Source organism: Schistocerca americana, chromosome 6, assembly GCF_021461395.2.
Source record: "Schistocerca americana isolate TAMUIC-IGC-003095 chromosome 6, iqSchAmer2.1, whole genome shotgun sequence".
In the NCBI taxonomy this organism is placed as follows: domain Eukaryota; kingdom Metazoa; phylum Arthropoda; class Insecta; order Orthoptera; family Acrididae; genus Schistocerca; species Schistocerca americana.
The window spans coordinates 561,399,591-561,471,679 of record NC_060124.1 but is presented as its reverse complement, the minus strand read 5'-3'; the positions used below and the strand labels follow the sequence as shown (position 1 = coordinate 561,471,679).

General features: G+C 40.7%; 1 protein-coding gene across 1 annotated transcript; it reads left to right on the top strand.

Moving 5' to 3' along the window:
- The first annotated feature begins 28,311 nt into the window (after positions 1-28,311).
- LOC124620289 lies at positions 28,312-44,962 on the top strand. The gene is made up of 4 exons (XM_047146960.1): positions 28,312-28,402; positions 28,508-29,655; positions 30,205-30,369; positions 44,819-44,962. Exons 1-4 carry the CDS (start codon positions 28,312-28,314, stop codon positions 44,960-44,962), a joined length of 1,548 nt encoding a protein of 515 aa, XP_047002916.1.
- Positions 44,963-72,089: the final 27,127 nt, after the last annotated feature.

Sequence of the window (72,089 nt, the reverse complement as noted above, 5' to 3'; positions counted from 1 at the left end):
TGACTAATAATAATACAGTTAGTTGGAACATTCTGAATAAGTAATACTTTATTCATTACAACAAAACTCATCTTCCCTTGCGGGGCTCAGCTTGTGAGGTAACGGGCGAATTGTGGCGCCCTGAAAATATTCCAAGTTCGGAGTTGGCGCGGCTGCACTGGCCGCTCGGCCAGCCGGGGCTCGTCAGCGAGCGCGTGGTGCTGAACAGTAGCCGGAGCAAGTGGGGGAGCCCCAGCGCGTGGTCCAGGCCGACCGAGTGGCTGGGAATTCCATGTTGACGCTGTGTCGAGGACTGTGCTTTGTGTCGATGAAGGAGATGTGTATGCCGGGAGTGCCAAAGATGGCGGGCTTGTGAAACCGTAATGGCAGACATTTCACAGTTCATATAGAAATTGATAGTAGCCAGAGAAATCATGATACCTCACAAAGAAACATGTACATTACAATTGTTTGCAAGATGATTCTGATGGTTTAATCAGATTTTCAATATCTTTATTAGTTTAAAGTTTAGTATCTGACTGTAAATTATACAAGTAACACCTAGCAACGAATTTCCAAAATCCAAACGGTTCATCCAATTTTATCGATAGACATGTCTTTAGAAAGCTATTAGTGTAAATCTAAATTGATATGAATTACAGGTATGTAACTTGAATAGTACATGAGTTACTGGAGGTCAAAGTGGTCAATTACTATTGATTGCGTCAGGCCATAAGTACTCCACAGTTACACTAAAAAACCGTAGCAGCATGCTTCTAAATATGTATTTATTCGTCTATGTCCTTTTTATATCCGTTATATACTATTCATGAAGAAATTCGTCAAATATTTACTGTGTTTTAGAAAGCATAGAGACATCAGGCTTCTGGACTACTTTTGCCTCTATTCCTTTGATATATGTTTATTTTATTTGTTTACGTATTTAATTACGTGAGTTAGAGCGTGTTTATGGTCCAGCCGTAGGAATATTTATTTAATTTCAAGTTATTTAAATGTAAATACAGTATTTCGCTTGTGTTTCAATATGTTGTGGGTGTGCGTTGGCTTGGAGACATGGCGGGAGCACCCTAGCCGAACACAGCGCTTGTTACTACGTTAGGCGACTACCGAAGTCAATGAAGAGACTATAGGGAAGTGGGGGAGGAGCATCGGGTGAAAGGACATGGGGAGTGCTGGATGGGAAGGCGGACGGACGGTTGCAGGAAATACTTGGAGAGTGTTGAGCAGTTTGCGCGTAGTCGCTGGAGATAGAAATATTTCGTATTGCCGACTTGTACACTTCTGAGATTTCCGTGGCTTCTGCAGTGAAGACTTATTATGCGTTTAGAACCAAATGTTTTAGAGCTATGTTGTTGCTCATAACTAATTACGTGAAGTAGGAATCTCTTATTTCCCTGTTACACCACTTACATTTTACTTAATTGCTGGACCATCGACACCAATAAGTGTTTTGCAGAAATAAACGGCATTCTTAAAAGTACTTGTGCTATCGTACTCATCATTTAAAGTCGTTAAATAGGACCTGCAGATTTTATTTGATTGCAATCTTTCATTTATAAATTTCTACGTTACGTTCAAAATTGTCAATTGCCGACTGATTGGAACCTTCAACCATTCGATTCATGTGTGTATTCATACTGTATACTGTAGACTCACCAGTATTTGGCATGTAATGCGGCAACAGCGTATCCCAACGAAACCAGCCAAAACTTTTCATATTTCAACTCTGAGTCTAAGGGTACGTAGACGAGGGCCACATTTTTTTGTTTGAAAGCCCACAAACTGTAATTATGAAACGGAGCACATAGGCTTGCAGTTCAGAACACATTAAATGAGCCATAATTACTCAGTGTTGAATTGATACAAGTTCAGAATGGCCAGACAGTGGATTGCGTGCACTCACTAGAAAGCACAAGTTCGTAGACACTTGCTGACACAGTTCTGAAAGGGCTGGCGTGTAGGCGCACCTCACAGGAGTCGGAAGTCTCTTCATTCCTTGACACGGGCTGTGTCACGGCGAGTAGACAGCACAACGACGTTACTCCGACAGAAACTTCCTGGAAGTGGGCAGGACCAGACCTCGAACAGAACTGCCCTCCTGGCCTCTGGCGACACTCTTTCAGGGCAGAGGCAGAGGCGCCTCGGAACTACGGGAGGCACAGCTTGTTCCTGGCGTCTCATTGACGCCTCGCGATACCGCTATGCTGTGCAGTATCTGTTTAATGGTCGATATTTTTTGCGCCACTCTCGATACTCGACGACACCACACAACCGCTTTCCAATCCCCATGATTATTAGACTTTCATCTGCCTTTACGTACTGAATTACCTGTTCAATATCCTCATACATCGTCACATGAATTACGGCTGATATCTTAATTGGTATTAGTTTCCAACGATATAATTTTAGATGCGTTTCTTTCAGTTTGACCAATACTACCGCATATAAGAATATGTGACGCGCTTTTTAATTCACGCTGTATATACACTGATGCACAAAGAAACTGATATAGGCATGCGTATTGAAATACGGAGATGTGTAAACAGGCAGAACACGGCCCTGCGGTCGGCAACACCTGCATAAGACAACAAGTGTCTGGCGCAGTTGTTAGATCAGTTACCGCTGCTACAACGGCAGGTTACCAATATTTAAGTGACTTTGAACGTGGTATTAAAGGCGCGCGAGCGGTGGGACACAGCATCTCCGAGGTAGCGACGAAGTGGAGATTTTCCCATACGACCGTTTCACGATCTACCGTGGATGTCATGAATCCGCTAAAATATCAAATCTCCAACATTGCTGCGGCCGGAAAAAGATCATGCAAGAATGGGGCCAACGACGACTGAAGGGAATCGTTCAGCGAGACACAAGTGCAACTCTTCCGCAAATTGCTGCAGATTTCAATGCTGGGCCATCAGCAAGTTTCAGCGTACGAACCATTCAACGAAACATCATCGATATGTGCGTTCGAAAACGAAGGCCAACTCGTGTACTCTTGATGACTGCACGACACAAATCTTTACGCCTCGCCTGAGCCTGTGTCAATACCGTCATTGGACTGTTGATGACTGGAAACACGTTGCATGGTCAGACGAGTCTCGTTTCAAATAGTATCGAGAGGATGGACGTGTACGGGTATGAAGACAACCTCATGAATCCGTGGACCATGCATGACAGCAGGGGACTGTTCAAGTTGGTGTAGGCTCTGTAATGGTATGGGCACTGTGGAGTTGGAGTGATATTGGACCCTTGATAGTCTTGACATGTGACACGTGCGTAAGCATCCTGTCTGATCACGTGTACCCATTCGTGTCCACTGTGCATTCCGACGGACCTAGACAATTGTAGCAGGACAATGCAACACCCCTCATGTCGTGAACTGTTACAGAGTGGCTCCAGGAGCACTCTTCTGAGTTTACACACTTCCGATGACCACCGAACTCCCCTGACATGATCATTATTGAGCATATGCGAGATGCCTTGCAGTGTGCTGTTCGTATTCTTACGGATTTATCGACAGCCCTGCAGGATTCGTGGTCTCAGTTCCCTCCAGCACTACATGAGACATTAGTCGAGTCCATGTCATGTCAGCCGACCGGTGTGGCCGAGGGTTCTAGGTCCTTCAGTCCGGAACCGCATGACCGCTACGGTCGCAGGTTCGAATCCTGCCTCGGGGCATGGATGTGTGTGATGTCCTTAGGTTAGTTAGGTTTAAGTAGTTCTAAGTTCTATGGGACTGATGACCTCAGATGTTAAGTCAGAGCCATTTGAACCATTTTGAACCACATCACGTCGTGATGCGGCACTTTTGCGTGCTCGCAGGGGCACTACACGATATTAGACAGGTGTATCCGTTTCTTGAGGTCTTCACTATAGTAGCATATTTGAGCGCAGAGTTCTGTAGATAGGTATTATCAGTCGATCATCAGGTACTGCAGTTTGCTATCTGAGACTGGAATGAAGGCCTTTGTTTTCGATTTTGCTATCGAATATTTTACCAACTTGACAAGATTCTGAGAATAAACAACAGGCCAGGCTATCTCGTTGTGTTGCAATACGCCCCTTTCTCACACAATGTGAGAGTATAAACACCAACTTCAGTCTATAACCGAGTACAGAACACGTTTTCTGTTTACGTGGCAGTTTTCATTTGACAGCTGTAAAGATACTGCACCCACAGAAAATAGAGGCAGCGTAATCTGCTCGGAGGGTGGAGAACAGGCGAGAACAAAAAGTGGAGGGTGCGAAGCGGGTGGCGGCCCGCGCTGCGGCGTGTAGGGGCGGGGACCTGGGACAGAGGGCAGGGGGTTGCGACCCGAGTTACGAGACGCTTTAATTACAGCCCGCAAACGTTCCTCCCGAATTATTCGATTTCACATTTACAGGGGCGCACCTGGACCTCGCGCCGTTACTCCTATCGCCAGCGGGCAATAGCAATAAAATGTAACACGGCGGCGGGCGAGGCGGCGCGCTCGTCCAGGGCCCATCAGCCGCGCCGCGCGACGGTATTCCAAGAATCGCTTTGTATCGGCTGTAATTACCAGGACTGAATGAAGCTCTTCACTGTAGCCGGGGTAATTCTGTTTACCGTTTCAGATTTCTGAAAATGGCACATAGTTTCGTTTATTAACTTAAAGAGCTGGCTTGCCAATTTCTGCGCAAAGGTGCGAGCTGCAGCAGTTACAACGGTACCCAGAAATACGGTAACTCAGTGCTATGTACTCCTTGCTTGTATTACAACGTAGAACGTATTACAGCTGGGAACTGCTCACAATTTCAAACAGCTGGACCGATTTCAGGAAAACTTGACACCTCATTTTGTGTAATTTACTGTCCAAGGGACGGGTGTGAGTGTGAAACAGCGGCGTAGCCCGTGATACGAGAATATCCATACTTTAGTCATCCAGCGTTTGACAATGAGTGCACTTAGAGACTTCAAACAAATATTACACATAATTTAAAATCTTTACTAACCTTTTTCTTGGTGACGACCCCTTAGAATGACGAAAGAAAAACATTTATCTCGTACTACATCCTCGCTATTCACTCAGTAAAACTACCACATGAAGCATAAAGTTTAATTCTTTTTACTTATATGCTATTCACTGTACTCGTCACACATTTTGCAGAAATATAGTACTGAATGTACCACAAAAATTACGTCATTCTATGACAGTTCAGGAGATATGACGTCATAAACACTGAGATGCGTGAGAAACTGCCGCATCGTGCATGACATTTTAATTTATACCTTCTTTACTACTAACGGTATTCTTAACACATTTGCGCAGGCCGGTGTGGCCGAGCGGTTCTAGTCGCTTCAGTCTGGACCCGCACGACCACTACGGTCGCAGGTTCGAATCCTGCCTCGGGCGTGGATGTGTGTGATGTCCTTAGGTTAGTTAGGTTTAAATTGTTCTAAGTTCTAGGGGACTGATGACCTAAGAAGTTAAGACCCATAGTGCTCAGAGCCATTTGAACCATAACATATTTCGTATAAAGAAGGCACATGTGCCGCTTTATGTATCTACAAAAATACGTCATTCTATGACACGTATTTCCGGAGATATGACGTCAAATTCTGAAATGCGAGATTTATTTATTCTGTGCTACCAAGATCGTTCGCAAAATATTTCTCAGACAGTATCCACTTACGCTGCTGAACAAACATAAAAAATTCACCATCGTAGGAAATGCAGTTCAGGAGACATGACGTCATAAACACTGTGTTGCGTGAGAACCTGCTTCATCATATATGACCTTTCAATGTATTACTCATTTATTACACTACTGGCCATTAAAATTGCTACACCAGAAAGATGACGTGCTACAGACGTGAAATTTAACCGACAGGAAGAAGATGCTATGATACGCAAATGATTACCTTTTCAGAGCATTCACACAAGTTTGGCGCCGGTGGCGACACCTACAACGTGCTGACATGAGGAAAGTTTTCAATCCATTTCTCATACACAAACAGCAGTTGACCGGCGTTGCCTGGTGAAACGTTGTTGTGATGCCTCGTGTAAGGAGGAGAAATGCGTACCATCACGTTTCTGACTTTGATAAAGGTCGAATTGTAGCCTATCGGGATGCGGTTTATCGTATCGCGACATTGCTGCTCGCGTTGGTCGAGATCCAATGACTGTTAGCAGAATATGGAATCTGTGCGTTCAGGAGGGTAATACGAAACGCCGTGCTGGATCCCAACGGCCTCGTATCACTAGCAGTCGAGATGACAGTCGTCTTGTCCGCATGCCTGTAAAGGATCGTGCAGCCACGTCTCGATCCCTGAGTCAACAGATGGGGACGTTTGCAAGACAAAAACCATCTGCACGAATATTTCGACGACGTTTCTCAGCAGCATGGATTATCAGCTCGGAGACCTTGGCCGCGGTTACCCTTGACGCTGCATCGCACACAGGAGCCCCTGCGATGGTATACTCAACGGCGAACCTGGATGCACGAATGGCAAAACGTCATTTTTTCGGATGAATCCAGGTTCTGTTTAAAAAAACATTATGGTCGCATCCATGTTTGGCGACATCGCTGTGAATGCACATTGGAAGCGTGTATTCGTCATCGCCATAATGGCGTATCACCCGGCGTGATGGTATGGGGTGCCATTGGTTACACATCTCGGTCACCTCTTGTTCGCATTGACTGCACTTTGAACAGTGGACGTTACATTTCGGATGTGTTACGACCCGTGGCTCTACCCTTCATTCGATACCTGCGAAACCCCCTCATTTCAGCAGGATAATGCACAACCGCATGTTGCAGGTCCTGTACGGGCCTTTCTGGATACAGAAAATGTTCGACTGCTGCCCTGGCCAGCATATTCTCCAGATCTCTCACCAATTGAAAACGACTGGTCAATGGTGGCCGAGCAACTGGCTCGTCACAATACGCCAGTCACTGCTCTTAATGAACTGTGGTATGGTGTTGAAGCTGCATGGGCAGCTGTACCTGTACACGTCATCCAAGCTCTGTTTGATTCAATGTCCAGGCGTATCAAGGGCGTTATTACGGCCAGAGGTGGTTGTTGTGGGTACTGATTTCTCAGGATCAATGCACCCAAATTGCGTGAAAAATAATCACATGTCAGTTCTAGTATAATATATTTGTTGAATGGATACCCGTTTATCATCTGCATTTCTTCTTGGTGTAGCAATTTTAATGGCCAGTAGTGTACTAACGCTCTTCATGACACCTTTAGCAGACAGTAGGCACATATGGCACTAGATGTATCTCCGAAGTCATATTATAAACTAATCTCCGTCGTAAAGGGACTCGGAAGACCAAGTGGCACTCACCGACCGCCGCGTCATCCTCAGCCTATAGGCGTCAGTGGCTGCGGAGATGGAGGGGCATGTGGTCAGCACACGTCTCTCCCGGCTGTTGTCAGTTTTCGTGACGGAGCCGCTACTTCTCTTCTCAATTAAGTAGCTCCTCAATTTGCTTCACAAGGGCTGAATGCTCCCCGCTTGTCAACAACGCCGGATGGTCACCCATCTTAGTGCTAGCCCAGCCCAACAGCGCTTAACTACGGTGATCTGACGGGAAGTGGCTTTACCTTTCAGGCGAGGCCGTCGGCAAAGTTATATTATAGGTCAGGAGATACATCATAAATATAGAGGTAGTTCAAATACAAACTGTAGGGTGAAATTAGCTTCACACACAGGTCAAAGATGTGTACAAATACGAGTGAAATATGTTAAATGTTATGTGAAATATATCTGACATGTGTGTATGCGAGCAAAGCCAGGGGTTAATTGCTCACCGTAAACGCCTGGAATGATTTCAATCAAATTTGGTGCATGTACGAGTAGTAGTTACAATCTGGAATGAAATACTGTAGGGGCAAGAACGACCAATCTCGTACTGGCGTGAGAATAATAATGGGGAGGGAGAAAGGAGGACGAGGATATGGAGAGACAACGAAGGGGAAGGATTTGATAGCCACAGACAAGAGGAGGAGGAGATGGACAGAGAGATGTGAGGGGGAAATGGATAGACAGAGGGGAGATGATGAAATGGACAGAACAAGGGAAGAAGAGGAGTTGAACAGAGACAGAGGAAGATATAGGCAGAGGCATGGGAGAGGACGAACTGAACAGAGAGAGGGGGAGGGGGGGAGGAAATGGAAAGAGAAGGGGGAGAGGAGGAGATGTACAGAGAAAGGTGGGAGGAATAGATGGTCAGAGAGAGGTTTGACGAGAGAGGGGAAGCAGGAGATTAATGAAGAGAGGGGTAAAGAGGGGGGAGGAAGGCATAAGATTAAGGAGGGAAGGGATGGACAGTGGGGGGAAGGAACAGATGGACAGTGGGGGAAGGAGGGAGGAAGAGAGAGACAGAGAGAGTCATAAGGAGATGGACAGAGAAGGGCGATGAAAGACGTAAGGTATGGAGGAGATAGATAGGGAAAAGGAAGGGACGGGCGAATAGAAGACCGGAAAAAATACACTCCCCAGGCAACTAACGCTACTTAGCTAGTAAAAGATAAAGTGAAAAAATTATCTTCGTCATTAACTTTTTCTACTCTCCCACGATGGGTTTCGAGAATTTAAAAACCATAACATACGAGGGTGAGTCAAATGAAAACCTTAAATATTTCTTAAGTATTATTTTTTTTGCAGAAGTGGTAAAAAGCTGTATCACTTTTCAACATAATTTGCCCCACGCTCAATGCAAGTCCGCCAGCGCTTACAAAGTGCATAAATTTCTTTAGAAAAATATTATTTTGGTAGTCCGCGCAACCACTCATGCACCACATGGCGTACCTCTTCATCAGAACGGAACTTCTTTCCTCCCATTGCGTCTTTGAGTGGTCCAAATATACGGAAATCACTTGGGGAAAGGTCTGGTGAGTATGGTGGATGAGGAAGACACTCAAAATGCAGGTCTGTGATTGTTGCAACTGTTGTACGGGCAGTGTGCGGCCTTCCATTGTCATGTTGCAAAATGACACCTGCTGACAGCAATCCACGTCGCTTTGATTTGATTGCAGGCCGCAGATGAGTTTTTAGGGGATCTGTGTATGATGCAATGGTGACAGTGGCCCCTCTAGGCATGTAATGCTAAAAATGACGCCTTTTTCGTCCCAAAAGGGAGTCAGCATAACCTTACCTGCTGATGGTTCTGTTCGAAATTTCTTTGGTTTTGGTGATGAGGAATGGCGCCATTCCTTGCTCGCTCTCTTCGTTTCCGGTTGGTGGAAGTGAACCTAGGTTTCGTCCCCAGTAACGATTCTTGCAAGGAAGCCATCATCTTATTGTTCAAACCGCCGAAGAAGTTCTTCACAAGTATCAGCACGTCGTTCTCTCATTTCAGGAGTCAGCTGCCGTGGCACCCATCTTGCAGACACTTTGTGAAACTGGAGCACATCAGGCACAATGTGGTGTGCTGACCCATGGCTAATCTGTAAACATGCTGCAATGTCATTCAGTGTCACTCGGCGGTTTTCCTTCACTATGGCTGCAACTGCTGCAATGTTATGTGGAGTGACAAATCGTTGTGCATGACCTGGACGAGGAGCATCTTCCACTGAAGTCACACCATTTGCGAACTTCCTACTCCATTCGTAGACTTGCTGCTGTGACAAACATGCATCACCGTACTGAACCTTCATTCGTCGATGAATTTCAATAGGTTTCACACCTTCACTACGCAAAAACCGAATAACAGAACGCTGTTCTTCCCTGGTGCAAGTCGCAAGTGGGGCGGCCATCTTTATACTGATACTGCGACAGTATGTTTGCATCTGCACTATGCTTGCACCTACAGGCCATTCGGCACGCTGTTTGTAGCACACTTACCAACTTATATGATAACGGCGCGAAATTTTGATTTGTTATTACAAATTTAAAGTTTTCATTTGACTCACCCTCGTACATGTTTATTTCTTCTTCAGCAAGCAAACAGTCGTATGCCCTACATTATACATCTATTGGGTTTCAGCTAGAAGTACACTACAGCCCTATATATACACACATGTTTACCACAGTACATCGAACATGTACACATTTCATTCTTATTTGTTTCTTGAAATGATGTTAACTGTGCTCAATTTCAGGATTGATCTAGCCTGGCATTAATTACACAAGCGCCATAAAAATTTTTTTTTAGTTTTAAATGTAACTGCATTATTTAGGTTTTTCGGTTTTGACTTGCTAAATTTAGCCCTTTCCTTTGTCATAGAGGCTTTTAAGGAACTTACTGCCAAGGTGCTGCAAAATCATTACCGATCTGTACTGAAAAGTTCCCAATTGTTTCCCGCCACCTTCTAGTACAAGACGTTATCGAACTATAGAAACGGAACAGAATCCGTCAGTGCTATCAAGAAGACACACTCCTTCCCACCCTCCAACTGATACCTACCGGATGTCTGTCGCCAGTTGTAAAAGAATATGCTTTCGGCATAATGCTTTTCTGTACAAGTATTTCCTCGTACCTTGTACTTCAATGCCCCTTAGTTACACAGGACATATCCCTGCCCCAAGTGCGCGTTACCATATCCTATTTCAGGCCTGGCCAAGCAGCACTCCTGCCTTAGCGCTCCGAGTGCAGAAACGAATCGGACTGAGGTGTGAGGAAGAAAATGAAGGTCGTAGCCGGGCGCACTAGACCAAAGCAGTCTCCTTGTAACACGATAAGCAGTTGGCTGGCAATACTACTTGAGTTAAATTAGATTTAAGTTATGCATTAGGAACAATACAGAGTCTACGCATTTGTCCGGAAATGAAAAAGCAGGGAAGTCACATCTCTCAATGTCAAATAGGAATTCCCTTACTTTTCATACCGTTTTAAGACCTGTAAAGTGCTTAAAATGTCATCGCACTATTATGACTTGGGAAAAACACTTATTCGAATGTCATTACAACATCAGCCACAAAGACGGTATGATATACTTGTCAACTGATGGATTACAGTGATTGCGGGCTTAGCTGAAGGCAGGCACAAGGGAAAAAGAAACTGAGTTAAGGGTACGTAAAATAGTTTTTCCAACTCATAGCGGAGATAGCACAATAACCAGACGATGAAGAGGAACTCCTGGTTGAAGAGTTGTAATCCTTATTTATTTACCAATGACGCGTTTCACCCGACTCATGCATCTTCAGATAGGCTGATACGGGATGGTGTTAGGCACATGAGACACCGAGCCTACAAAACGAAAAAAATGTTCAAATGTGTATGGAATCTTATGGGACCTAACTGCTAAGGTCATCAGTCCCTAAGCTTACACACTACTTAACCTAAATTATCGTAAGGACAAATACACACAGCCATGCCGGATGGAGGTCTCGAACCTCCGCCGGGACCAGCCGCACAGTCCACGACTGCAGCGCCATAGACCGCTCGGCTAATCCCGCGCGCCCCCTACAAAACGCTCCAGTAAATAAATTACCCTCGTCAAATATTCGGAAACATATCAGGATGTCCTTGTTGAGGCATACAACGTAGTCTAATAAATTACAAAATAAGACCAGGCCTGCCTAGATTTGCCAGCATATCAACATTTTGGAGATGTTCGTTGCAGCGGTATCTTCTCACGAAATTTCAATTACCAACTTTCTCCCCCGAATTCGAAAATATTTTGTCGACGCCGACCTAAATAGCGCGAAACGTTCACCATGATAAAATAAGGGAAATCAGAGCTGGCACGAAAAGGTATTTGTGTTCGTTCTTTCCTCACGCCATACAAGATTGGAATAATAGAGAATTGTGCAGGTGGTTCAGTGAACCCTCTGCCAAGCACTTTAATGTGGTTTCCGGAGTATCCATGTAGATGTAAATGTAGATGCTCATGTTCGGGCTACACAAGTACTGTTTGCGAAAGCGTTGGTGTAACACGGCGTCAAATACACTTCTGAAGTCGAGAAATACTCCAGCTAACAGATCGCCTTGTTTCTTGGCTTTCAGAATCTAATGTGAGAAAAGAGTAAGTTGGCTTTCTCACGGCCAATGGTTAGGAATCCACTCTGATTGGGATGAGGAGGGCCATTCTGTTCGGGATAACTTGTTTCATTTGAGCTCAGAATAGGTTTTAAGATTTTGATGATCTGCATATCAAAGATATTTAACGTTAATTTTGTAAATCACTTCTGATACGCTTCTTGTAGACGGATGTGGCCCTGATCGGAGAATCTACGGTTTATTGTTGTGGCTAACTCAGAAGCAGACTCTTTATAGAATCTGATACGTATGTCATCGGTCCTGGGGCGTTTGTTCAGTTTTAACGATTTCAGTTATTTCTAAACTTCGCTGACGCTTGTACTTATGTCAGTCTTCTTTGCATTGGAGCGCTCATTACTCTGGAGCAGCACTTCTTGATTTTACTATGTGCAGGAAAATTTAAAAACAGTATATCAGCATTATTCACCTAGAAGAAACAGTTCGGCATTCTACTTCCTTTACACTGCACACTTTTCCCAATATCCATGTATGGTACACATTGTGGACTTTGTTTTGTGCTTCCACATCCGTATATAATTTTCTTGAATGCAGCACTTCCCTGTATGACTGCAATCTTAGAAAAATTAATAAATTTTTGCGGTTCCATCTCAAAATTTGGTGTACCTTGCCAATTTCTTTCATAATTTCCGAAGTTCACTATCGGAGAAAGTAGCCGAACTTTCGGATCAGTTCACTAACTTATCTACAAAGGTAGATGATGATCTGAATGACACAAGACCCATAGCCTTCACTGACACAGAAGAGTATGAACAAATTAAAAAAATTGAAACAAAATCAAAATCAAAAACAAAAGAGAAATCCGGGAAGTACCAGATCAGTTGGCACAAGTAATACAAGAATTACATATTTCTGAGGACACTCGTGCTCCAATATGGGAAGAGGGACATAGAAATACAGAACAGCCACAAAATAATAACACAGGGCACTTCGGAAATTATGAAAGAAATTGGCAAGGCACATCGAATTTTAAGATGGAACTGCCGAAAAGAAGTAACAATGACTGATATGCGACTCGCCGGCGTGATGATTTTGACTATAAGCTGTTCATTACTAAACGTAAATTCAAAACATTTAACAATCATGGCAGGGTCACCATATGAAACGTCCCCTTGGAAAAATTCATAATTTTTTCTAAGGGACATTTCAATATTATGCATTAATTTTATTTTCTTGCTCATGTCATAAAATTTGGTTTGAACTGAGATTCGAAAACTCCGTTATAACAGCTTATTCAACATCTTTTTCATACACAATGGCTACATGATGGTACGCTTTCATGTGAGACAAGTGATTGTATGGTACAACAATGGGCTTCTCGTTCCCAGACAGTCGTTAAGTTAAGCAACCCCACAGTTATGTCTTGTTCATTTGTTTAGTTCTATCATTTTCTGAAGCAGTCTCCGGGACTATCGTGTTGTTCATTACACAAGTTAGCTTTTTGCTTTTATTCCCGTATCGTAGTTGAAACCGGCAGTTGGCTTCTGTTCTATTTTTAAATTACACTCTTTTCTGTTGGTGGCTATGGTTATTTTGTTGCTTGTTTCTAATCGAAACTGTTGGGTTTGCAAGACACCATGTTCATTTTTCTTCCGTGTGCTCTCAGTTTTTAATGTTTCCGTTAAAATTCCTCGTGGCTGTAACACAGAACTGCTAATTTAAGTGTCCCCTGCCCCAATGACGATTTTCCTCAATTGCTCAGACTTGGCTGACTTTTTTTGGTCCGGAATGTACCCTGTCTGTGAACTCACCTTGAGCCTACTGGTGCACAGACTGATAAGCCAGCAGCTTCAGCAGATGCTGACCTCGTCTCCTCCACAGCTAACCCCTTCGACCCCCTGCAGCAGTTGTGTCAGCAAAGGTTGTTACAAGAGAAAGACTCCGTCCAGAGCTAAAAGATCAACGACTGGCTGTCGAATTCACGTCACTGTAGCACCAAAAGCAAAGAAATGACTGGCGTAGTGTGCAATTTGTACATACAAGTCGTTAATTACAACTTTTATACCATATTATAATGTAATTTAAGGCTTGTATTTCAAACATCATTAAAGTGGGCGTCATATATCTTGGCGGCCGAGTTTAGTTCGTTCTGCGCATCTGACGTCACAAAACACAGTCAGCCAATGAACAGAGAACGACGTTGCCAGATCTCGACAGCAGTGCAAAGCACGGACGAGTGTCTTCAGTTTTAGAAACGTTCAGTCATAAATAAAGTAATAGAACAAAAGCAATGTCTTGATAGCAGACTTTCTTTTACAGAAAGTTTGGAAAAAGCATTCTTTATACCAATTGCTTCATATTCTATTAATTAATTAAACCAAACAGGCAATAAGACTCCTAATTCAGGCGATAGCAAGGAAAGGTGTTTGTTTCAATCTCACGAACTGCTTTTTCGCAATAAAGAACAGTGGTAATTGTTTATTTCCTATTGTACTTCGACGAAGCGTGAGTAATTCATAGTCATACCAACAGTGCTTATAAGTAGTTGCGTGAGGTTTTAGAGTGCTTATGGAATTACACTGTTTGAGGAGCAGAGGTAGCAGAGCGGTTAAGGTGTTGGGCTGCAAAGTGAAAGGTTATGAGTTCAAACCTTGTGTGGTGCTTAATATTTTCTTTATTTAAAAACAATATTGGAGTGCCTTACTTCATGAATTTTATTCGTTTGAATGAAATTTCTAGTGCTTTGCCTCTTCATTAACTTTTTCGCTGCTGCAGACACGTGATCCCTTCATTCCGCGCTGTGCGCGATTTTGTCATCACTGCACTTCTCGCCTGTGCAGACACATGGTGTTCCCACTGCTTTGACACACTTATCATTCGATTTCACAAAAACTATTTGGCCAAAAAATTTGATTTTTACACGTCTTCTTGCCTGATACCTTCCCCCCGTAAATGACTTAATTTTGTTTTGATGTACAGCATTAAATGTAGTAAACCATTGCACTAAATTTTGAAGAGTTTGCAGAGGTAAAAGTCCATAGCGTATACTTTCCGTATGGTCGATTTTAGTTGCCACAATGTTAAGAATGAAATGTGGACAAGATACCTAAATTTCATATAATATTTACTGTATAACAATATCTCATTTAATTTAAGTACCACATAGGTGTCGTATGTAATATTGAGAAATATTCCGTCTTTCGCGACTGTAATAAAAGTTTTATATACACACGGCGCGTTTGGCTTTATTTTAAAGCACTTCCATCAGTGAAAGGTACGGCACATACACAATGGTATTCATGTTCTATTTCTTGTTTTTGTTCCACAGTCGCAGTTTTACCAATGGTATTGAAATATATCCCTCTTCTGCAACTGTAATAAGCGACTTATTTAGACCAGACGCGTTTCTCTCTTTTGAAGCATCATAAGAGGACTGTATTTTGTGTCCTCCATTGCCAAGTCACCTTTCGTAGTTTTGTGCTGCGGTAGCACAATATTCAACGTTTGTGTTGGCTCATCAGTGTTTTAGCAAATAAATGCTGTTTGTGTGTGCCACACACAAAATTATATTTGACATAGCTCTGAGCACTTCACTGACAGACGGTATATTCAAGTCCTAATGTTTTTGTAAGTCCACAGTTTTGTTTAATGTATTTTGTCTACTTCCTTTTGATTGATTGAAGTGCTTTAAAATAAAGCCAAACGTGCCCAGTGTAAGTAAAACTTTTGTTACAGTCGCGAAAGGTGGAATATTTCTCAATATTACATACGACACTTACGTGGTACTTCAATTAAATATATAGGTATCTTGTCCACATTTCATTCTCAACATTGTGGCAACTAAAATCGACCATACGGAAAGTATACTCTATGGACTTTTACCTCTGCAAACTCTTCAAAATTTCGTGCAAAGGTTTACTATATTTAATGCTGCATAATAACTGCGTTGAACATCGAAACAAAATTAAGTCATTTATGGGGGGAAGGTATCAGTCAAGAAGATCGGTAAAAATCTAATTTTTGAGCCAAATAGTTTTTGTGGAATCGAATGATAAAGAGTGTCAAAGCAGTCGGAACACAATGTGTCTGCACAGGCGAGCAGTGCAGTGACAAAATCGCCCACACCGCGGATTGCAGGGAGCACGTCTTTGTTGCAGCGAAAGGGTTAATGCTGCCGTGGTGGCTTTATTTCATGAACTGCGCGCTCCCCCCTACACGTAAGCTTGCGAACTATGCTATACTATGGCGCTGCTTCTATTGGCGCGTGCGTCGTGTGCAACTGGCAACGCCGCAATCTCCAGCGTCTGGGCGGGCATGCGCGAGCCGCCAAGATAAAAGAATTGAACTATAGAGGTTAACAACTTTTCTGTGCTATTGTCGCGTTTCTTGTTTTTAATCTCGGGTTCAGCAACTAAATGTGGATGAAAATTCTTGTTATGACGCACAGTTTTATTATTTCAAGGAAAAACATAGTTTATTTACTTGGGAGATAAATGGGGATCTTTGTCGGAATACTTTGCTTCTTCCACATTCTCTCATAGCTTTGAAATTCATTAAAAATAAGTTTACAGGAAAATATATTGTGCAATATTACGTCGGAAACGCGTACACACTATGAATTAGCAGTGCACTCAAATTTAATTATCCTAAACCAGGTACAAGAGGATGAACATCACTAAATGTGTGTGTTGTAAATTTTCTTCCTACATTTACATTTATTTCATTAATTAATGAAAATAAACGCTTGTACAAATGTTGACGTTCTGAGAGTTTTAATTCCTAGGATTTAATAATGTAAAATATAAGTAAATGTGGAAAGCATCTGAAGGACTGCGACGTTTACATTTTTAACGTTGAAATACCTCGAAATGGGAAATCTGCCTTGTTTCCTTACAGAACGGAATGTAACCATTTTGTAAATCTGTGGTGTTTGTCACTGCTCGTTCTTTTTTCATTATTATAGCAATGGTTATGCGTGGTTTAAAGAAGCTCTCCTAAACTTTATCACCTAGCCCGTTACTTCTCCTTACGTTTCAGTTTATGAACGTAAGATTAATTTCAAGTCTCACCCTTTTATCTCCACCTCAATACAAATAAAATCGGCCAGCTGATTGTATATTGAAATTTTTACACATGTTCCTCAGCCTACCCATATCCACTAGCAATGTCACATTTATCAGCAGGTATGACCATCATCATTGTCATTATCATAATGTGTAGTTATTGGCAGGTTTCTGACGTCATGGCTTTACGTGAAACCAAATTGTAAATGCTAGTACTTCAGTGCCATGCAGTTACCTTTCGACGCATTGTTGTTGTTTACGCGATAGTGTAGTACGTATTACCTGTGGTACGGGCAGCACAGCAGTTGTCGCATAACATTTATGTTTTCTACGTTCAATTACTTTAAGTGTCACGTGTTGAGATCCAGTGTGTTCCATGATCCTTACACATACATTTGTGGCATGACACTCCACAAAGTGCAGATGGCGGAGATCTATCAATTGAAAAGCTGAAGGTATGTAACTTTTCCGTATGTACAGACACGTCAGCTGTTTTTGGTTATAGCTTTTCAGGATAATTACCCTGTCTACCGTGTTCTGTCCCTGCAGATTCTAAATTTGTAACATAGTGTTCCCGAAAACTGTCATCTAAATAAATACTTTACTAGCGATCTTGGCTGCTTGGAGTTTTTCCGGAGTTTATTATACCACAGATCACCTCTATTCTGGCAATGTCGGAAAAATGCCAGAGAGTTAAAAACATTTTAAACAAATGTTGTACTAGAACCTACTCTGATCCCAAAGAAAAATTGACCCCACAAACCAAAACAATACCTTATGCATAAACACAGCTATCCAGACATACTTTATACGACGTTATTCCTCTTTATACTCATCGTCAGCTGAAGTTATCACAGTTAACATCTGGGACCTACACACGCCAAAGAAGGTTTGGTGTGTGACCAAACCAAAATCACCCGACTCATGCAAAAATGCAACTACTTTAATCAAATCTGGTAAGAATAGTAAATAAGGCTATATCTCTCTTATCACAGGGCATTCAGTTTATACACTGAAGAGCCAAAGAATCTGGTATACCTGCCTAATATCGTGTAAGACCTCGGCGAGCACACAGAAGTGCCGCAGAACGGCATGGCATGGACTCGACTAATACCTGAAGCAGTGCCGGAGGGAACTGACACCACGAATTCTGTATGGCTGCCCATAAATCCGTAAGAGTACGAGGGGGTGGAGATCTCTTCTCAGCAGCACGTTGCAAGGCATCCCAGATATGATTAATAATGTTCATGTCTGAGGAGTTTTGTGACCTGCAGAGGTGTTTAAACTCAGAAGAGTGTTCCTGGAGCCACTCTGAAGCAATTCTAGACGTGTGGGGAGTCGCATTGTCCTACTGGAACTGCCCAAGTCCGTCGGAATGCATAATGGAAATGAATGGATGCAGGCGATCATACAGGATGCTTACGTACGTGTCAGCTGTCAGAGTCGTATCTAGATGTATCAGGTGTCCCACATCTCTCCGAATGCAAATGCCCCACACCATTGCATTGCCTAGGTTATCTTGATCAATCCCCTGCTGGCATCCAGGGTATATTGATTCATGCGGTTTTCTCCATACTTGTACATACCCATCAGCTCGATACAATTTGAAACGAGACTCATCCCATCAGGCATTATGTATCCAGTCATCAACAGTACAGTGTCGATGTTGACGGGACCAGGCGAGGCGTAAATCCTTGTGTCGTGCAGTCATGAAGAGTACACGAGTAGGCCTTCGGCTTAGAAAGCTCATACTGATAATGTTTCATTGAATGGTTCGCAAGGTGACACTTTTTATGGCCCAGCATTGAAATCTTAAGCAATTTGCAGAAGGGTTACACTTCTGTCATTTTGAACGGATCTCTTCATTCGTCGTTGGTCCCGTTCTTGTAGGATCTTTATCCGGCCGCGGCGACGTCGGATATTTGACGTTTTACCAGATTCCTGATATTCACCGTACATTCGTGAAACGGACGTACGGGGAGAATCCTCACGTCGTCGCTGCCTCGGTGATGCTGTGTCCCATCGTTCGTGCGCTGACTGTAACACCACGTTCCGACTCACATAAATCAAGATAACCTGCCATTGTAGCAGCAATAACCGATCTAACAACTGTGCCAGACACTTGTTGTCTTATATAGGCGTTGCCGACCGCAGGGCCAAACTCTGTCTGCTTACATATCTCTGTATTTGAATACACATGACTATACCACTTTCTTTGGTGCTTCAATGTATATTGAAATTAACCACATTCAGATACTACACAGTAATTAGAAGTGTTGCAGCTGTTGACGAACAACTTTACTTTCTGCTTGGTCTTTAGTCCATGATTTAACTCCCACAGTTGTACAAAAAAGCCAACGGCATTGCCGCAATGGTAACACCGGTTCCCGTCAAATCACCGAAGTTAAGCGCTGTGGTGACCATCTGGTCTGCCGAGCGCTGTTGGCAAGCAGGGTGCACTCAGCCCTTGTGAAGCAAACTGAGGAGCTACTTGCCTGACAAGTAGCGGCTCTGGTCTCGGAAACTGACGTACGGCCGAGAGAGCGGTGTGCTGACTACATGCCCCTCCATATCCGCATGCAGTGACGCCCATGGGCTGAGGATGACACGACAGCCAGTCGGTACCGTTGGGCCTTCGAGCCTGTTCGGGAGGAGTTTAACACTTTGATACCCATCCAAAATTCTTAAATCTAACAGTCCTGTATTAAACACATCCACAAAATATAGAAATCCCCACAGCACAGCAAAATAAATTGACCCCCAAACTTGACATGCACATGAAATGACAATATGACCCCCAAAAATCTTAATCTAAGCATGCATAAATAACGTAAACACCCATATAAGTCCACCATTACCGACATTATCTACGCTGGATCTCTGTACAGCTACAGGCTCAGTCACATTTGCCACAGCCTTCCTCATCTGTAAGCATTTGGGTGAGTGCAGCTTACTAAAGTGAACAGACTATATTACAAAACTTCCTGGCAGATTAAAACTGTGTGCCCAACCGAGACTCGAACTCGGGACCTTTGCCTTTCGCGGGCAAATGCTCAACCATCTGAGCTACCGAAGCACGACTCACGCCCGGTACTCACAGCTTTACTTCTGCCAGTATCTCGTCTCCTACCTTCCAAACTTTACAGAAGCTCTTCTGCGAACCATGCAGAACTAGCACTCCTGAAAGAAAGGATATAGCGGAGACATGGCTTAGCCACAGCCTGGGGGATGTTTCCAGAATGAGATTTTCACTCTGCAGCGGAGTGTGTGCTGATATGAAACTTCCTGGCAGATTAAAACTGTGTGCCCGACTGAGACTCGAACTCGGGACCTTTGCGGGCGTGAGTCGTGCTTCGGTAGCTCAGATGGTAGAGCACTTGCCCGCGAAAGGCAAAGGTCCCGATTTCGAGTCTCGGTCGGGCACACAGTTTTAATCTGCCAGGAAGTTTCATATCAGCGCACACTCCGCTGCAGAGTGAAAATCTCATTCTGGAAACATCCCCCAGGCTGTGGCTAAGCCATGTCTCCACTGTATCCTTTTTTCAGGAATGCTAGTTCTGCATGGTTCGCAGAAGAGCTTCGGTAAATTTTGGAAGGTAGGAGATGAGATACTGGCAGAAGTAAAGCTGTGAGTACCGGGCGTGAGTCGTGCTTCGGTAGCTCAGATGGTAGAGCACTTGCCCGCGAAAGGCAAAGGTCCCGAGTTCGAGTCTCGGTCGGGCACACAGTTTTAATCTGCCAGGAAGTTTCATATCAGCACACACTCCGCTGCAGAGTGAAAATCTCATTCTGGAAACATCCCCCAGGCTGTGGCTAAGCCATGTCTCCGCTATATCCTTTCTTTCAGGAGTGCTAGTTCTGCATGGTTCGCAGAAGAGCTTCGGTAAAGTTTGGAAGGTAGGAGACGAGATACTGGCAGAAGTAAAGCTGTGAGTACCGGGCGTGAGTCGTGCTTCGGTAGCTCAGATGGTAGAGCACTTGCCCGCGAAAGGCAAAGGTCCCGAGTTCGAGTCTCGGTCGGGCACACAGTTTTAATCAGCCAGGAAATTTCATATCAGCGCACACTCCGCTGCAGAGTGAAAATCTCATTCTGGAGACTATATTACAGTTTGAACAGCTTCTCCATCTCAATGTACATGTTCTTTGACCGATCCTTTGTTTTTAAGAGCAATCAGATCACCCAGTTTGTATCTAGGCTTGTACCTGGTGTCAAGTCTACGCTTTCGTCACACAGCTCCCTTTACCATCTGTTCAGCCACTGACTTTAGTGTCTCCTTTTCTGTAATTAAAGTTCCAGGCGGAAATTCCATTGCCTTAGCTATCAGATGTGCTGCTCCTTTACTAAATATCATCTTATATGGTGTGAATCCCAATGTACTGCTTTCAACAATATTCATCACATCCTTGAATCTGGCAACGAAATCAGTACATGATGTGTGGTAGTAGCTGCAGTACATTGAGCATAATCGTCCAATCTCACACGCACATAAGGTTGCATTGGATTTTCTAACAAGTGGTATGGCTTCACTCCTGCTTGCTGCAAAAATATATTCCCACGATTTATAAGTAAATTGCCAAAAATTATCTGAAAGCAGTGCCTTCAGCTCCCCAACTTCCAATGTTTCCCAAACATCTTTTTATTAGTGGCCTTTCTTATCCCATAGAATTTGACTTGTTTAGAAAACAAAGGAAAATCTACTTCTGTTTTCCCCTACAGACCAGAAAGATCAGGCATTTGTTTTCTCTCTGCACCCACTGTTGAGTTTCAGTATTCACTTCTGCATCACTCTATCACTTTCCATTCCAACGTACGCTGAAGTTTTCTCTTAATAACGAATGTATTGGTAACTGCTATGGCATGTGGCCTAACGCTAATGGGTCATGTAGTATCACCCTGAGTAAATACTAAAATCAGTCACCTTCCCTGGTTGTTCTGAAAACAGCTCTACACCTACATTACAATTCATGTAGTTCTGCGTTTTCACTTTCTTTAACACCTTTTGTATTGTTCACTGATTTTCTTGTCTCTTCCTAAATCTGAATTTCGCCCATTAAGCACTAAGCCATACGCAAGCGTCCTAACAAATCATCACCATTATATATACTTTTAAATTTAACTCTCCCCCTGCTCCCTCCAGCATTTAATTCAGCACCTGGTCTTTAACATCAAAGAGTGCCCCATGTTTACCTAAGAAATTTGTGTGCAGCACCAAATTTATCTTCAAATTTAGTACCACAAGAAACGCATGATTAAATATTTCTCCTCCAATGTCCATTCACAAAATTACTTCCCTTCTTAGTGAATTACTGTATGCTCAAGGGCAGTTTGGCTTTTACTCTGAAAAATCAACACTCATCCTTAACACACTCGTAAAAATCCTTTGACATTCCACAAATGGAAATCCCAGTATCCCCCAAAGCTGCCTCACATCTCTCTCTCATTTTAATATTCATTATAAGCTGACCCATTTGAATAAAATTATGTCTTAGTTCAGTTTCAGTTAACAGATTCTCCTCTACCTCATGTACAGTCTTCCAACATTGTACACATCTGCAAATATTAAATTGAAAGTCCCTTCAGGTTCTGAATGTCCTATACTTAAGCCCTCTAATTTTCTGACAACTTGTATTTTCCTCTCTCTCCTTTTTCTGTTATCAGTTGCTGGTAGAATTTTGAGAAACCTACCCAGTCCTTGAATCAGTTATTACTTTCATCTTATCACACCCATTCAGTATATAATTCACTATCATCCACGCCAGTATACTCTTCATCATTAAAACTCAATAAAGTTGGGATTTTGTAATCAACCTCAACATTTCAGCTAACTGGGGTAATACTCACAGTGCAGTGATTCCTCATGCCATCTTTCCCCATCATAAGTTCACATCTTTATCCCCATCAAATATTTCTTTTAAACATATTTATATTCATAACTATCTTCACTCAGCTCTCTGATCGGTCTAGCTAACCCAATCATTTGCATCAAAATCACTCTCCTTCTTACTCCCCAAAGTCCAACAAATAAATGTGCCTGCCCAACTTTATCGCTCATACCATTTGATACAGAATTTATAACATCATGGTTTGCATTATCACTCGCAGATTCTGTCATGAAAACGACATCTTTAGCTCTATTCTGTACATTGCCATTACCATCACCAAAACTATTTGATGTGGGAACCACAGCCTTCCCACAATTAAACTCACCTTCATTACCGGAGCATGTACCCTCTGGTACATCCCCATTCACACAAACACTAGATTCAGGCACTAACGCCTCCCTATAATTGATATCGACTTCCAGTTAATCGGATTCCATGGTACTCAAATCAGTATTAATGTTGTTGATAATTATTCTCTCAGTTTCAGCATTACAGCACACACTTACTTACTCATGCTCCACCGCTGATTCTGATCATGATTTAATATAGATACCAGAAAAACACTATCTACTTCTATGTTCACAACACTGGCCTGCTTTCATTAAACAAATCTGCAATATTAATTTCTCCCCCTTGATTCGTTTTCTCTTTACAGAAATTCCTTTGCAAAAATTTCCCTTGTCATGCTGCTTGCACCCCCAAATAAATTACTATTTCCCATAACTGCCCTCATTCTACACATGGTCTCTTGCTTTTACTATTATTATAAAATCACCTACTATTGTGCCTGTAGTCATTTTCCCATCTCTTGTTCCTATGTCTTACATTATTTCTTGTTCCATAGTGGACCCAAATTGGAACTAAATTTGTTGTTGTTGTTATGGTCTTCAGTCCAGAGACTGGTTTGATGCAGCTCTCCATGCTACTCTGCTACTCTATCCTGTGCAAGCTTCTTCATCTCCCAATACCTACTGCAGCCTACATCCTTCTGAATCTGCTTAGTGTATTCAACTCTTGGTCTCCCTCTACAATTTTTACCCTCCATGTTTCCCGCCATTACTAAATTGGTGGTCCCTTGATGCCTCAGAACATGTCCTACCAACCGGTCCCCTCTTCTAGTCAAGTTGTGCCACAAATTTCTCTTCTAACCAATTCTATTCAATACCTCCTCATTAGTTATGTGGTCTATCCATCTAATCTTCAGCATTCTTCTGTAGCACCACATTTCGAAAGCTTCTATTCTCTTCTTGTCCAAACTATTTATCGTCCATGTTTCACTTCCATACATGGCTACACCCCATACAAATACATTCAGAAATGACTTTCTGACACTTAAATCTATACTCGATGTAAACAAATTTCTCTCCTTCAGAAACGCATTCCTTGCCATTGCTAGTCCACATTTTATATCCTCTCTGCTTCGACCATCATTAGTTATTTTGCTCCACAAATAGGAAAACTCCTTTACTACTTTAAGTGTCTCATTTCCTAATCTAATTCCCTCAGCATCACCTGATTTAATTCGACTACGTTCCATTACCCTCGTTTTGCATTTGTTGATGTTATGTCATAGCCTCCTTTTAAGACACTGTCCATTGAGTTCATCTACTCTTACAAGTCATTTGCTGTCTCTGACGGAATTACAATGTCATGGGTGAACCTCAAAGTTTTTATTTCTTCTCCATGGATTTCAATTCCTACTCCAAATTTTTCTTTTGTTTTCTTTGCTGCTTGCTCAATATACAGAATGAATATCATCGGGTATAGGCTACAACCCTGTCTCATTTCCTTTCCAACCACTGCTTCCCTTTCATGTCCCTCGACTCTTATAACTGGGGTCTGGTTTCTGCACAAATTGTAAATAGCCTTTTGCTCTGTGTACTTTATCCCTGCCACCTTCTTGAATTTAGTCCACGTTGCCCACCATGTTTCAGTTTCATTGTACTGTTTCTATTTTCATGCGTTAGTCTTTGTTCATTCCTCTAATTTCTTTCCCACAGAATCATCTGATTCCTGTTCTCACCATTAAACCTTCCTCTGTCTCCTATCCAATTCTCTTGCTCATTCCTGTTTCTGGTGTTATTCTCTTGGTTATCCCCTCAGTTTCCGTTATTCCTATTATCTTGGTGATTCCTCTGAATGTTCGCCTGATTATTACCCCCAAAGACTTTCTTATGGTAGAACGCCAGATCCATTCTCTCTACAAAATCTAAGAAACTTTCAATGGTTTGTAGAGTATTGTATTAACTCGCACTCTATAGTTTCGGGCAAATTTCTTCTTGAAGTTGAAATTTAAGTTAGAATGCCCAATAGCCTATCTACATGTATCATTTTTTCTCGGCTTTTCCTGACACAACTCTTTCATAGTATACCTCCTCTTCTTCTACACTGGTCGATTAAGAAACTCATTTTGTAATCGACATTGCTTAGCTTGAGTTCAGTATCTATACTTATACTTGTGGAGTGATTTTTGTGCTTTGACTTTATGTAATGTAACATGGCAGTTTTATAGCAAGTTCCAGAAATCAGATGATAGCAGCATAAGACTCTTGAAACTGGTTATCTTGGAGCAATAAATGTATCTGTGCTGCAACAGTGGCATATGAAGTGTCTTCATTGTCAACCGTACCAATCGCCCCATAGCACTACAAGTGTACCTTACAATATCTACCTGTTCAAACATATCATGTGAAACGAACTGATCAGCACATTGATTTGCCCATGTCTGAGCAGAGCCGTTTGATAAACTCTTAATAAACTTATTTCTACTTTGATAATTCTTCCTCTCAGTGTAACAGTCTTTGCATGCCGCAAGGTTATCTACAGTTTAGTGCATGCTTTCACCTGAAAAAGTTTTTCCACTGCGTGCCTGCATCATGGGCTACCCCACATTTTCAGATGCACTGCCTAATTCTAGATTACTTCTTCTACTGTTTACTTTCCAAATTTGTCCATTGTCCGCAGCTGCCCCAATTACCATCTCTTGTCCTAGGTTGCTACCTTTTTCTTCTAATTCACCGAGCAACAATGTTTTCATTCTACAATCATCAGCATCAGTCTTCCTGTCTTCCTGCCTTGTCTCTTGTGCCTTGCTTGCATAAATCAGTCTCACCCCTCAATTCTGTCTCAGCCACATCAGTACTGTCAAGCATTTTCCTACCTGTTTTCCCAAACCTTACAGTTAGATCCTCCAATTTACTGTCAAAATAGACAATTCTACCACCCAGCCCATCCTTTAAAGTCACCATAGAGTTATCAGTTTTATCACCATAGAACTTTGTCAGTTACACCTGGACTCTGTCTTGCCGTTGATCTGAATCATCAACCATGTAGTCATTTTCCCTACTTCTTCCTACCTCTGCAGGCTGGGGCTCTCTCCCACTAGCTGTTACCTTACAATCATTGGGTAGGTTTTTTATTTCGTGATCCATTGCTGTGGCTAGCAAGTAAACTGGAAATAAAAATAAAACACACCTGCTGTAGCATTTAACTTATGTTTTGTGACTGTGAGCCCGTCCCTGCTGACGACTGTTGCTGTTGTCCTGCTCCACAGTAGTGATACGTGCCGGTCAAGTAGGGCGCGATGTGTCGTAGGCGTAGTGGCAATCAGGGCTGCACCTCACATGGCGGCTAGCTTGGTGGCGCCCCCCCCCCCCCCCCTGCGACTCGGCTGGGTCGCTCCTCGGCATCCAGTGATCGCCGCACGCTGGCGCCGCCCACCACTCGGTGACGTGTTTGCTGCGGATCGCTGAACTGGATTCACAAGCAGTCCTGCTTTGCCTAGCGAGTCAGTTCACTGTGAACTAACATGCACCTGAGCACTCAGATGTGACGTAATGTATAAGTATAATAAAAAATGAGAATGCGATGCTATGAGACGAGATCAATCATGTACGACAATATGGATAATAAATGGTGAACGAAGATCCTAAGACCGGTTGCTTCCACAGAAGTAATTTTTGAAACAATAGCTCACGAGCCCCCACACGCAACCGCACGAAAAGTACATTATAAATCGGGAAGTCTCCGTTTATATGGCCTCCGAAATGTTACAGTCCACAGGCCAACCAACGTGTTGTTGCATTAACCCTAAAGAATCAGTCACAAGCCCAGATAAATCCAGGCAGAAATTTGAGTTGAAAAAAATTTTCACTACTCGTAATGATTTGAATTTTTACAGAACTGAGTTTATTTCAGACACAGTTAATAAGTTTTCATGACTGAAATAATGATCATCTGATTGATGAATGATCATCTGATTGATGAAACGACAGTATGACACGTTCACATAAACTTCTGAAAAAAAACCACGGAAAAGCAATTAAAGTTCCTTTAGTGCAAAGTTAAACTATTACAAATGCCAACTAGCTGAATTCTCAGTACAATCACTATAAAAAGCAACCACAGTAAAGTTTTAAAGTTCAGACTAGATCGCGTAACACGAAATATTCAAATTTCACATGTTGAAAATAATTGAGAGTATTTGCCAGCAACGCACATAAATAACTCAACAAGTACACCTGGTCAGAAATACTTTAAGTCACCAAATTGGAAATGTTTCAGAGTTTTCAACAGACATGAATATTTATAAGTCCACCATTCAGTTCTTAGAAATATTTCGACTCACGTGAAACGCGACCTACTGCTACTCAAATTGCTGCAGATCTCACACCCACTGCCACGTGAACTAAATGTAGACTGTCGTAGAGCTAAAACTCCTCTCATAAAGATGAACCCTTGAATTGACGTGAATCAAATAAACACACTTCCAACTTCCCAAACACACTTACGAACTATATATTTAATGTTTATAGAGTATTCTGTCGGTTATTACAGGAACATAGACATATTAATTAACAACCTGAATACACAGTATTGATGTTGCACAATAACGTTTATTTAATAGTAAGGTGTGGGATGCGTCACCAATAGCCTCTCCCACACAAATGTCAACCTCTCCGGCACGTGGTATCCCCTGCTACGCTAACGAGGCTCTGGCGACCGAGTTTCTCCCGGGATAAGGAGAACCCTCTACTAAGTCAACGACCTTCTAGAGGGCGGATAAGCTGGTAGAGCAAGGGCACCCTCTTGTCCTTGGAGTGAGAAATCACTCCTAAAGACGGAAGAATCACCAAGGGTGGTCAACGGCATAGGATGCTGAAGGCAACGGGAAACCACAGCCTTAAAGATCCAATGGGTATCCCCAGGAAAACTCATCATGGCAGGGTTCAATGTCAAATTATCCGGAGTTTCAACTCCCCCACTCGGATCTCCTGGGGGGAGAGCCTTGAACAATGCCACAAGTAAATACAAAAATAATGCAACAATAGCAACTTGGAATGTAAGATCATTATACCAACCAGGCAAAGTAAATAATGTTATACAAGAAATGAAACGCCTAAAAATTAACATTTTGGGTGTAAGTGAAACAAGATGGCCTGACTCAGGAGAAATGACCATTGACAACATGAAAGTATATTACTCGGGAAATTCTGATAGCCAGCACAGGAATGGGGTAGGAATAATTTTAGATGAGTATGCTAGTAAGTCTGTCAAAAGCATTTTACCAATCTCAGATAGAGTAATCAGTCTACATTTACAAACGAAACAAACAAATATTAATTTAATCCAAATCTATGCTCCAACAGCCCACAAAGACCAAGAAGAAATAGGAAAATTTTATGAAGAATTAACACAAGCAATAGGAACCTCAAAAAGCAGAGACATTATTATCATCATGGGAGATTTTAATGCCAAAATAGGTGAAGGAAGTGAAGGTGATCTTATTGGACCTTTTGGTTTAGGAACAAGAAATGAAAGAGGAGATTTGCTGTCACAATTTTGCCAGGAAAACAATCTGTCTATTACAAACACATTTCTTAAACTCCCTAAACGAAGACTTTATACTTGGAAATCACCAAGAGACTGTAATGAAGAAGTTTGCAGAAATCAAATCGATTTCATACTTATAAACAAGAGGTACAAAAATTCTATTCATGGTGTGAAAACATATCCAGGAGCTGATATATTTTCAGATCATAAGCTTTTAGTAGCAAAGTTCCATGTGAAACTGAAAGCCATACAAAAGAAACAAGAGAAGGACTATATAAATACAACTATTCTAAGAGACCCCTTGACTAAACAAAAGACTTCTGAAGAGATTAATAAGGAATTAGTTAGGATAAAGAATAATCAAACAGAAGACATTGATGGCAAATGGGAACCTATAAAAGACACATTAAATAATGCATGTAAAAACACAATGGCGACCAAACACGACAACATGAAAAAGAAGTGGATGACAGAGAAGATATTACAATTGATGGAACAAAGAAGAATACTTAAAAATAGAGATGAAAGTGAGTATAAAAGATTACATGCAGAAATACAAAAAGAAACACGACGAGCAAAAGAAGAATGGTACAAGGAACAATGCTCTGAAATTGAGAGTTATGAAACAAGACATGATAGTTTCAACTTACACAAAAAAGTTAAAGATTTAGCTGGACTTAATAAAAAGAAAAGTACAAGTTTATTGTTAGATAAAAATGACAAAATAATTCCTGATGTTAAAGGTAAACTGGACAGGTGGACAGAATATGTCAAAGAACTATTTGAAGATACAAGAAAAGATCAAAAATTTTATGATAACATGATCGGAGAACGAGGACCAAGCATATTGAAAGAAGAAATATTACATGTTATCAACAAATCAAAGACAGGAAAAGCCCCTGGACCGGATAAGATACCAAATGACATCCTGAAACTCATAGGAATAGACCATATAGATATATTTGTACAATTGTTTAATGATATTTATAATTCGGGAATTATTCCTAGGGATTGGTTGACATCTACCTTTGTTACATTACCCAAAAAGGCTAATGCCAAAACTTGTAATGATCACCGTACAATAAGCTTAATGAGTCACACCTTAAAGATATTTCTAAAAGTTATACACCAACGAATATACAAAAAAGTAGAAGAAGGTATAAGTGAAACACAATTCGGTTTTAGTAGTTCCCTCGGTACAAGAGAAGCATTGTTTGCTTTTAACATATTAGCGCAATGATGTATGGAGGTTAACCAGCCACTATATGTGTGCTTCCTGGATTATAATAAAGCATTTGACAAAGTTCGTCATGATCATCTCATAGAATTGTTAGAAAAGAAAACACTTGATAAGAAAGACATCCGCATTATATATAACCTCTACTACAATCAAACCACAACCGTGAAGGTAGAAAATGAGTTATCGAATGATATAGAAATAAAGAGGGGTGTGAGACAAGGTTGCGTTCTCTCACCCTTATTGTTTAATATGTATTCAGAAGACATATTCCAGGCAGCTCTATCAGATGAAATAGCTGGCATTAAAGTGAATGGGCTAAACATTAACAATGTTAGGTTTGCTGATGACACTGCACTACTAGCTGGAAACCTCAAAGATCTACAATTACTTCTTGACAAAGTCGCAGAAAAAAGTGAAGAATTTGGCTTGACTCTTAACGTAAGCAAGACTAAGTTCATGGTGATATCTAAAACACACCAACAAGAAAATCTTACAATCAATAGGGAAAGAGTCGATCAAGTACGTAAATTTAAATATCTCGGAACAATTGTAAATGAGGAGATTGAAAGCTCAGAAGAAATTAAATCGAGAATAGGACAGGCCAGAAGTATCTTTAATAAGATGAAAAATGCATTCTGTTCGAGAGACATTTGTTTAAACACAAAAATGAGGTTGCTAAGATGCTATGTATTCTCAAAATTATTATACGGAATGGAAGCGTGGACATTGAAAAAGAAGGACATGAACAGTTTAGAAGCTTTTGAAATGTGGGCATATAGAAGAATACTTAGAATTAGTTGGGTGTCGAGGATTACTAATCAAGATGTCCTAAGAAGAATGGGAAAGGAAAAGAATTAATTAAAACTATTAAAGTAAGGAAGCTACAATATTTAGGCCATGTTATTAGGGGAGTAAATTACAAAATATTGCAAATAATACTAGAAGGGAAAATTTGTGGGAAGAGAACGAGCGGTAGAAGACGGACATCCTGGATTGACAATTTAAAAAATTGGTACAACTGTTCAACGTCAGAACTCCTTAGATCAGCCAAATCAAGATCAGAAATTGCCATGATGACAGCCAACCTTCTTAGAGGAGACGGCACATGAAGAAGAAGAATAGTTTATTATGAACCGGCTTTCGCCTTCCTACCTGACGATGGCCTAAGTAACCACAAGCCGATTCATTAAATAAATATTATTGTGGTACATTAATAGTGTTCAAGTTACGGATTAAACTTAATGCTATATACATGCACTGTATATTAATTTGCAAGTGAATTTCCTCAACTTTCATCTACATCTTAATCTGCATCTACATCTACATGATTACTCTGCAGTTCAGAATTAAAGTCCGCGGCAGAGATTTCATAGAACCACCTCCAATCCACTGCCCTACCTTTCCACTCTCGAAGAGCGCATGGGAAAAACAAACACTTAAATTTTTCCATGTGAACTTTGATTTCTCTTATTTTATTATGATGATCATTTATCCCTATGAAGGTGGGAGTCAACAAAATTTTTTACACTATGAGGAGAATGTTGGTTACTGAAATTCCATGACAACACCCTGCTGCAGCAAAGAACGCCTTTCCTTTAACGACTACCACCCCGATTTGAAGACGATATCCGTGGAACACTCTCCCCTGTTTCGCGATAATACAGAACGTGCTCGCTTTCTTTGAACTTTTTCGGATTCCGGCGTCAATCCCGTCTGATGCAGATTCCACACAAGACAGCAGTACTCCAGAAGAGGGTGGACAACCGTACTGTAGGTAGTCTCTTTAGTAGACGTGTTGTATTTTCTAAGTGTTCTGCCCAAAAATCGCAATCTTTTGTTTGCTTTCCCTACAGCTTTGTCTATTTGCTCAACCCAGATTGACTTACAATTGACTTTACAGCCTTTAGACCTGTGTGATTTACCACGTAACCAAAATTCAACTGATTTCTTTTAGTACTGATGTGGATAACTTCACACTTTTCATCATTTAGAGTCAGTTGCCACTTTTTGCACAATACAGATCTCTTATCTAAATCATTTTGAATTTTTTTGATTTCTGATGACTTTACAAGACGGTATACAACATCATCACCTACAAACTATCTGAGAGGAATACTCAGATTGTCTGCAAAATCTTTTATGTACATCAACAACAACAGAGGTCCTATGACAACTCCTTGAGGAATTTCAGATATTACTTTTGGTTTATTTGATGACTTGCCTTTAGTTATTACGAACTGTGGCTTCTCTGACAGGAAATCACGAATATGCCACACAACCGAGACGAAACTCCATAGGTACACAATTTGCTTAGAAGTCGCTTGTGAGGAATGTAGTCAAAAGCCTTCTGGAAATCTAAAAATATAGAACTAGTTTGACATCCCCTGTCGACAACACTTATTACTTAATGAGAATAAAGAGCTAGTTGTGTTTCACAAGAACAATATCTTTTGAATCCGTGTTGGCTGCTATCAATAAATCGTTTTCTTCGAGATAATTCTTAATGTTCGAGTACAGTACATGTTCCAAAGTCCTGCTGCTCAGTATCAAGTTCACCTACGAACATAATAACAGGCCAGTATAAAATAAAAATGAGAAATACTACTCTATAATATATATGTAGCATTTTGTAAAAAAAACATTACGTTATTACTTATAAACTATCATAAGTTTATTTCAGATATCATATGGCATATATAACTGTATATGACGTGTTTTTATTATATTATGTATGGCTTCGGTAGTAAGTCTCAATGTAGATTTCTAGATGTCACTTCGAATTGTTTCATTCATACATCACTTAGTTATGCTGCTATAGATGCTGCACTGTTTTGCATAGCTGTTTGACTTGCATGTACAATGGCGTCTCACTTGTGTCATGGGAGGCTCGTTGATTGCAATGTTCAATAAGTTTTTAGCGATGAGAATCCACTTTTACTGTAAGTTCAAGTCCAACGTGGAATAATACCACTTTTTCTCTTCTTGATTTTGGTCGGCCAATTGGTAATCATGTATTATTGCACTTGGCGCTGCTGCAATCTTTTTCAAGAGAACAGTACGTGACTTCTGCTTAAGGAAACAAACAAACAAATGCAGTCCGAACAGGCCTTGAAAGCCCAACGATACCTACCAGCTGCTGTGTCAGCACCGCAGGCAGATACGGACGAGCATGTGGTCAGCACCCCACTCTCCTGGCTGCTGTCAGTTTTCGTGACTGGTCTCCCTATTCCTCAATCAAGCACCTCCTCAACTGGCCTCAAAACGGCTGAGTGCACCCCGCTTGCCAACAGCACTCGGCAGACCCGGACGGTGACCCATCCAAGTGCTAGCCAAGCCCGACAGCGCTCAACGTCGGTGATCGGACTTGAACCGATGTTACCACTGCGGCAATGCCGTTGGTCTTTGGCTTAAGCAATGTACTGCAAATAGTCGACTGGATTCGCGTTGTTGTTGTTGTGGTCTTCAGTCCTGAGCCTGGTTTGATGCAGCTCTCCATGCTACTCTATCCTGTGCAAGCCTCTTCATCTCCCAGTACCTACTGCAACCTACATCCTTCTGAATCTGCTTAGTGTATTCATCTCTTGGTCTCCCTCTACGATTTTTACCCTCCACGCTGCCCTCCAATACTAAATTGGTGATCCCTTGATGCCTCAGAATATGTCCTACCAACCGATCCCTTCTTCTGGTCAAGTTGTGCCACAAACTTCTCTTCTCCCCAATCCTATTCAATACTTCCTCATTAGTTATGTGATCTACCCATCTAATCTTCAGCATTCTTCTGTAGCACCACATTTCGAAAGCTTCTATTCTCTTCTTGTCCAAACTATTTATCGTCCATGTTTCACTTCCTTACATGGCTACACTCCATACAAATACTTTCAGAAATGACTTCCTGTCACTTAAATCTATACTCGATGTTAACAAATTTCTCTTCTTCAGAAACGCTTTCCTTGCCATTGCCAGTCTACATTTTATATCCTCTCTACTTCGACTTATATCCTCTCTACTTCGACCATCATCAGTTATTTTGCTCCCCAAATAGTGAAACTCCTTTACTACTTTAAGTGTCTCATTTCCTAATCTAATTCCCTCAGCATCACCCAACTTAATTCGACTACATTCCATTATCCTCGTTTTGCTTTTGTTGATGTTCATCTTATATCCTCCTTTCAAGACACTGTCCATTGCATTCAACTGCTCTTCCAAGTCCTTTGCTGTCTCTGACAGAATTACAATGTCATCGGCGAACCTCAAAGTTTTTATTTCTTCTCCATGGATTTTAATACCTACTCCGAATTTTTCATTTGTTTCCTTTACTGCTTGCTCAATATACAGATTGAATAACATTGGGGAGAGGCTACAACCCTGTCTTACTCCCTTCCCAACCACTGCTTCCCTTTCATGTCCCTCGACTCTTATAACTGCCATCTGGTTTCTGTACAAATTGTAAATAGCGTTTCGCTCCCTGTATTTTACCCCTGTCACCTTTAGAATTTGAAAGAGAGTATTCCAGTCAACATTGTCAAACGCTTTCTCTAAGTCTACAAATGCTAAAAACCTAGGTTTGCCTTTCCTTAATCTTTGTTCTAAGATAAGTCGTAAGGTCAGTATTGCCTCACGTGTTCCAGTGTTTCTACGGAATCCAAACTGATCTTCCCCGAGGTCAGCTTCTACTAGTTTTTCCATTCGTCTGTAAGGAATTCGTGCTAGTATTTTGCAGCTGTGGCTTATTAAACTGATTGTTCGGTAATTTTCACATCTGTCAACACCTGCTTTCTTTGGGATTGGAATTATAATATTCTTCTTGAAGTCTGAGGGTATTTCGCCTGTTTCATACATCTGGATTCGCGTAGGACGAAATTATTTTTCGGTGTACACATTCTAATTGAGCACCGAAGTTAGTCGTTTCTGGTTGCGTTTGGGTCGTGTGCTTAGGCGGACTAGAATATCCATTCATTATACTGGCATCCATCTTCTTACTAGATACTAAATCTCCCTCTCACTCAGTAAGAAGTCAGCTGGATTCCTTGACACAACTATTTTATACATACTGCCAAGTGATCCACTTGTTTTGTACTTTGTTTGAATTTCCATGATGATCAGTGATGTTCGATGCACATCCGATTGCTCTGTGAAAGGAGTGGAACTTCTAACAGAGGAAGTTATTAGCAAAAAATAGCTCTATATGACTGTTTTTCCAAAATTACCTTTCTTTTTTCCGCAAAGATCGTACCGTGCAACAGGTCATGCTTGTGATTTAATACCCTGTTTAGCTGTTCTGTCCTCACATGTATTTTACGTATTCCCTAATACTCCCAGCATTATTAGATATTACATGGTTTTCAACATATTTAGGTAAGTAACCATACGGGATAATAATGGTAAATGCAGCAGTGCAGCCATCATTCGTTATAGCTTATCTTTCATCAAGAGCTCACATTAAATTTCGATTTGTATTCAAAGATAAACAATTATGCTTCAGTAATGTCCCGAGTTGTCATAAATATTCTAAACTGCAGAAAAATGTACATATCATTCTACCAGGGATTCTACTTTACACTAAAAGTTGCAATCAATGCCCTTCCTAGTTTGCTTTTATTTTTCTGTGAGGACTAAGCAAACTTTATCACGTACATTTATTTTCTCCTGATATTCAAGAGTCCCTTTTCGGTTGTGTTTGATACAGTTAACAGTTGTCGCCAAACACATAAAAGTCAAGTTGTACTAAAACACAGAAGACTAAAGTTAGGTTTGAGTATAAATAACTTTCGCTACTTTAGGCTTCTTGCTAAGATGTTACGCTATGTTCCCAATTGCTCCAACAGGGTATACGTGTCAACACACTAGTTCTAAAGTGGTGAACCAAAGACCAACTGCATTACTTGTGGTGCACTGCAGCAAGTCTAGGTTACTTCAGGAGAAGGTAGAGAAGAAAGTGGAACAAACACATAAATTATTAGTAATTTATTAAAACGTGAGGACGGTAAATGCAACAGGATGTCTATAAATGTTTACCCTGATCTCAAGGTTAAATATTAATTATATTTATGATGTTATTCTTCTTGTTACACGTCTACTAGGGAACCCATGACGTTCCTATCCAGCTCTGTCTCATTCAACACTTTCGCCAGAAGGAGCGTTGTGTGAGCTATATCAAAATAGAAGAAATCACCTAACGTCATGTTAATCAGAAGATAGATGGAAACTTTTTTAGAAACTGGATAGATTCACAAACGGACAAGCAGCGGGAAGGACAGACCATCCATTTCGGAGGACACTGTGCAGGGAGTTGAAACCACATTCACGGGGTCGCCACACAAATCGATTATACGAGCTTGTCCAGAGCCTCAAGGGGAAAAAGGTACTGTGCACAAAGTGGTTCGCAGACGTCTTAAATGGTATGCGTACATCGTCCAAATTGTTCAAGGCATTACAGCTAGGTGGTAGCCCAAAACGCGAACAATTTACAGTGGACAAGCTGAGCATTTTGGATGGGGACAATGATTTCTTGAAGCGTGTGTGTTTTTCCGATGAAACTACATTTCATGTCTTGGACTCAGTTAACCGTTATAATGTCCGGATCTGGGGATCGGCATGTCGTACGAGAACACATTTGGGACACGCCAAAGGATAATGTGTTGTGTGAGTTAATGTGTGCTCGAGTGACTGGCTCGTTGTTCTTAATTTAACGTGAAGTAAATGAATATGTTTACCTACCCCAGCTACAGCATAATACAACACACCGTCGGCTTTCGGCAAGATGGCACTTCCTCTCATTGGGCTCTACAACTTCGCAATTTTCTGCATGAAACCATCCCGAAAAGGTGGACTGGCAGAGACGGTCCAATTTCATGGCTCCAGAGAGCACCTGACACTCGTTAGATTTATTTTTTGCAGGTATGTGAATGATATCGTGTACGAAACAGCAGCAACAGCTGCAACTGCACATCAGAGATGCCATTGACACACCAGACATGTTGCAGTATGGGTGGAAAGAGTCTAAATATCGGCTTGGTATTTTGTGTGTTACCAAGGGTGAACATGTTGAAGTGACTTAAATGTTGAAGTGTATTAAATGTATGAAATGTTTATACAAGTTTCAAAACTTAATAAGTAGCGGCATATGTGATATCACGCATGTTTCATTTACTTCATGCTATAAAGAGTTACATTGATTTGTAACCAGGGTAAAAATTTATGAACACCCTGTACTTTGGAAATAATTATTGTCTTTACAGACGACATGTAATTGCTATTGTCGCTGACACTTTTAACATGAGCACTTAGTTGACTGCAGAATGATAGCTACACGTCAGAGTACAGTCGTCCACGACTTGATATAAAATGATCAATAACTGTTCTGTTAGCAAGTAGCCGCATCTGTGCTGGAGACGATGCTGTTGTCGTCTGTGATGGTTGCTGATTAGAGACAATGTGGGCTGAGCGGCACAGCACTCGGGCATAATAACTCCCGGTTGCAGCGGCAGCAGGAAACACCTGGGGCCATGTCTACGCTGGCGTCTCCGCTTCGTTGACTGCGTTTGGCAGCGATTGTCTGCCTGTGGTGCCGTCGATAGGTACCAACTTCTGCAGGAGACTTCGTTCTAAGGACGGCACCACAGTGCAGATTCTGTACGAAAGCAGATTTTGATTAACGAATTTGATTAACGAATACGACAGTAAAAGCATTCAGGAAAATTTGTGACCAGAGCTGCTAGTGGAGGACGTCAAGTCTCATATACAGGGTGGGTCAGGAGGAAAGGTACGTGGTTTGAGGGGTGATAGTATTAGTGATTTTGAACAAAAATCTTCATATGCGCGTATGCCCTGTTCCGAATGGTTTCCGAGGTAGAACACATTTAATATCACATTTGTACGTTTCCTTCAACATCTCGATATCCGCACCCTCCAGCGAAAACGAGTAGCAGTATGAAATTTGAGGTAACATATTAAGGTAGCAAGTTGAGACGAACAGTTTGATACGGGACACTTGAGGTCTATCAAGTCGGGAACCCACCTCAAACTGGCCTATAAAAACTATGTAAGCTGCAGAGCATGCGCGTCGAGCGAGTTTTTCAATACTCTCGCGCGCTCTCTTCGCACAAACCGTTAGTTCTAGCGAAAAAAATTAATAGCACTTTTTTTGTAGGAAATTTAATATAGTTTAATTTATTACTGCGACACTATTTCGCTGGAGGGTGCGGTTTTCGAGTTATTCAAGAAAAACATACAAAGGTGATATTAAATGTGTTTTACCTCAGAAACCATTCGGAACAGGGCATACGTCCGTATGAAGATTTTTTGTTCAGAATCACTAATACTATCACCCATCGAAGCATGTGTCTTTCCTCCTGATTCACCCTCTATAAATTATGAATGGATAAAAAGCCGACCGTTGTGGCCGAACGGCTCTAGGCGCTTCAGTCCGAAACCGCACTCCTGCTACGATCGCAGGTTCGAATCCTGCCATGGGCGTGGATGGGTGTGATGTCCTTAGGTTAGTCAGGTTTAAGTAGTTCTAAGTCTAGGGGACTGATGACATCAGATGTTAAGTCCAATAGTGCTCATAGCCATTTGAACCATTTGGATAAGAGTATTTGTTCAGTAAAGTGGCTTCTCATCTTACAAAACAGAATAGTCTCTTGAGAAATGCTGTATATGCAGAAGACAGGCACACTGTGACTCTGGAATTTCTTGATACAGGAGAGAGCTACTCTAGTTTATAACACAACACTGGAATATCACATTGCACAATAACCAAAATAATTCCAGAATCGTGTGAAGGGATTTATGAAGCACTGAAGGGGGAATATGTGAAGATACATAAATGTTTAGTGCACTATATGGGCAACAAAAACTATTTTTATTTTTGAGTAATTTAATTAATGGAATTAGCGTTCGAATAAGTGTAAAATTAATAAAAAAAATACAGAACGCTTCAAGCGTTTTTTAACTTGTGGCATCTGGAGTTCAAAAATAGACAAAGTAGGATGGAAAGCTAAGAAATATTTTTTTAATTTAGATTGTGACCACATCTTCTATTCCGGCTTGCTGAAAAGCTGCTTAGATGTTTCCAGAGGTGGATGGCTGTACCTGTAATTGTGGACACGAAGTCACCTGCGACACACTCCACTTTCCCATCAGCATACAATTAATAGCATGCGCTGTGCCCCTGGCACAACCCCCACCCTAGTCGAAGCAAGTTTATACAAAAAATAAAAAAAATAAAAAAAAAAAATGGAAGGAATCACCTACTTTGAAGCCACGTTTACAAACACACTACAGAGATATACTTGTTTTGCAAATCAAGCTGCTTTTTCTTGCCGCTAGTTACTTTATTTATCCCACACCCGTTTCGCCTTCTCCTGTTCTAAGGCATCATCAGTGGGTTCTATAACGATACAGTTTTGTTAGTTATAGATTATCAAACAGTTCACTTCGCGATTTTTTGTAAACAAAATAAGTAATTACTTACGATTTGCTGATCTGTGTTTCCTCATATCTGGTCTGGAGGCCGCACTACCACTTTTATCGCTGCCATATATTTAGATCTTTGTGTTCTCGCCATCCACACACTGTTCACCATGTTTCTCACTCCTTTTTTGTGGTGGACTATATACCCCCCTCTCTCTCACTCATACACACACAGACGGTATAAATATCATAAATAGAAGTTAGTAACGAACATTCTTCGTTAGGTTGGCAACAAATAGGTAAACATACCAAAGAAGATGAGACGCGTAATGGTGTCGCAATATTTACGCTGTGAAAATAAGTGTACGGCGAAATAGTTGCATTGAGTGACAAAAGAACCATAGTCCACCACAAAAAAAGGAGTGAGAAACATGGTGAACAGTGTGTGGATGGCGAGAACACAAAGATCTAAATATATGGCAGCGATAAAAGTGGTAGTGCGACCTCCAGACCAGATATGAGGAAACGCAGATCAGCAAATCGTAACTAATTACTTATTTTGTTTACAAAAAATCCCGCGAAGTGAACTGTTTGATAATCGAAAATTAACAAAACTGTATCGTTATAGGTCCCACTGATGATGCCTTAGAACAGGAGAAGGCGAAACGAGTATGGGATAAATAAAGTAACTATGGTTCAATTCTTTTATCTTGGCGGCCCGCGCATGCCCGCCCAGACGCGGGAGATTGCTGCGTTGCCAGTTGCACACGGCGCACGCGCCAAGAGAAGCAGCGCCATAGTATAGCATAGTTCGCAAGCTTACGTTTAGGGGGGAGCGCGCAGTTTATGAATTGTAGCCACCACGGCCGCATTAACCCTTTCGCTGCTACAAAGACGTGCTCCCCGCATTGCACGCTGTGCGCGATTTTTTCATCACTGCACTGCTTGCCTGTGCAGACACATGGTGTTCCGACTGCTTTGACACACTTATCATTCGATTTCACAAAAACTATTTGGCCCAAAAATTTGATTTTTATACATCTTCTTGGCTGATACCTTCCCCCCATAAATGACTTAATTTCGTTTCGATGTTCAACGCAGCCGTTGTGCAGCATTAAATGTATTAAACCATTGCACTAAATTTAGACGAGTTTGCAGAGGTAAAAGTCTATAGCGTATACTTTCCGTATGGTCGATTTTAGTTGCCTCAATGTTGAGAATGAAATGTGGACAAGATACCTAAATTTCATATAAAATTTACTGTATAACAATATCTCATTTAAGTGCCAGACAGGTGTCGTATGTAATATTGAGAAATATTCCGTCTTTCGCGACTGTAAATAAAAGTTTCATTTATACCAGAGTCATTTCGCTTTTTTCTAAAAAGTTCTGATTAAAACAAAGTTGATGAAGTACACAAAACTGAATTGTGGACGTAATAAAACATAGAAACCAAAATATATTGTCAGTGAGCCGCAGTGCGCAAACAATTTGTGTTTGTCACAACGGACAGCAAATACTTGCCAAAACATAGGTCAGTCGACGAAAACATTGAGTATAGTGATTTTGCCAAAGCAGCGAAGCAAAGAACTGCGTCAGACAATCAAGTAGCTCGACAACGTACGAGCGGAAATTCTGCACTAAATAATATTTAATACTGTCACAGCCGGCCCAGGTGGCCGAGCGGTTCTAGGCGCTACAGTCTGGAACCGCTCGACCGCTACGGTCGCAGGTTCGAATCCTGCCTTGGGCATGGGTGTGTTTGATGTCCTTAGGTTAGTTAGGTTTAAGTAGTTCTAAGTTCTAGGGGACTGATGACCTCAGAAGTTAAGTCCCATTTGAACCAATACTGTCGCAAATGAATATATATCAATATTAATAGTAAAACTGCGACTGCAGCAGAAAGATATACAAACAAAACAGATAACATGAATATTGTATGTGTGCCTTTTCATTGTTTTTAATTGCTGTGAAAAGAAATATTGGAGGACAAAATTAGAAAAACCGAAAACTTATGATTATAAAGAAGGGACAAAGCACTAGAAATTTCAAAAAAATACATTCAAACGAATAAAATTCATGAAGTAAGACACTTCGATATTGTTTTTAAATAAAGAAAATATTAAGCATCTTGCAAGTTTAACCTTTCACATAGGAGTCAAACACCAAACCATTAGACCAACACAGCTTATTAATCAATATAATTCCAAGAGGACTCACAAAGTGTCACGCAAAATACCGACAAACATTGTTGGTATGGCTATGAATTACTGACGTTTCGTCGAAGTACAATAGGAAATAAATAATTACCTATGTTCTTTATTGCGAAAAAATGGTTCCTGAGAATGATACAAACACCTTTCCTTGCTATCGCCTGAAATAGGAGGCTTGTTGTTTGTTTGGTTTAATTAATTAATAGAATATGAAGCAATTCGTATAAAGAATGCTTTTTCCAAACTTTCTTTTAAAAGGAAGTCTGCTATCAAGACATTGCTTTTGTTCAATTACTTTATTTATGACTGAACGTTTCTAAAACTGAAGACACTCGTCTGTGCTCTGCACTGCAGTCGAGCTCTGGCAACGTCGTTCTCTGTTCATTGGCTGACTGTCTTTTGTGACGTCAGATGCGTAGAACTAACCTAAACTCGGCCGCCATCGTAAATGACGCGCACTTTAGCAGCAGGAAAAGGCAGTTTGATTTGCAAAACAAGTATTTATATGCTTTCTGGGGAGGATGGTCAAACAAACAAACACTACAGAGACGTCAAATAGCCGCAGCGACGCCAGCTCTCCAAGCGGTTGCATCTCACATTGCAGTGAACGGAAGACGAACGACTTTTATGATCAAATCTACGGCAAGGACCTAGATTTGATCAAATTTATTTGACGACAGATGAGATTTGACAAATTCCATATTACACCATCAAATTTCTTTGGCGTGTCAGCAAGAAATACGATAGTGTAATAACGGCGTTACTGTGCCGCCTGGTACACTATACTGCGTGCTAGAGTAGGGGCGATTCGTGAATGAGTCATTCGTTTGAACTACTCTAAATAAAGAATGGTAAGAATCGAATCGTGATACGGAAGAATAGTCATTCAAAAGAATCGTAAGAACGATTGCGTGTTTCCGAGTCGTGACGATTCCAAGTTCCAACGATTCATCGATTCTTAGTACGCTATGCTTCGAAGGCAACTTACGAATCATTCCGAGTTGTGCCGAATGATTACGACCGCCAGATGGCAGTCAAGAGGAGGATGCGTGTGAACAGAGGAAGCTCGGAACGAACAAACGAAGTTCGTGGGACGTAATATTACTCGTGAAAACCAAGCTGACACTTGGCGGTGGCTGACGGGAAAGAGCGTAAAGGCATTTCCCAATTATTGTCGCTACCATCAGCCACCGCGCCGACGTCAGCTTAGTTTGCGCGAGTAATACACGAACTAGTGATGACAGAAACGATATACAGCGAGTACAGAGCTCCCAATACACACGATTAAAATCAAGAAATCCAAGCATTATGAATAAATACGTAACTCTTATTTGTTGCAGATGCAATGCAAAACACACACACCTTCTTTACACACGAGCAATAGCACTTGAATTACGTATTATATATCGCGTATCTCGAAAACGGCCCTAACGATTTGTGTGAAATTTTGTATTTAGACTGGTTTTTGCTTTTTGAGTACACCTACATAGTTCCATTCTTTCGTAAAAAGTCAATATATATATATATATATATATATATATATATATATATATATATATATATATATATATCCTACATAGTTCCATTGGTAAACCATGTCTGCCTCACTGCTAGATTTTCTTACTATAAAACAGACGTCTGTAGTTAGATACGTTCAAGACACACAACCAAACTGGCATACCACGTAATTTTGCACCATCTTTCGCACAAATTGACTCCTCTTTCCTGGCATACTGAAATCAAACGTGACCTTTCATCAATTAAGGCACTACACGTATAAATCGAGAATCACACTTGGAACGTCATATGCATGTTTACTCATAAATGAACTATTTCTGGCATAACATAACAGTTCTATTCTAACCCCATTGACAATTTCAGACATGTCCTGCCAACTGATATAGAACTTTTTGCATTCCGTAAGACTCGTGCTATCCCAGAATACAATGAATCGTGGAAGAGAATCGTAGGAATCGATTCGCAATGTGAGATCGAATCGTAGAAATCGAATCGGGAAAAAGAACCGTGTTGCCCAACTCTGCTGTGTGCACTGTAGTGATGGGGAGCTCGTGAATGAGTCGTTGAAATGAACGCTTCACTCCAGTGAAGTGTGAACTAACCACTCAATTTCAATGAACTGGTACTTCAAACTCTTCACAGATAACACACTCCACACTTTCTTCTAGTTCACTCACTCTCTTCCCCTATCCCTCATCCCATTACATCGGCGTTACGTCACTCATTCTCCCTTCACTTCAGTCCCCCCTCTACTGCCTGTCGACGAATCGCGCGGCGTTTGTGGGAAACTATAGGTTTGCGAGGGGTTGGTGGGTGAGGGGCGAGGGGAAGGCAGCGTCAGCTGCTTCCTGCAGTGCTGACATCATTACCCGTGACTATTTGTGCAGTTCAGTTATACTTCGCGTCACGCACAGCCAACATGAAAATAAAAGTTTTGTTAGTGACACTGAAAGAGGGATTTTACCTGAAATCGTACCAATTACTACAGGTGACAGTTTACGTTTTGAATTTGGAGGGTTATATTATTCTCAACAAAATAAAATCTACAGGAAAACTTCTGAATAATTACTTAACGTAGATATATAGACTTTGTGACAGTGGTAAACATACTCACTCTATTTTGGATTAAATTTTAAAAGGAACATGAAATTGGACTGTATTTTGTTGGTAGCCCTAGTTTTTCAGTCCATGAATACAACAAATGATGTTTCACTTGGCAGATAAAGACTTTTTTGGGAGCTTCATGAGAAAATGTCGAGCAAGATTAAATGTAATACTTTCTTTATATGTGACAGGCTTCTCTGTTTATCTTTCCTTTGTCCCCTTCGACATGATCTATTTAAGTTAGCTCAGACGCTGTAAGAGCGTAAAACGTTGCGTGCACGTTACTGCATAGTTGGCCATCTGTTGGTAAAATTATGAAGTATTACGAACCTTTGCTGTACGAGCGAGGTGAAGCGAGCGTAGCCGCGACTGAGCGGCGAACTGGGCGACTTCGCCAGGCTTCCGTACTTCATGAATGAACTACTTCATTTGAACGCTTCACGGCAAAGAGTGAAATGAATGAAGTAGTTCACGGGAATCAACGAGTTCGACCCATCTATAGTGTGCAGAAACGTGCGAGTGCGGCCGGGGCTTCCCCCACGGAAAGGCCGAGCCGCCGAGTGGCGCTGGCGCGGCAGGGCTGCCAACCTCGGGACGGTGCAGGCGGGCGATACGTCGCCTCGTGGCCGTCTTTATAGCGGCTGGCGGGCAGCCGGCGCGTCTCGCAGCTGCCTGCGCCGGATTACGCGGCCGCAGTAAACAGCGCGGCGCGGTGCTGCGCCGCGCCGCACCGGCGCTACTATCGCCCCCCGGCGGCGTCCACCGCAGCGGCGGCGCGCTAGGCTAGGCTGGGCTCGGCGCCGGCGGCGGCTTAATCTGGCCAAGGCGGCGGTCGGCGGCCGGCCGCCGCTGATAAGGAAGAGTTGCAGGCGAGCGGCGAGGCCGCGTACACCGCGCCCACGGCCGGCAATCTTTCTCCACTCGCAACGCCTTGTCCGGGCGAGCCGGCCAATACTCCACCTTAAATGCCGCCTTGTTTCTGCGTTCCCGCCGTTCCGAGACAGCAGCGCGCGATTTAGGGCCACCGAACCTAGCCACTCGCCACTTTATTCCTTGGCTGTTGCTGGGCTGTATGGTGCATTAAGGAATATTTTGCGAGAATAGTTTTCTGGAGATTAGAAATCTACTCTGTAGAAATCAGCATGGGTTTCGAAAAAGACGATCGTGTGAAACCCAGCTCGCGGTATTCATCCACGAGACTCAGAGGGCCATAGACCAACACCAGCTCAAAGGAAGGCCTCGGCACTTGTTGGTGACGTCACGTCAACTAGGCACGGCGAACGCCAGGTCTGTTGCAGGCGGAAACGCCTGGGCGTGCTTATCACTATAAATCTATTATTTCTGGACAAAATGTATGGTATTGTTTTGGATTCTGCAGTTTTCTTTAGATGAAAGATTTTCTTACAATCGTTAAGCTACAAGTGAAGATCATAGTTCTGTATTACTGAATCCTGTCGAAACAAACGTAGATCAATATGAGAAGATGCTTTGCCCCATTGCAAGCTTCGGAAATTTTACATTCAAGTAACTATATTTACTTGATCCATTTAGCTATCGAAACTTACCCCAACCCCCTTACAATTGTGGTGTCACCGCCAGACACCACACTTGCTAGGTGGTAGCCTTTAAATCGGCCGCGGTCCGTTAGTATACGTCGGACCCGCGTGTCGCCACTATCAGTGATTGCAGACCGAGCGCCGCCACACGGCAGGTCTAGAGAGACTTCCTAGCACTCGCCCCAGTTGTACGGACGACTTAGCTAGCGATACAACACTGACGAAGCCTCGTTTATTTGCAGAGAAGATAGTTAGAATAGCCTTCAGCTACGTCATTTGCTACGACCTAGCAAGGCGCCATTACCAGTTACTATTGATGCTGTAAAACATGTACCGTCAAGAGCGATGTTCACCATTTATGGATTAAAGTTAAGTATTCCACAGCTACGTCCATTTTTGCTAGTCTCATTTCCTTGACCTGTTCCAGACCTCACGCCAGCCTCCGTGAGCTAAAACGCATGCCTTTCGGCTTCCTCTCATAGTGGGTTGGCTCTCTTGCCAATCCACAACAACAATTAACTCGTTTCTTTTATTTATTTATTTATTTATTTTCGTTTGACATCGTCACTAGAAATGTGAACTAATTTACATGTGTAAATGTCCAACTGTTTCCAGTCATTAGATTACAGTCGTTTTCAACGAAAAGAATTCTAAACAGGAAACAAAATAGCTTCATATATCGAAAATACTGCTGAGCTTAACCATTTTTAAACATGCACAATAGAAAAGATAAATATTCCCCTCTTGCAACTGAAAGGAGAAACTTTATAAGATAAAAAAATTTAATTGATAAACAAGTATCTCTATTTTGCCTCTTCTTCTGTCCCCCACCCCCTCCCCCAACGTGTACAATCGCAAGATATTTCACTAACATTCAGTGCTCCTCACCCAATAGTCAACCAATTTACCGAAAGAAGAGCACCAATATGTTCACAGTTTCTTGTAAAAGCAACCCAGTACAAACGTAACTTTCTCAGATTTATAAATAAGGTAAAGAATCACGAATTCTGTTGCTGCTGGACAATGTCAATCCTTAAAACAGGTGGAAATTTAAGTTCAGGAGTACACTATTTGTTAAGAAGTGTAATGAATTGCACAATTAATTGATTGTAGAACTCTCTCAGAACAATGTGTGTTGGTCAGCTAACGCCAATAGTTTCACATTTTCCTGTGTCAGAGAGAGAGACACCACCATTATGAGTATGCCTGCAACAGAGCTGGCGTTCGCCGTGCCTAGCTGACGTGACGTCACCAAGAAGCGCCAAGGCCTTCCTTTGAGTCGGTGTTGCATAGACACGGGTTCCCAGGTAGGTGCCGTGTTTCTTGACATCCGCAAGGCCTTTGATACACTTCCCCACAGTCGTTTAATGAACAAAGTAAGAGCATATGGACTATCAGACCAATTGTGTGATTGGATTGAAGAGTTCCTAGATAACAGAACGCAGCATGTCATTCTCAATGGAGAGAAGTCTTCCGAAGTAAGAGTGATTTCAGGTGTGCCGCAGGGGAGTGTCGTAGGGCCGTTGCTATTCACAATATATATATAATTGACCTTGTGGATAACATCGGAAGTTCACTGAGGCTTTTTGCGGATGATGCTGTAGTATATCGTGGAAAATTGTACTGAAATGCACGAGGATCTGCAACGAATTGACGCATGGTGTAAGGAATGGCATAGAAAGAAAGATCCTTTATCATTTAGCTACAATATAGCAGATCAGCAACTGGAAGCATTTAATTCCATAAATTTCTTGGAGTAAATATTAGGAGTGATTTAAAATGGAATGGCCATATAAAATTAATCGTCGGTGAAGCAGATGCTAGACTGAGATTCATTGGAAGAATCCTAAGCAAATGAAATCCGAAAACAAAGGAAGTAGGTTACAGTACACTTGTTCGCCCATTGCTTGAATAATGCTCACTAGTGTGGGATCCGTACCCGATAGGGTTGATAGAAGAGATAGAGAAGATCCAACGGAGAGCAGCGCGCTTCGTTACAGGATCATTTAGTAATTGTGAAAGCGTTACGGAGATGACAGATAAACTCCAGTGGAAGACTCTGCAGGAGAGACGCTCAGTAGCTCGGTACGGGCTTTTGTTGAAGTTTCCAGAACATAACTCCACAGAGGACTCAAGCAGTATATTGCTCCCTCCTACGTATATCTCGCGAAGAGACCATGAGGATAAAACCAGAGAGATTAGAGCCCACACAGAGGCATACCGACAATCTTTGTTTCCACGAACAATACGAGACTGGAATAGAAGGGAGAACCGATAGAGATACAAAAAGTCCCGTCCGTCACACACCGTCAGGTGGCTTGCGGAGTATGGATGTAGATGTAGATGTCTATTGCTCTCAGTGTCACTGCCATGGCTTACCTGTTTTCGTAACAGAAAAACCAAATCGCATCCAGTCGCTAATCGTACTCTTTATTTCATTACACGATGCATGTCAAGCCCACGGGACACCTTCAGGGACTTGATCGGTATACATCTTGTTTTGAATTCAGGTTACTTATTGGCCTTTTTTTTAATATCTAGCTATAATACGGAAAGCAGGTGTCGATAGGTGTGAAAATTACCGAACTGTCAGTTTAATAAGTCATGACTGAAAAATACTATTTAAACATGTTTACAGACGCATAGAAAAACTGGTAGAAGCCGACCTCGGAGAAGATCAGATATTGGAACACCCAAGCCAATACTGACCCTATGATTGATCTTAGAAGATAGATCAAGGAAAGGCAAACCTACCTTTCTAGCATATGTAGACTTAGAGAAAGCTTCTGACAATGTTGATTGGAATTCCCTCTTTCAAATTCTGAAGTTGGCAGGGGTAAAATACAGGGAGCGACATGTTATTTACAATTTGTACAGAAACCAGATGGCAGTTGTAAGAGTAGGGGAGCACAAAAAGAAAGCTGTGGCTGAGAAGGGAGTGATACAGGGTTCATCCCCAATGTTATTTAGTCTGGATATTGAGCAAGCAGTAAATGAAACAAAAGAAAAATTTGGAGATGGGATTAAATTCCAAGGAGAAGAAATAAAAAGATTGTGGTTTACCGATGACATTCAAATTTTGTCAGAGAAAGCAAAGGACTTGGAAGAGTTGATGAACACAATGGCCATTGTCTTGAAAGGAGGCTATGAGATGAACATCAACAAATGCAAAACTAGGGTGATGGAATGTAGTCGAATTAAATCAGATGATGCTGAGGTAATTAGGTTAGGAAATGAGACACTTGAAGTCATAGATGGGTGTTGCTATTTGGGGAGCAAAATAACTGATGATAGTCGAAGTAGAGATGATACAAAATGTGGACTGGCTCTGGCAAGGAGAGCTTTTCCGAAGAAGGGGAATTTGTTAACATCGAGTGTAGATTTAAGTGTCAGGAAGTCTTTTCTGAAAGTATTTGTATGGGGTATATGGAAGTGAAACACTGATGATATTGTATTTTAGACAAGAAGAGAATAGAAGCTTTCGAAATGTGGTGCTACAGAAGAATGCTGAAGATTAGATGGATAGATCACGTAATTAATGAGGAGGTATTGAACAGCGAAGAGGAATTTGTGTCACAATCTGACTAAAAAAAGGGATCGGTTGTTAGGACCCGTTCTGATGCATCAAGGTATCACCAATTTAGCATTGGAGGGAAGCGTGGAGGATAAAAATCGTAAAAGGAGACCAAGATATGAATACACAAAGCAGATTCAGAAGGTTGTAGGTTGCAGTACCTAATCGGGAATGCAGAAGCTTGCACAGGATAGAGTAGCACGGAGAGCTTCATCAAACCAGTCTCTTGACCACAACGACGCCAGCTATAATACGAGATAACACTACGACGAAAGCAAAAAGTCACTGTTTCCACCAGGGGTTACGTAACAGAGGTATTCGGAAAGTAAGGTCCAATTGATCGCAAAACTGAAACCACTGTGATTATGAAAAATGTGTTGTTTGTAACAGTTAGCTGCACCTTCCAGCTACTTCTCTACATATTCGTTGCTCTGACTTCGACATCTGTCGTAGCGTTGTGCTAACTTCTCAGTACCTCCTTCCTGAAAGGGAGCAGAATGTACTTTCCGCCAATTCGCTACACTGGTCTACAGCTCGTTGTCTGTGCAAAATGTTTTCTTCATTGCCAGCGGCTCACGTGAGCAGAGGTGATACTCTGAGGGAGCCTAATATGGGCTGTATTGTGGGTGATCAAAACACTTCCCATCGGAAACGCTGCAGGAGCGTCTTCAGCACCATGCAGGGTGTGGCTGAGAATTGCCTTGAAGAAGGAAACACATGACAGTTATGTTATGTGGGTTGCATCACTTCAGGCGAAATCTCTCGGCAGGCCCTCATTCTTGGCAGGAGACTCTATTTTCTAAGTATCTTCATATACTCACTGTGTGCTGAGAACTGAAAAGAGCGATGTGACGCAATCGATGGACATACTAGCTGCTCTTCCCATCACATCTGTGCAGAGCTTCATCAGATTTTCACTGTGAGTTCCATTTCATGCCCAATCGCACCTTTCCCAAAAAGCCTTCATAGTTTTTCAGCACAGTGTGAATAGACATATTCACACATATACACACTTTTTAACTCACAGCACGTTCATAAACGAAGTTTAAAAAGTCAAAACGCATCTATACATAAAGATGTTACATTCCCTGTTCAACACTGCAAAAGCAGAAACAACTTTCCATACACACTACAAAGAGCACACTGAAGCTTTCAGACTCAACCACTTTCATAAGCCTTCAGTAGCTAACCAAATGCTCCAGAACAAACACTTTCTGCATGACATTCAAAACAGCATAACTGCAGGTGAGATGTCATATCATGAGAATCCTGTATGTAGGAACACATGATGTTCCTTGGTTGTTATTTCGATCTAATGACAGATTTCAGAATCGCATGAAATAGTACACACTAGAGACTGCTGTAAACGCTTTCCAGCATTTTCTACTTTTTTTGCTGTTATTATATTTTGGGAGACATTAGGCTGTGTTCTGTGCAACATTTATAAATATTCTGAGTTGTATTAATTTAAGTTCTGTGTACTATTTTAAAGCAATTTCTAAGAAATTGTTAATCCATCACAGTGGCGATTCGAGTAATACCAAAAGTTAATCTATTATACTTACCTTTTCATAGGCAAATAAATAAAAGTTTACAAATTTGGCTGAAGGTGACTGTCTTTTCTGAAGCACTTCTTTTTTGAAGAAACATTCATGATTGTGGTAATAATGTGACCTATGAATGCAATAACAATGCCACATAGTGGATGCAGCAACAGCTGTTCAAATGGTTCAAATGGCTCTAAGCACTATGGGACTTAACATCTGAGGTTATCAGTCCCCTAAACGTAGAACTACTTAAATCTAACTAACCTAAGGACATCACACACATGCATGCCCGAGTCAGGATTCCAACTTGCGACCATAGCAGCCACATAGTTCTGGACTGAAGTGCCACAGCTGTATATAACAGTTTATTGGTGGAGTGATCAAGTAATTGCTGCAAGTATCTATCTGTTAACATATGAAATGGTCTTGTAGGATGTAATTTTGTTTATTGGATCATACAGCGAAGACTGTAAGAAATGACAGTGCAAATAATCCGCTTGTGTACAAACGTAGATCAGGTTAACTGAAGAAATATGCCCTGAATGTAATAGAACTGGGTGCCACAGATACTCTAAATGGAAAAATAAGCATTAAAAAGCATTAACAAGGTGAATCTAGTGCATAAAATTCCCAAAGGAACTGTGATAAACCAGATTCATTGTCATCAAGGTAAAACACAAGGTGGTCATCCAGATTGCAGTGCTAAATAAGAATAATGTGTATTTCTTTGGAATTTCATAAAGCAGGTTGGTAATCACATTTTCAATCTGTAATGTTTCTTTGTAATTATCATTAGTATCCAATTATTATGCCAGATTTATTTTTCTTATTGAAACAGTTTCAGAAGAATCAGACTCACCCTACAGTCACATTAAATCACAATTTTCCAATAACAGATAATTGGTCAACTTCACTCCCAAGTGTGGTTAACTTGACTGACACATTCTTTTTTAAATGTTATTATCAGTTAGAATAGAAAGTATCAAAGATCAATAATTTTGTTATTACAGCTCAATAGCCATGCTCTGAAAGAAAAATTAATATATTAATTTTATTTGTTTCAGAAATATTTAATTGAAAGACCAAATTGGGTAATTTCACCTCATTTGATGGTACAAGACCATGCTGTAATTTAAAAAAATTATTTTGCATTTGGAGAAACCTAAGTTTTTAGGAGTAACTTTTGTAATTTCAGAAAAAGACTGCAACCATCATGTAAAAATGTAGAAAGAAAATATATTTCACTTCAATTACAAAGCTACCTAGGGATGAAAGTCTGAAAACGTTCTAGTATGCAACATTCTCCCCTACTATACAGGGAAAATAATATTAGAAAAAAATACAAAGTAGTTAGAAATAATGTTACACAGAGAAAAATGTTCTGACCATATGTTAAATGAACAAGCAGAGTTTAACAGCCACTCTTATTTCAGCCATTCCAAAAGTTTCTTTTTTCCTAAACGAACAAAAAACTGATAAATCCAACCACTTTAAAATGTAAGGTCACATCCAATATAGGAGCAAAAATAAATGTTTTGCATATGATGTCTATGTATAACTATAATATAACGTCTTTGTATCCTCTTAGAAATGCAAACATCTGTGTATATGTGTTACTGTGGCATCTTTACATTTGTGTACTCTTGAATTTGTCTGAATATACGAGGGCAGTTCAATAAGTAATGCAACACATTTTTTTTTCTCGGCCAATTTTGGTTGAAAAAACCGGAAATTTCTTGTGGAATATTTTCAAACATTCCCGCTTCGTCTCGTATAGTTTCATTGACTTCCGACAGGTGGCAGCGCTGTACGGAGCTGTTAAAATGGTGTCTGTAACGGATGTGCGTTGCAAACAACGGGCAGTGATCGAGTTTCCTTTGGCGGAAAACCAGGGCATCTCAGATATTCATAGGCGCTTGCAGAATGTCTACGGTGATCTGGCAGTGGACAAAAGCACTGTGAGTCGTTGGGCAAAGCGTGTGTCATCATCGCCGCTAGGTCAAGCAAGACTGTCTGATCTCCCGCGTGCGGGCCGGCCGTGCACAGCTGTGACTCCTGCAATGACGGAGCGTGCGAACACACTCGTTCGAGATGATCGACGGATCACCATCAAACAACTCAGTGCTCAACTTGACATCTCTGTTGGTAGTGCTGTCACAATTGTTCACCAGTTGGGATATTCAAAGGTTTGTTCCCGCTGGGTCCCTCGTTGTCTAACCGAACACCATAAAGAGCAAAGGAGAACCATCTGTGCGGAATTGCTTGCTCGTCATGTGGCTGAGGGTGACAATTTCTTGTCAAAGATTGTTACAGGCGATGAAACATGGGTTCATCACTTCGAACCTGAAACAAAACGGCAATCAATGGAGTGGCGCCACACCCACTCCCCTACCAAGAAAAAGTTTAAAGCCATACCCTCAGCCGGTAAAGTCATGGTTACAGTCTTCTGGGACGCTGAAGGGGTTATTCTGTTCGATGTCCTTCCCCATGGTCAAACGATCAACTCTGAAGTGTATTGCGCTACTCTTCAGAAATTGAAGAAACGACTTCAGCGTGTTCGTAGGCACAAAAATCTGAACGAACTTCTCCTTCTTCATGACAACGCAAGACCTCACACAAGTCTTCGCACCCGAGAGGAGCTCACAAAACTTCAGTGGACTGTTCTTCCTCATGCACCCTACAGCCCCGATCTCGCACCGTCGGATTTCCATATGTTTGGCCCAATGAAGGACGCAATCCGTGGGAGGCACTACGCGGATGATGAAGAAGTTATTGATGCAGTACGACGTTGGCTCCGACATCGACCAGTGGAATGGTACCGTGCAGGGATACAGGCCCTCATTTCAAGGTGGCGTAAGGCCGTAGCATTGAATGGAGATTACGTTGAAAAATAGTGTTGTGTAGCTAAAAGATTGGGGAATAACCCGGTGTATTTCAATGCTGAATAAAACAACCCCTGTTTCAGAAAAAAAAATGTGTTGCATTACTTATTGAACTGCCCTCGTAGTTGAAAAATGTGCTGTGAGACGAAAAGTATGTACATGTGTTGAAATACATCTCCTTATAGTGCGCTGAAAACCTGTTGGAAAAAGCATGTAATTTTTCGGTTTGTCTTGGTTTTGTAATAATTGTAGTCACACTCTAACACTTTGTAATATACCTGTTGAATCATAAAATTAACAGAATTCCAAAAATGGTACACACTAATTCAGCTGCTGAAGATGAGCCCCCAGGTCTGAAACTACTACCTGTATTGAAATAAAAATCATGATTTGTGACTGAATGTGGTTTGTTTTCTTTATTTTAAGTGTATTTGAAATTTTGAATCTACAATCTGTACTCTGGATGCTTTCAGGAAAGACTTCCTGGTGCTTAAATTTTTTTTCTTGGTGTTGTCATTCAGCAGTTTATACCACCAGCCAACATCAGGCAGCTTGCTACCGTAATGATACAGTGTTTGGAGCGCTGTACCATATCTGACCCCGCCGCGTGACGCATTGAACGTAAGTAGCTGTAGGTCTGTTATAATGTTTAGATATGGAAAAAATGAACTTTATATTTTGTTGTTACAACTGTATCAATGGAAGAAATGTTTGTGTTTATTTCTGTTTCATGATACGAGCGATGATGTGGTAGTGGTGGAAGGAAAGGACTTACAGTCTTCACAACGTCAGAGTTACCGGCCATCAGAAACATAACAACGATGTTCGAGTTCCAAAGAAGAAAATTATATGGGATAATGCTATATCTGCAATATTGAATGCACGGACGTGATATTTTATGGAGTCTACCTCACGGTGATTACGATGCTGAGATTTTCCTTAGCAGGCATACAAAAGATAACGCTAAATTCATAACATTGCAGAAAGAAGACGTATCAAATTACTGGCGAAATAAGTTTTCAAGTGACAGTTATGAATCAATAGATATAGATTACCTTTGTACTTTAAGCACAGCTGCCGCGGACCACTATACTAAAGTCGCTGGATATTGTAAGTTACGTTAAATGCAATTTTAGAGTGGAAAGTCGTACTAATTATGGAAAAGTGTTGGGTGGAAGTAGTCCAAAAGACAATTATCCTTTAAAAGTCTGTGTTTTATTTTTTTAGTGAAAAATCATAAACTGTTCCAACATGGAATGTTATTAGGACCAAAGATCAATTGCTGTGGAATCTTAACAGAAGGTAAATATCTTTTGCGTCTTATGTCGAAAAAATAATAAACAAGACCGTGATAAGGAAACTTTTATAATAATGAATACTACCAAAGCTAGTGCCCTCAGCTGTCGGCAGTTGAAACTGAACCTGCATATTGAATATATCTTCGGAACTATACAGTGTACGGCAGCTATAGTATGTGCTTTGCTTAATTGCAGTAGCATGTCGTAAGTGACAGGTAGCTCCTTTTTCGTCACCAAGCAAGAAAAATTGTCACATACAGTGGCACAGACGTAACACGACTCAATCCAGAGTCGACAGCAGTACAATATGCATTATATGAGTATGTGACAAGCAAGGTCGTAAGAGATGGAAAAGAGCCACCGTGGTACAACAACCGAATTAGAAAACTGCTGCGGAAGCAAAGGGAACTTCACAGCAAACATAAAGATAGCCAAAACCTTGCAGACAAACAACAATTACGTGAAGCGAAATGTAGTGTGAGGAGGGCTATGCGAGAGGCGTTCAACGAATTCCAAAGTAAAGTTCTGTGTACTGACTTGGCAGAAAATCCTAAGAAATTTTGGTCTTATGTCAAAGCTGTAGGTGGATCAAAACAAACTGTCCAGACACTCTGCGACCAAAATAGTACTGAAACAGAGGATGACAGACTAAAGGCCGAAATACTAAATGTCTTTTTCCAAAGCTCTTTCACAGAGGAAGACTGCACTGTAGTTCCTTCTGTAAGTTGTCGCTCAGATGACAAAATGGTAGATATCGAAATAGATGACAGAGGGATAGGAAAACAATTAAATCGCTCAAAAGAGGAAAGGCTGCTGGGGCTGATGGGATACCAGTTCGATTTTACACTACGCGAAGAAACTTGCCCCCTTCTTGCAGCGGTGTACCGTAGGTCTGTAGAAGAGCGCAGCGTTCCAAAGGATTGGAAAAGGGCAAAGGTCATCCCCGTTTTCTAGAAGGGACGTCGAACAGATGTGCAGATCTATAGATCTATATCTCTAACGTCGATCAGTTGTAAATTTTTTGACACGTATTATGTTCGAGTATAATGACTTTTCTGGTGACGAGAAATCTACTCTGTAGGAATCAGCATGGGTTTCGAAAAAGACGATCGAGTGAAACCCAGCTCGCGCTATTCGTCCAGGAGACTCAGAGGGCCAGACACGGGTTTCCAGGTAGATGCCATGTTTCTTGACTTCCGCAAGGGGTTCGATACAGTTCCCCACAGTCGTTTAACGAACAAAGTAAGAGCATATGGACTATCAGACCAATTGTTGATTGGATTGAAGAGTTCCTAGATAACAGAACGCAGCATGTCATTCTCAATGGAGAGAAGTCTTCCGAAGTAAGAGTGATTTCAGGTGTGCCGCAGGGGATTGTCATTGGACCGTTGCTATTCACAATATACGTAAATGACCTTGTGAATAACGTCGGAAGTTCACTGGAGCTTTTTGCGGATTATACTGTAGTATATTGAGAGGTTATAACAATGGAAAATTGTACAGAAATGGAGGATGATCTGCAACGAATTGACGCATGGCGCAGAGAATGGCAATTGAATCTCAATGTAGACAAGTGTAATGTTCTGCAAATGCGCAGAAAGAAAGATCCTTTATCATTTAGCTACAATATAGCAGATCAGCAACTGGAAGCAGTTAATTCCATAAATTATCTGGGAGTAGGCACTAGGAGTGATTTAAAATGGAACGGCCATATAACGTTCATTGTCGTTAAGCAGATGCCAAACTGAGATTCATTGGAAAATCCTAAGGAAACGCAATTCGAAAACAAAGACAGTAGGTTACAGTACACTTGTTCGCTCACTGCTTGAATATTGCTCACCAGTGTTGGATCCGTACCATAGAAGAGGTAGAGAAGATCCAACGGAGAGCAGCCCGCTTCGTTACAGAATCATTTAGAAATCGCGAAAGCGTTACGGATGTGATAGATAAACTCCAATGGAAGACTCCGCAAGAGAGACGCTCAGTAGTTCGGTACGGGCTTTTGTACTTAGACGTATCAAGGGTCCCATATCACTCCAACTGCTCACGCCCTACACTATTGCAGAGTGTCCACCAGCTTGAACAGTCCTCTGCTGGCATGCAGGGTCCATGGGTTCATGAGGTTGTCTCCATACCGGCACACGTCCATCCTCTCGATACAATTCGAAACTAGACTAGTCCGAACATGCAACATGTTTTCAGTCATCAGCAGTCCAGTGTCGGTGTTGATGGGCTTCACCGAGGAGTCAAGCATTATGTTGCTCCCTCCTAGGTACATCTCGCGAAGAGACCATGAGGATAAAATCATAGAGATTAGAGCCCACACAGAGGCTTACCGAAAAATACGGGACTGGAATAGAAGGGAGGACCGATAGAGGTACTCAAAGTACCCTCCACCACATACCGCCAGGTGGCTTGCGGAGTATGGATGTATATGTAGATGTAGAAGAAACCAAAAAGAAATAGAAGCCATTTGGGGCGACGGTACGGGGTTGTAGTCTGTCCAGGTGCTGAAATCGTCAGCTTCGGATAGGAGTCGCAGTCGGTGCCTGCAGTACGCAGGCGGCGGCTCACTGTACACCATCGTCGGGTGGGCAGTCGCAAGCGACGCTTGCTGCACAACTCCGCAGCTAACTTGCATTTGGCGGGTAGCACAGCACACGAATCGCAGTTCCCGCGTAGTTTTTAATATAAAAAAAGGAGGGTAAGTCGAATCCAATGTCTGTTAAGGGTAGCATAGAACTGAATATTATTCAAGTGAATGAACTGTGGTGGAAAGGGATGTTAACATTAACACTTATGGGGTGTTAGAGGCAAGTACATGTGACTGTGAAAGTTTTACTAAGGCAGTGCGTATAGTAACATTAATTTTGTAGAAAGAGATTCGACTATTGTGGGCTGTATGGAAGCGTTAAGTGTTAAATTAGATGAAATGTTACAGCTAATAAATAGTAACAATCAATCCAATAAGACAGATAATAGTAATAGGGAATTAAATGCCGAGATGCTACAGGTGAGAGATGATCTGTCAGAGGAATTCATACGCTACATGCCAAAGTTGACAAAGTAGACCAAAAGGTAGATACTAATACTGAAGAATCAAAGCATGAAGAGGTGAAACTCAAATTGCAGAGAGACACGTTAACTAACGAATTTAGTAAAATGAAAGTTAACACAAGAAATAGATGAGATGGTAGAAATCGTAGCAGAACATGTGACTTATGAAATTAGTATACTGTGGGAAGGGGTATCGGATGCCTTAAGTGAAATAAAACTTGACGGCTCTCGGCTGCATTGAGAAGTGTTTAGGAACGTGAAAGGAGATTTAGAGTTTTTATTAGATGAAGTAGAAATTATGAAAGGACAAAGGGATATGGATATGAAAACGTTAGAAAATCTAAAGTTAAAAATAAATAATCTTAGTAGGAGCAACAAGCTTCAGGGAGACCAGTGTAACCTGAAGCAAGTTACTGTATGCTAAAATTTGGGGTAGAGACTGTATCTGTAATTAATTATATAACATCTTGGCAAATATCCAGTAATAATTGTAGCATATAACACTGTTTGTTTACGGTTCAAAAAAGTTTTTATAGCTTTTTTGCTTTAAAATTTTCGGATGTTGGTACTATATTTTCTGTATACGTAAAGTGTGCTATACTCGAGACTGAAGTTCTTTGCGCTGTATGTGAGTAATGTATGTAAAATACTATGTAGATTGTTTATTACGTTAAATAATTTTCTGATGACATTATCTATTCAAAAATATTTGTGTGTATAAACTGTTCATTTGGGAACTTCAAAAGATTTATGGGCGGTAACCACCGTACTTTTTCTGCAGTTTTAGAAAAAGTGATTGACGAAGACCACTGGCGAGAAAACAACTTCCATCAGAATAATAACTGCCAGAATGAAAGGAACGATCGGAATAACAGCAATGATGAGCAGAGTGATAATCTGTATCAGGACAATACTGTTCAAAGAGGAAGAGGCAGAGGAAGATTTTCCTCTAACCATCGCGGAAGGTTTATTGTCTGGAGCCGCGCTGAGTACGTGAGCTGCCAATACCACTGAATCAAAAAGCACCGCTCAGAGGACGCGAGTTGCTAATGTTAGAGAAAATGAAGAGGTAGTATGTAGACGCGAAGTAGGAGATGCAGATTTACACTCTGATGAAGAATCATTCCGTGACCATGAATCTGTGGATAACGTTTCTGTCATTTATAAGCCTGATTTGAAGGAAAGATAGAAATCCACAAATATTATAACGTTTATGAAGCGCAGGCTGATGACGTCAGGGAAGATAAGGAAGACAGTTCTGATGAAGACCAACTACCAACAGATGAAAACAATCTGCCTACTGCAAAAGGCAAACATGAAAAATCCAGAAGTGCATGAATTACGAGACTAGCGACGATCTGGAGTTCTCAAAGAAATTAAGAAGTGCTTTCATGTTAGAAGCCGACAGTGCTAGTAAAGATGCCGACTTAAAGAAAATTAAGAAATCAATCGATTTAGTGAATCAGAATCGGAGGAAACGAAGCTTATTGAAAACCTCTGACTGACAGAAATGAGAATACCAGCGAATGAGAATATTTCGCGTGAAAAGTTGCCAAAATTGGACACTAAACAGGAAAAATAAGTTAGTCAAGAGGAAATAAAATCTGTATATGACGAGACCTGTGAAGAAGTAATAATGTTAATACAGGATCCTGAAGACATAATGGATCCTAAGAAAAAGGAACCACTGGACGAAATGATTAGTAAACAGCAATGACTAAACATCGTGAAGGAGTTTGCGATCAGAAGGAAGAAAGAACCACCCAGCTTAGAACGTAAAGAGATGAATGATATTTCATGGAAAAATGTAATAGTAGATCAAGACATATTGTATGTGAAAGGAGCAGAAAACCAAATTGCTGATGCACTGTCAAGGCTACCTGAAGGCAATGAGCAAACCAATTTAGAAAACAATGAGTATGGAACCTTTAAAATGTTGTACTTAAAATAGGTAGCTGTTAGTAAAAGAATAGCCAATACATGTAAATATATTAGGAGACTTCGAAACGCAGATTAAGTGTGGAAATCAGTGAAAGTCAAATTTGATAGTAATGATTGTCCACAGACACCAAAATTTTACAAAATATTTGAAGATGTACTGTTTATTAGAAAAGGAGAAAAATAATGAAAAGCGGCAAGTCTGTTGGCCATCACAGTTTGAAACAGAATTAATTGATTACTTTTATTTGGCATATGGAAATTGTTGGCTGAATAAGTGCCATGAGAAAATTGAAAGTGTTGTCAAAATTGGGAGTTATGCTTTGAAAAAGGTTACAGAATGTTTAAAGTCATGCGATGTTTGTCAAAGGGCTAAAGGGACCAACAGTACCAGCAGAGGTGCTATGCAGAGTCTCAAACCATTAGATAACTTGGAGCTACTGTCTCTGAACCTGAATGGGACCCTACCTAAGACCACTGGAAATTACACCTACATTCTAGTTATTTTAGATGTATTTTCACTGGAAATTTTACCTACATTCTAGTTATTTAAGACGTATTTTCAAAATTTATTAGACTGTATCGAATCAAGAAAGCCACAGCTAGAGCAGTTTTCCATAAAATGTTGGAATACTTTCATGAGATAGGAATACCAAGGAGAGTACTAATTGACAATGGTCCGCAATTTATTGCAAAAGTATGATTAGAAGGAATGGAGCAAAAAAGAACACAAGTAAAACACATTTCAGCCTACCATCCATCTAGTAATCTCGTAGGACGCTATATGCGAGAATTAGGAAGACTGTGCAGGACATACTGTCACCAAAACCATAGAACTTGGGGCAAATTTATTGCAAAATTTGAAGTAATCATGAATTCATTACAACATGAAACCACTGGTTGCACAACTGAAGAAACTATGTTAGATCATAAAATTAAAAGTTTGGTAGAAGAAGTGTTAGAATACCCATTAAGTAAATAAATGGATTTGGTACAGATAAAGGAAATGGTGAGAGAACTAAATAGACGAAAAGCAGAAGCAATAACCAAAAGGCACGATGAAAAAATCTAATTTTCAAAATTTATCATTGGTGAACTGGTACCTGTTAAAACACACGAAAAAACTAATGAGGTAAATCACGAGATTTCGAAATTCAAATGCGTTTTCTATGGTACTTACGAAATTCAAGGAATACCACACCCTAATGCATACATTCTGGTTGATCCTAAGTCCAGAAAACCACTGGGAACTAGAAACATTGTTGAATTAAAGAAGTATATAGCCAGAAATGTGTAAAGATTTAAACTAATATTATTATTATCCAGTGTCTGTGTTATGTATAAATTTTATTGCAACCATATTAATATCTGACACATTTCAGGTTCTGAGATACTTCTGTATAAATGTGCATGATGGAAAATTGAAACAAATATGTCACTTAGAGGACTATTAAGTGAAATAATGCAGCCTAAGGGGCATAACAAACCAAACATTATGTCACAATAAAAGGGTCAGACTGCAAGGGAAAATGCACAAAGTGTTCTTAAAGAAAATGTAAAGTGGACTGATTTTAATCTCACAAAGGGACACCCAAAAGAAAAGTGTATGCTGTTGGTTCACAGGAGTCAAGAAGGACTGCCATAATACCCATACTGGAGGCAGCAAATTGTTCTATTAAAGTGTAGTAATTTTGTATTATTAATTTTAAAATGTTTATGTGTAAAGTGTGTTTTTATGATGTAGCTTGTAAGAGCCTTAAGTGTATACTCGTCGTTAAGGAGGACAATACTTTAATGTAAATGAACCAATGAAACCTGCTATGTTTGGGTATTCCAGTCATGCTTACCTGTAGAGACCTGTAGAGACACAAACAGGGGCATATATAACAGTATTTGCTTATGGTTCGTCTAAATTTTTATAGGTTTTTTGCTTTAAAATTTTCGCATACTGGTACTATATTTTCTGTATATGTAAAGTCTGCTATACTGGAGATTGAAGTTCTTTGCATTGTATGTGAGTAATGTATGTAAAATACTACGTAAATTGTTTATTACGTTAAATAATTTTCTCATGACATTTTCTATTTAAAAATATTTGTGAGTATAAACTGTTCATGTTGATATAACGGGCATGGATGTGTGTGATGTCCTTAAGTTAGTTAGGTTTAAGTAGTTCTAAGTTCTAGGTGACTAATGACCACAGATGTTAAGTACCATAGTGCTCAGAGCCAGAGCCATGTTGATGTAAACATGACAATTGTAAGAAATACTCACGATTAGGAACAATCGAAGAAATAGAAGTTAAAAGGCAGTACGCTTTTGTTTGAAACGAAAGGGGCTCTGGGAAGTGGAAAAGATGACAAAGGCGAATTGTCGTGTAGGAAGTAGGTCACACAGTCCGTAGGCAGCAGTGATTGAGGCAACACCTTTGTGGAGCATGACAAGCTTTGCCTGGAAATTTGCACAAAAATGCCTTGGATGAAGACTGCAAAAGGCTGCATAGCTGAGAGTTGTTAGCCTGCTGTATGTAAAATTGAACGACGCCAAGAAGAGAAATTGAGCCCACACAGAAAGATACTTGCAGGCTGTACTGTGGGTAGTGTAACCATCATAACTGATCGCCACACCCAAGCCTACAGCTACCAGATAATAATTTTTTTTATATTTTACCTTTTTACAGCGTTAACCATTAATTTTTTTAGTGAAAAATCATTCTTGAACTTTAACGAAACTGATTCATTCTGTTGTTTCATCCTAATCTTACACCTATCTAGGGGTCATTCCTGGTGTTTGATTAATCTGAGTATCCTGTTTCACATACTTAGAAAGTGCCAAGTTAATATAAAGAGGCACCATTTAAATTGTTTTTGTGTAAATAATAGGAAAGATTTATTAACTATTACAAAGTATTATAGTAAAAATTTGCTTACATAAAATTCATCAGCGTGAAACCAAATTACTAGAATTTGTTAAATTACTATACAGAGCTAGCTCAAAGAATAATAGCTTTTGAAAGTAAATTCCAGTAAGAGAGAGGGTTTCCTGAAGTGAAATTTTCAGGATAAAAAGTGTGTGCTTTAGTGCCTAAGTATTTTAGTATTTAAGTTGGTTGACTATGGAAAGTGCTTTTCTGAATTTCCCCCCTGGCCACAGTTTTTTAGGTTCCTTGAAGTTTTCTACAGGGATTTTTTATTTTAAAAACGTAATGTATAATGGTGTAGTCCAGCACTGTTTACTTGGATTAATATTTATTTGAAGAAGCAACTTAAACAGTAGCAAGACAATAGGCAAAATTCATACTGCTGCTTTTCTAACATTTCACTGTTTCATTGCCTGGATAGGCTGGCGACAGTTATTACATATTTTAAACCACTAAATGAACGTGGAACTGAGTTGTCCTACCTTCAGTATAATTCTATTCATACTACATTTCCTTCTAAGCAGTGTGTAAGATGTTAGGAAAAGAATTAAATAACCTGATTTACTTTTCCATTAGACACAACAGACTGTCAAATCCTGTAAAAAGGGTGACTCCATTGATTAGCTTTTCCTATTGACAGGGCCATCCTCCTTTAGTGTACTTTATTTGTAAACTCAACTAAATTTATTAAGAGGGTTATACGTGGAAATGTACAGACAGGGTTTTCTGTTATTTAGATAAAAGCACAATAAATTACGATAGTAGTGGTATGGTTATACTAGTAGTTTTTGAGGTGAGAGTGAAGGAAATCATCCTAAGGCAAGTTTCAGTGTAAGAGTAGAAGGAACTGACAATACAGAGTCTCCGAATTCAGTGAAAGATTGGTGAGAGGAATTTCGTTTCCAAAGCGGTGTGGGACACTCTAATAAGTTCCCCGTATTCAAACCAGGAAATGGATTATATCCAATTTTTTCTTGAGAATATTTGAAGGGGCATTCCCAAGTTCATGGATATACCAGAAGAAAATACAGTTAGTCACAGGGCATTTAGCTCATGAGGCTATAGAATGAGGAGTGTTTCATCGAAATGAATTTAAAAATTGGAAAGGATTTTGTAATTTATTCAAGGAGAAATACTGGTCAGAAGTCGAGCAGCAAAAACTCATTTTAGAACTGATATATCTTAAACCATATGATACAAAATGGGGGTGTATTTCGTAAATACTTCGAGTGGCACTTAAATAAGGTCCAGTTATTGGGCGAACCAATAAGCAAAAGAAGTTTAATTAAAGTACTTATTAGTCGACTACCCACTCATGTAAGAGAAAAGGTGTTAGGTAGAGAGTGGAATCAAATAAGTGCAATTTTGAGTTATTTAAAACAGTTAGATATCCTGGGGAAGGATCGTGAAGATGAGTGTGCACATAAACAGAAAAACGAATTTAATAATGATGGTGGAATAGTATTAGTTGAAAACAGTCTTGGCTGCAACCATCTTCAGGCTGATCTACATAGAAAACGGAGAACACATTCATCTACTTAAAGATCGTGCTGTGCAGACTTAGATAACCTAAAAGCATGTATAAACAGATCAAATACTGAAAGAGCAAATAACTTAATTTGGTATTTCTCAGGACAATCCTTTCGACAATGTAGCTAAAGGGCATCGTAGAGTACATCAAGCCAGCATCGCCTTCGTTAACCTCAATAAATACCAGAAATATAAAATAGTAAACACGGAGAAGAGAATTGACCAATGATCAGACACTCAGAAATGCAATCATATTGCCGAAGCCTTATGATAAGGCCTTACCTTTCTAGATGGACATAAGTGACTCTAAGACCTGCATAACACGTACACGTTCACAGGAGCAAATAATAGAATAAGATGGGACTTAAGTAGTTAGCATAGTGCACCACAGCGTCGTGTGCTAGGACTGACACCTATTACAGAATCACCTCATTAAATGGTGTTGCCACGCAGCTGCTGGTAAGAATGAGAGATCGTAAAATGGATGTACATTGGCACTAAAACTTTATAAATATAATGCATATAAAATATTTATAAGATAGAATTACTGGAAGCAACACCTGTGCATTAATTTACCCAAAAATTATGACAGAGTAAAAATACAAAAGGAGGCAGTAAATTTAAAACATACTACCAGAGTGTATAATACAACACACAGATGCGGTGCCTAAACAGGTATCACGTATCATATAACACTACAATGAGTACATCACTAACACAGGACACTGGACTCGCATTCGGGAGGACGACGGTTCAATCCCGCGTCCGGACATCCTGATTTAGGTTTTCCGTGTTTTCACTCCAGGCAAATGCCGGGATGGTTCCTCTAAAAGGGCTTCCGCAATATGATTGCATTTCTGAGTGTCCCATCATTGGTCAATTCTCTTGTCTGTTTTTACTATTTTATATTTCTAGTATTTACTAAGGTTAACGAAGGCGATGCCCTTTATCTACATTGTCTAAAGGATTGTCCTAAGAAGTACCAGATTAAGCTATTTGCTCTTTCAGTATTTGATCTGTTTATACATGCTTTTAGGTTAATTAAGTCTGCACAATGCGATCGCGATCCTTAAGTAGATGTATTTGTTCTCTGTTTTCTATGCAGATCAGACTGAAGATGGCTAAAAAAAGGTGAAACGCGTAGTTGATAAAGAAAAAAAAACTAAAATTGCAACCAAGACTGTTTTCAACTAATACTATTAAACACTGGTTTGCTGATTCATGCCACAGATGGATTGGAAGAATTTCAATGGTGGTGGAAGAATGAGAAGAGAGTCTGAGGTTAGGAATAGTCAGTATTGTGAAGTAAAATGATACACATTTTACAACAACGGGAACAGAAATAAAACACATACCAAATATTCATGCAGAGGATGGAAACAGGAACCCGGACGAATCTCCGATAGGTACAGTAATCACAGAAAATGCGAGAAACGACAATGGTCATGCAGGAGGGGCCGGACCACGGTACCAATAAGAGTTTTAAATAACGAAACACAGTTATCAAACGTTTAGTATGGGGACACATTGACGGGCAGCCTGTAGCTATCGTGTTTGATTCAGGAAGTGATATATGTGTAATATGTAAAGAATAGTTTGTGAAACTTAGGCAACAGAGATCCTATCCAATATTTTCGGTTACTGGAGTGCACATTATTGGAAGTACTGGGAACAGAGGTAAGCCCATGAGGGAGAAGCTTATCATATCCTTTAATCTAGGAAATTATTCGTTGCCCATACCTTTTTAGTAGTACCAAATTTGAATGTTCAGCTTCTGCTTGGCTTCGATTGGACAAGTGAGCAAGAAGTCATTTTTGGCATTGAAAATGAAAGTTTATGCTTACATATTTTTGGCAAGTTAGTGTTAATACCTTTTATAGGGCCATGTATCAAAGATGAAACTGAGATTAAAGAGTTAATAATTTGTATCTGTGTCAAAAAAGAAGATCCTGGAGTTGACAAGGATACAAAAGACAACCTAGAAACGGTTAAAACAACGGATCAAATGATAGGAAAAAAAGGTTAAGGATAGTAATATTTTGAGTGAGACAGAGAAGGGGGAATTAGCTGAATTATTACACCAGTACAATACAACGTTTTCTGAAAACTGGAAAATATAAAGCATTACGAATGTAAGCCTAAAATAAAGAGTGAAAAACCTTTTATCAAAAAACCTCATCCTATTCCTTTTCAATAGAAAGAAGCTGTTAGTAAAGAAACGAATAGCATGATTAGTGAAGGTAGAATTGAAGGATCTTTCAGTCCTTGTAATAGTCCTGTTTTAATAGTAAGGAAACCATGTGGGAATGTGAGAGTAATTTTGGATGCTCACACATTAAACCCAATAATTGAGACAGAGTGAGATAGACCTATACCCATTGAAGAAATACTAGTTACACTAGAGGGAAATAAATATATTAGCTGTATGGATCGAATAACTGGATATTGGCAGATTAAATTACATTTAGATTCCAGACCAGTCACAGCTTTCCTTTTTGAGGGACGATCCTATCAGTTTGAAGTTCTCCCTTTTGGTTTGAATTTGTCGTTAAGTGAATTTATGCAGGCATTAGGTTAAGCTTTGTGTCCAGACCTAGTACTCAAAATAATACTTTACGTGGATGATGTAATGGTTATAGGCCAAACTTGGAAAGAACACCAAGAAATTCTGAAGGAGGTATTACGGAAATTTCTAGAAAAAGGAATTGCAGTAAAATTGTGTAAGTCAACCTTTAGAACAAATGAAGTGAAATATTTAAGATATAGGGTTAATACAGATGGAATCAAACCTGATCCTGATAAACTATCAGCAAATGCTAAGTGTCCGTAGCTAATAAATCAGAAACAACTACTTGCTTTCCAAGCGATGGTAGGTTTTTATAGATGATATTTGAAGGAACTGAACATCATACATCCAGACATTTTACATTTACTGAAGAAAACTCGAAATGGCAGTGGGGGATAAAGAGAGAGAAGTATTTGATGCTATGAAATTAGTTATTAAATGCTAAACTGTTGCACTATCCGAAAATAGGCGAGACATTTAAAACTTGCACAGATGCATTCTCATATGGAATAGCATGTGAGATTTTTCAGGGCGATTTCGAGAACACTCATGGAAATCACGGAAATATAGCTTTTGCTAGTCAGGTGCTAAGCAAGCACAAAATGAATTATTCAGTTTAAGAAAAGGAAGCGCTTGCTATTGTGTGGATTTCTAAGCGTTTTCGATACTTGCTGTTAGGGAGAAAGACAACTGTATACACCCTAGACTAATGAGGTGGATGTTATTTTTACAAGACTACAGCTTGAGGTACAATATGTTGAAGGGGATAAAAAATATAGTACCAGATGTTTTATCAAGGCCCCCAGTAGGTATGAATAAAACAAACCGAAATACAAGGGGCAGGAAAGGAATTTCACATTTATTTTATACCTTCGAAATCTATTGCCACGGAAGGAAAGGCTTTGGCATTATCAATTACGAAGGAATAGGACAAAGACAGTCATTTAAGGGATGTGATAAACTTACTGGAAAAAAACTCTATGGTCCAAGGAGAAGTCAGATCATTGGAAATGCTATGTAGGAATACTATACTGTAAGGAAAACGTGGAGAAAGAGCAGTGGAGAATATGTGTGCCTAAACATGAAACATTCTTTATGTTCATAATGTATACGGTCATTTTGCAATGAAGAAATGTCTATTGCATCTAAATATGTTTTATTATTGTAAAAACATGGCCAGGATAGTGAGAAACAATATAAGAGGTTGCTTAATTTGTTAGAAGGGGAAAGATTTTAAAGTACCATATAGAATCAACATGTTTCCTGTAATACCAAAAGGATTATGGGATTTACTTACATTGGATTCTTTCTGTCCATTACCCTCAGGAAAAGGTGGTTGCAAAATTGTGTTGGTAGTGCTAGAATATTGGTCGAAGTACATCCGATTATATCCTCTAAAGGCTGCTGCCTCACATTCTGTAATCAGATGTTTAGAAAAAGATTATTTTGTAAACTATGCAACTCCCAAAAGAATTTTATCAGGTAATGGTAACCAATTTGTGAGCACAATATTTAAGCAATTTATAGAAAATCATATTATACAACAAGTCAGGGTATCGAAATTTCTTCCACAAGGCCATATTTCTGAGAGTGTGATGAAAGAACTGGGATGACTGCGTAGAATATACTGTGTTAAACATCATAGCAGTTGGGTAGATCGAGTAAGACAACATGAGACAATACTGAATGAGTTACCGCATTTAAGTACAGGACTGTTGCCTGTAGAAGTAGTAGGAAAAAGTTTCGTAGGGGAGCCACTCCTATGTATGGTAAAGATGCCACCTTTGCGCGATAAGGGAGAAATACCAACCAATCAACTTGTCAAGGAAAGATTAATGGCCAGTGCAGAAAAAATCTAATACCAAGGCACGAATACCTCAGTTAAGAGTTGGACACCTAATCCATGGTGAAAGTGCACCACAAGAGCTCTAAGTTAAATAAGAGAATAGATAAGCTTTACTATAAAAATGAGGGACCATGGAAAGTATTGGAAATACCTCACCCAAAAGCGGCGGTATTAAATGACTTAAATACAGGAAAAATAAAAGATCTGTAGCGTGTGGATCACATGCAGCCTTACAGGGTTTGCTTGCTACTATGTTAGCTAAAGAGTCGACGTTGTTCCGTGTGCTCTGTGTGAGAAAGAAAACAAATGGAAATTTAAGAGTGTAGTTTAATTTATATGGAGATTAGAGAAACCCACTGACCAGGACTGAGAATCATTATTTTGGAATACGATCTGCTGAAGGATATTCGCTAGCGGAAATAAAGAAAGAGTCATAGAATGACTTAAGCAGTAGAAGTTCAAGTTCCTGTACATGGTGTAAAACCATAGTCATAAATTGGTTGCAAGGAAATATAAAGTATGTGAACGAGCTTTTCCTGTTAGTGTACCATACAATTTAAATTAAGACCTCGGGTTTCGAAGTGATACAATAGAAAGTAATAGTGGGGAATGAACTGAAATATTTGAATTAGCAAGTCCTGTAATGGTAAATAGTTGAATATACGGTGGAGGTTAGAAAATTATACTGAACCTGATTAGACATAAACAGGTTTTGGGGGAGGATATCGATTGCAAATGTATTGGATCCAAATAAACTGATCATAAATGATTGGGTTGGTTAAGGTATCAACAGCTGTTGAAGTTGGCTCATCCCTGTTAAGCTGTAGTACAGCTGTGTAAGTTTTATTTTACTACAAAAGATATATACAGATTCATTATAGAGCAAACCTCATGACTTGAGATGGGGATACTGTGTAGACGTCCATGTATTAATCAAGGACCTATGATGTACTGCTCAAAGTTACTCTCTACCTGAGACCACACTACAAATAATATAAGATCAAAAAAGTAACTCTATAAATATATGTATATATACATATAAAAAAGAATCAATAAAATAGCAAAAAGGATAATGTACTAATGATTAATTTATAATATTGATAACTGAACCTAAAACTTATGAGAACAAAAACATATAGTCATGACTGATCAATAAGCTAATAAACATGGTAGTAATTTATACTAAAAATGATCAAACAGTAATGCTTTATGTGCAAAGCTTAGTGTCTAGTTGACTTAGGTCAAGAAATATTTACCAATGAAACGATATCCCAGAGTATAGGCCATTGGAACTTGGTATATAGACATAGGTCCACCAGTGAAAATATCAAGGGGTTATACACATGCGGACTATTGTGGTAATGTACGAGAAAATGCAGAAGATTAGACACTTTCGGTGTGTATAGTGGGATGTAAGAAAGTTGTGAGTACATTTCACAACACGTGTGTTACAACGATATGAAAGAGTACAGTTGTAGTGGAGTGTAAAACGCATAATTTTAGTTTATAAGAAGAAAAATAGCAAAGTGGCAAGTTCACTCCTGGAAATGGAAAAAAGAACACATTGACACCGGTGTGTCAGACCCACCATACTTGCTCCGGACACTGCGAGAGGGCTGTACAAGCAATGATCACACGCACGGCACAGCGGACACACCAGGAACCGCGGTGTTGGCCGTCGAATGGCGCTAGCTGCGCAGCATTTGTGCACCGCCGCCGTCAGTGTCAGCCAGTTTGCCGTGGCATACGAAGCTCCATCGCAGTCTTTGACACTGGTAGCATGCCGCGACAGCGTGGACGTGAACTGTATGTGCAGTTGACGGACTTTGAGCAAGGGCGTATAGTGGGCATGCGGGAGGCCGGGTGGACGTACCGCCGAATTGCTCAACACGTGGGGCGTGAGGTCTCCACAGTACATCGATGTTGTCGCCAGTGGTCGGCGGAAGGTGCACGTGTCCGTCGACCTGGGACCGGACCGCAGCGACGCACGGATGCTCGCCAAGACCGTAGGATCCTACGCAGTGCCGTAGGGGACCGTACCGCCACTTCCCAGCAAATTAGGGACACTGTTGCTCCTGGAGTATCGGCGAGGACCATTCGCAACCGTCTCCACGAAGCTGGGTTACGGTCCCGCACACCGTTAGGCCGTCTTCCGCTCACGCCCCAACATCGTGCAGCCCGCCTCCAGTGGTGTCGCGACAGGCATGAATGGAGGGACGAATGGAGACGTGTCGTCTTCAGCGATGAGAGTCGCTTCTGCCTTGGTGCCAATAATGGTCGTATGCGTGTTTGGCGCCGTGCAGGTGAGCGCCACAATCAGGACTGCATACGACCGAGGCACACAGGGCCAACACCCGGCATCATGGTGTGGGGAGCGATCTCCTACACTGGCCGTACACCACTGGTGATCGTCGAGGGGACACTGAATAGTACACGGTACATCCAAACCGTCATCGAACCCATCGTTCTACCATTCCTAGACCGGCAAGGGAACTTGCTGTTCCAACAGGACAATGCACGTCCGCATGTATCCCGTGCCACCCAACGTGCTCTAGAAGGTGTAAGTCAACTACCCTGGCCAGCAAGATCTCCGGATCTGTCCCCCATTGAGCATGTTTAGGACTGGATGAAGCGTCGTCTCACGCGGTCTGCACGTCCAGCACGAACGCTGGTCCAACTGAGGCGTCAGGTGGAAATGGTATGGCAAGCCGTTCCACAGGACTACATCCAGCATCTCTACGATCGTCTCCATGGGAGAATAGCAGCCTGCATTGTTGCGAAAGGTGGATATACACTGTACTAGTGCCGACATTGTGCATGCTCTGTTGCCTGTGTCTATGTGCCTGTGGTTCTGACAGTGTGATCATGTGATGTATCTGACCCCAGGAATGTGTCAATAAAGTTTCCCCTTCCTGGGACAATGAATTCACGGTGTTCTTATTTCAATTTCCAGGAGTGTATTAAATAAGGGTTTTAGTATTAAGTACATTAGTCTGAATCCATGTGTTACGTAGCTGGCGGCGGCGTTATGTGATGATGCAGTGTTTGAAGCGTTCTATCATCGATTTGTTCCTGCCACGTGACACATGGAATGTAAGTAGCTGTAGGTTTGTTATAATGTTTACATATGGTAAAATGAATTTTATATTTTGTTGTTACATCTATAATAATGGAAGAAATGTTTGTGTTTATTTC

Coding starts and splice junctions, on each gene's coding strand:
- LOC124620289 (XM_047146960.1), top strand. CDS start 28,312: ATGACCATTGACAACATGAAAGTATATTACTCGGGAAATTCTGATAGC. Junction 28,403..28,507: donor AATTTTAGATGAGTATGCTA/GTAAGTCTGTCA, acceptor ATGCTCCAACAG/CCCACAAAGACCAAGAAGAA. Junction 29,656..30,204: donor TAGACCATATAGATATATTT/GTACAATTGTTT, acceptor GACATATTCCAG/GCAGCTCTATCAGATGAAAT.